The sequence below is a fragment of the Trichosurus vulpecula genome, chromosome 4 (assembly GCF_011100635.1).
Source record: "Trichosurus vulpecula isolate mTriVul1 chromosome 4, mTriVul1.pri, whole genome shotgun sequence".
Taxonomy (NCBI): Eukaryota; Metazoa; Chordata; class Mammalia; order Diprotodontia; family Phalangeridae; genus Trichosurus; species Trichosurus vulpecula.
Window position 1 is genome coordinate 64,864,858 of NC_050576.1, and position 72,089 is coordinate 64,936,946.

At 38.4% G+C, this 72,089-nt stretch overlaps 1 protein-coding gene and 1 pseudogene across 1 annotated transcript; both read left to right on the plus strand.

The window, feature by feature from the left end:
• The first annotated feature begins 13,082 nt into the window (after nt 1-13,082).
• Nucleotides 13,083-19,038, plus strand: LOC118846752 (annotated as a pseudogene).
• LOC118847463 (dimethylaniline monooxygenase [N-oxide-forming] 1-like) lies at nt 18,310-49,965 on the plus strand. The gene is made up of 10 exons (XM_036755946.1): nt 18,310-18,480; nt 36,457-36,564; nt 36,943-37,139; nt 37,901-38,089; nt 38,480-38,642; nt 43,890-44,032; nt 44,455-44,651; nt 46,012-46,367; nt 48,050-48,122; nt 49,139-49,965. Exons 3-10 carry the CDS (start codon nt 37,008-37,010, stop codon nt 49,476-49,478), a joined length of 1,593 nt encoding a protein of 530 aa, XP_036611841.1. The 5' UTR covers nt 18,310-18,480; nt 36,457-36,564; nt 36,943-37,007; the 3' UTR covers nt 49,479-49,965.
• Nucleotides 49,966-72,089: the final 22,124 nt, after the last annotated feature.

Genomic DNA, 72,089 nt, shown 5'->3' on the forward strand with positions numbered 1-72,089 from the left:
TTCTCTTATTGCTACATCTAACGTTTCTAGTACCAAATTGAATAGTATGGGTGATAATGGACATCCTTGCTTCACCCCTGATCTTATTGGGAATTCATCTAGCTTATCCCCATTACAAATAATGCTTGTTGATGGTTTTAGGAAGATGCTATTTATAATTTTAAAGAAGGCTCCAGTTATTCCTATGCTTTTTAGCGTTTTTAATAGGAATGGGTGTTGCATTTTGTCAAAGGCTTTTTCTGCATCTATTAAGATGATCATATGGTGTCTGCTAGTTTTGTTGTTGATATGGTCAATTATGCTAATAGTTTTCCTAATATTGAACCAGCCTTGCATTCCTGGAATAAATCATACCTGGTCATAGTGTATTATTCTGGTGATAAGCTGCTGCAGTCTTTTTGCTAATATGTTATTTAAAATCTTAGCATCAATATTCATTAGAGAAATTGGTCTATAATTTCCTTTCTCTGTTTTGACTCTACCTGGTTTGGGTATTAGTACCATATTTGTGTCATAAAAAGAATTTGGTAGGACTCCTTCTTTACCTATTTTCCCAAATAGTCTACAAAGTATTGGAATTATTTGTTCTTTACATGTTTGATAGAATTCACATGTAATAGCATGTGCCCCTGGAGATTTTTTCCTAGGGAGTTCATTGATGGCTTGCTCAATTTCTTTTCCTGAGATGGGGTTATTTAGAAATTTTGCTTCCTTTTCTGTTAACCTGGGCAGTTTATGTTTTTGTAGATATTCATCGATATCTCTAAGGTTGTCAAATTTATAGGCATACAATTGGGCAAAATAATTCCTAATTATTGTTTTGATTTCCTCTTCATTAGAGGTGAGCTCACCCTTTTCATTTTTGATACTGGTAATTTGATTTGCTTCTTTCTCTTTTTTAATTAAATTGACCAAAGTTTTATCAATTTTATTTGTTTTTTTCATAAAACCAGCTCTTTGTTTTATTTATTAATTCAATAGTTTTCTTGGTTTCAATTTTATTAATCTCTCCTTTGATTCTCAGAATTTCTAATTTGGTATTTAATTGGAGATTTTAAATTTGCTCTTTTTCTAGCTTTTTTCAGTTGTATGCCCAGATCATTGATCTCCTTTTTCCCTATTTTATTCATGTAAGCATTTAGGGATATAAAACTTCCCCTAAGAACTGCTTTTGCTGCATCCCATAAGTTTTGGTATGTTGTCTCATTATTGTCATTCTCTTGAATGAAGTTATTAATTGTTTCTCTGATTTGTTCTTTGGCCCACTCATCTTTTAGAATTAGATTATTTAGTTTCCAATTATCTTTGAGCTTATTTTTCCATAGTTCTTTGTTACAAATAATTCTTATTGCATCATGATCTGAAAAGTATGCTTTGACTACTTCTGCCTTTCTGCACTGGATTGTGAGGTTTTTATGCCCTAGTACATGGTCAGTTTTTGAGTACATGCCATGTACCGCTGAGAAGAAAGTATATTCCTTTTTATCCCCATTTAGTTTTCTCCATAGGTCTATCATATCTGCCTTTTCTAAAATTCTGTTCACTTCCTTAACTTCTTTCTTATTTATTTTGAGGTTAGATTTATCAAGTTCAGAAAGGGGAAGGTTGAGGTCTCCCAATATTATAGTTTTGCTGTCTATTTCTTCCTGTAACTCCCTTAACCTCTCCTCTAAGAATCTGCATGCCATACCACTTGGTGCATAAATGTTAAGCAATGATATTGCTTTATTGTTTATGGTGCCTTTTAGTAGGGTGTAGTGTCCTTCCTTATCTCTTTTAATTAAATCTATCTTTACTTTTGCTTTGTCTGAGATTAGGATTGCTACACCTACTTTTTTCACTTTAGCTGAGGCGCAATATATTTTACTCCAGTCTTTTACCTTTACCCTGTGTGTATCCCCCTGTTTCAAATGTGTTTCTTGTAAACAGCATATTGTAAGATTATGGTTTTTAATCCATTCTGCTATCTGCTTCTGTTTTATGGGAGAGTTCTTCCCATTCAAATTCACAGTTATGATTTCTATCTGTGTTTTTTCTCCATCCTGTATCCCCCTGTTTATGCTTTTATTTCTCCCTTTCCCCTTCCCCTCCTCAACAAAGTTTTGCTTTTGACTGCTGCCTTCTTCAGTTTACCATCCCTCTTTATTCCCCTCCTTTGTCTTACCATTTCCCACTTGTTACTTCTCCCTTCTGACCACCCCCTCCCTTTTTTCCCACCTTTCCCTTCCTACTTCCTGTAGGACAAGTTAGATTTCTATACTCATCAGGGTATGTTATTCCCTTCTGAACCAGATCAGATGACAGTGAAGATGAAATACTGCTCTTCTTCCTCCCTTCTTTCCCTCTACTAAAATGTGTTTTTGTGCCTTTTCATTTAGTGTAATTTACCCTTTTCTACTACCTCCTTACCTCTTCCCTCAAAGCCCTCACTTTACATCTCTTAATTATGTTTTTTATCCTTATATCAGTTATTTTATACAGACATTCACAGTCTATGTGTATCCCTTTCAATTGTCATGATAGCTGTACTATTCTCAAGGTTGACATATATATGTATACATATAAAACATACATAAGATGATGTAATTCTATATACAGAAGCAAATAGTTTGCCCTTATTGATTAATAAGGTTTGTGGGGGATTTTCCCCCTGTTTACCTTTTTATGTCTCTCTTGAGTTTTGTATTTGGAAATCAAATTTTCCATTGACTTGTCACCTTTTCATCAGGAAGGTCTGGAATTCCCTTATTTCGTTGAATGTCCATCTCCTTCCCTGAAAAATTATGCTTAATTTTGCTGGGTAGTTGATCCTTGGTTTTAGTCCCAGCTCCTTTGCCCTTCGAAAAATCATATTCCAGTTTATCCTTTCTTTTACGGTGGAAGCTGATAGCTTCCTGACTGTAGTTCCACAATATTTGAATTGTTTCTTTTTGGCTGCTTGCGGTATTTTCTCCTTGATTTTGTAATTCTGAATTTCTTGGTGTTTTCAGTTTGGGATCTTTTTCAGGGGGTGATCAGTGAATTCTTTCAATGACTATTTTGCCCTGTCTTTCTAGGACCTCTAGGCAGTTGTCTTTGATAATTTCTTCGAAGATACTTTCAAGGCTCTTTTTTTCATCGTGGATTTCCGGTAGACCAATAACTCTTAAATTGTCTCTCCTGCATCTATTTTCCAGGTCAGTTGTTTTCCCAATCAGATATTTCACATTTTTTTCTATTTTTTCATTCTTTACATTTTGTTTTACTACTTCCTGATGCCTCATAGAGTCATTAGTTTCCACTTGCTCAACTCTAATTTTTAATGAGTTATTGTCTTCATTTTGCTTTTGAGTCTCCTTTTCCAATTGGTTGATTTTACCTCTCAGGGTGTCATTTTCTCTATTTAGATTCTGAATCACCATAGCCATTTTGCCAATCTTATTCTTTAGGCACTTGATTTTTCGTCAGTGGATTTTTTTCCATTTTTTCCATTTTTCTTTTACCTCCCTAATTTGGTTTTTAAAATCCTCCTTTGGCTCTTCCAGTAATGCTTTTTGGGCTTGAGACCAGTTCACACTACCTTTTGAGGTATCAGATGTGGGTATAGTGTCATTGTTATCCTCTTCCAAATTGGTATTTTGATCATGCCTGTCTCCATAAAAAGACTCAATGGTCCTCGGTTTTTTTGTGTTCTTCATGTTGGTTAGCCTTTTCCTGGCTTTATAATAAATATCTGCTTTTGGGACTCAGGGCTCTCTGTCCCAGCTTTCTTATTCTGGGGATTGTGAGTCTTGCTGTTGGATTTGTGAATTATAGCCTTCAGTTTCCTGAGGTGTGGGGGAGGGGTCTGGCTGCCTGAAATCTCCTCTTCCCCTGGGGTTGTTCTCCAGCACTGTTACTCTTCAGCAATGGTCTCAGTTCTTTGTTGTTTGAGCTAGGTGTCTGGCACTTCCCCTGGGGGAGCAAGAGTATGTCTGGGCTCCTTGTGTTGACCCCTGCTGGCTCTGCTCCTCTGGGACTCAGGTACTCCCACTACTCGGCCACTGAAGCCCCACTTCTGTCTCCTCTGTTCCAGCATTTTTTTGTTTTTTTGTTTTTTCCCAAGGAATTCTCTGGGTGGGGAAGGGGGGGGATTAGAGCCTTTTACCTGGACATTATGTCTCCTGGAAGTTCAAGAAGCATTTCATACATTTGGGCTGCAAGCCTCAGGAGTTGGTATCTCATGGTCGGTGGCGTTGCACTGCCTCTGGTCGCTTCCACAGACTGCCATCCTGCTTTGGGAGGCCTGGAGATTTCCGCTGGTTTCAGGTGCCCGGCTTTCCCCGTTGATAATTTCTTGAAAGATGGTACCTAGGCTCTTTTTTCTGTTCATGGCCTTCGGGTAGTCCAATAAATTTTCAATTATCTCTCCTGGATCTATTCTACAGGTCAGTGGTTTTTCTAATGAGATATTTCACATCGTCTTCCATTTTTTCATTCCTTTCGTTTTGTTTTATAATATCTTGATTTCTAATAAAGTCACTAGCTTCCACTTGCTCCAATTTAATTTGCAAGGTAGTATTTTCTTTAGTCGTCTTTTGGACCTCCTTTTCCATTTGGCTAACTCTGCCTTTCAGGTCATTCCTCTCACTGGTTTTTGGAACTCTTTTACCATTTGAGTTAGTCTATTTTTTAAAGTGTAATTTTCTTCAGTATTTTTTGGGTCCCCTTTAGCAAGTCGTTGACTTGTGTTTCATTATTTTCTTGCATCACTCTCATTTCTCTTCCCAATTTTTCCTCCACTTCTCTATCTTGCTTTTCCAAACACCTTTTGAGCTCTTCCATAGCTTGTGACCAATTCCTATTTTTCTTGGAGGATTTTGATATAGGCTCTTTGACTTTGTTCACTTCTTCTGGCTGTTTGTTTGTTTGTTTGTTTTTTGCTCTTCGTTGTCACCAAAAAAGATTCCAAAGTTTCAGTCTGAATCTGAGTTTGTTTTCGCTGCTTGTTCATGTTCCCAGCCAACTACTTGACCTTTGAGTTATTTGTCAAGGTATGACTGCTTGTAGAGTAAAGAGTACTTTGTCCCAAGCTTGAGGAGCTGTGCTGATGCTTGCAGAGATACTTCTACACAGCAAGCTCTAGCACACCAGCACTCCTCCTCCCACAGGAACTGCCAGCCTAGACCATGCCTCTGATCCAAGCAGGCTTTGCACTCCCGCTCTGATCCCTACCTTAATTCCTGCCACTGGGTGAGCCTGTGGCCAGAAGCAACTGCAGCTGGAGCTCTGGAAGCAGCCTCAGAGTTGCATCACTTCTGTGCCCCTGGGGCTGGAGCCAACTGCACACTCTTTTCACTCCATCCTAGCAGTTTTTCCCACTAACCTGCTCTGTTGTTTTTGATGTTTGTGGGTTGAGAAGTCTGGTAACTGCCACAACTCAATGATTCAGGGCCCTATCGCCTGTTCCTCCCAGCTCCCTGTCTGGTTGGTCATTGCAAGGCTCACACTGGCCTGTGCTCTGCTCCACTCCCAGCTCTATGCGATAGACCTTTCCCAGTGACCATCCAGGCTTTCCTGGGCTGGAACCCTGCTTCCTTATGTTACTTCGTGACTTCTGCAGCTCTAGAATTTGTTCAGAGCCATTTTTTACAGATGTTTGGAGGGACCTCGGGGAGAGCTTAGGCAAGTCCCTGCTTTCCAGCCACCATCTTGGATCTCCCCTGTGCCTTTTTTCTTTTTTTTAATGAAATTAACCAAAGGTTTATATGTTTTGTTGTTATTTTCCATAAAACCAGCTCCTAGTTTTATTTATTAGTTCAGGGGTTGGTTTTCTTAATTTCACTTTTAATAACCTCTCCTTTGGTTTTCAACATTTCCATTTTGGTATTTGATTGGGAATATTTTTTTTCTTTTTCTAGCTTTTTTAATTGCATGCCCAATTCACTGAACTATCCTTTCTCTATTTTATTCATGTAAGCATTCAGAGATATAAAATTTCCCCTAAGAACAACTTTCATCACATCCCATAAGTTTTGGTATGTTGTCTCATTATTGTCATTCCCTTGGATGAAGGTGTTATATGTTTCTATAATTTGTTGTTCAATCCATTCATTCTTTAGGATTAGATTATTCAGTTTCCAATTAATTTTTTAGTCTATCTTTCCATGGCACTTATTATATGTAATTTTTATTGCAATTTTTATATCTGAAAAAAGGACGCATTTAAAATTTCTGCCTTTCTGCATTGGATTTTGAGGTTTTATGCCCTAATACATGGCCAATTTTTGTGTAGGCATCAGGTACCACTGTGACAAAGGTATATTCTTTCTATGTCCATTCAGTTTTCTCCAAACATTAGCCAAATCTAAGTGTTCTAAAATTCTATTCATCTCCTTAACTTCTTTCTTGTTTATTTGGTGGTTAGATTTATCTAGTTCTGAGAGGAGGAGAATGAGGTTCCCCACTAGCACAATTTTGTTATCTATTTCTTTCCACAAATCCCTTAACTTTTCCTCTAAAAAGTGTATGATATGCCACTTGGTGTATACATGTTAAGTAACGATATTACTTCATTGTCTATGGTACCTTTTGCAGGATATAGTTTCCTTCCTTATCTCTTTTAATTAGATCTATTTTTGCTTTTGCTATGTCTGAGATCAGGATTGCTACCTCTGCTTTTTTTTTTTACTTCAGCTAAAGCATAATATATTCTGCTCTGGTCTTTTACCTTTTACTTGTGTGTATCTGTCTGCTTCAAGTGTGTTTCTTATAAATATCATATTGTAGGATTATGGTTCTTAATTCACTCTGCTATCCACTTCAGTTTTATGGGAGAGTTCATCCCATTCACATTCACAGTTCTGATTACTATGTGTGTCTTTCTCTCTATCCTATTCCCCCCTGCCATTTTCTCCTTTCTCCCTTTCCCTCCTCACTAGATTATTGTTTTTGACTACCACTTCCCTCAATCTGCCCTTCTTTCTATTAGCCCCCTCCCTTTTCTTCCCATTACCCTTACTACTTCTTCCCTCCCTTCTATCCACTCCCTCCCTTTTCTTTCCCCTTTCTCCTCCTACTTCCTATAGGGCAAGTTAGATTTCTATACCTAACTGATTATGTTATTGCCCTGTTGAGCCAAATCTGATGAGTGTAAGGTTCAAACAATGTTCATTTATCTCCTGACTTTCCCTGTACTGTAATAGGATTTCATGTCTTTTCAAGTGATGTAATTTACCCTTCTCCGCCTCTTCCTTTCCTCTTTTCCCAGTACAACTCATTTTAACCACTTAATTAGATATTTTTATCATCACATCAAAGTCATAAAAGGTCTTAAGGACATCTTCCTAGTTTCCAGGTAATCAAGGAAGACAAAGTATTCTTTTTTAAAAAGAATGAATTCAAATTTAAAAATGAAATTAAATTTTAAGAGAATGAATGTCAAAACAAAAAAAGAAGTATCCGAAGAAGCAAAGGGAAAATTTGACTTTTGTTCAGATTTTGGAGGTTGGAAAATGTCATACAAATGGTAAAAGAAAGCAGAAGGATCCCTGAAGCCATTAAGTATATATGGGCCCATCAAGGAGAGGAAAGAGCTGGGCATTTTGAGGAATGATGTCCTCCAAGGCATGATAATCTGAATCCATAGGAGCTATCAGCTTAGAGAGCATCCTCTAAGCATTAATGGAAAAAGAAATGATGGTTTATGACTGATGGGCACTGGATCAACTGTCTGCTGACCTAATGAAAAGAGATGTCTTCTGTCTTCCTAGGGCATGCATCTGAAGTGTGATAAGAGTACTCAAGATTTGTCAGACTGAACTCTAGTATCCACTTCTCAAAATTCCCTTGGGCATAAATGGTATTGGCAGAAAGAAACAAAAGAAGCAGATTATCAAATCTTAGGCAAAACAAAATCTTTGCAGATATGTGTATGGTTTACATCACAGCTACCAACCAAAGGAAAGGGATTTGGAAAAGAGAAGAATACTTGGGAACGGAAGCAGATGGTTAAAAAGATTGCATCTGAGAATGGCATTTGGATTTTTGGATCACAGGTTTTAATCTAGGAATGATTAACTCCTGTCCAGAAACAGAATGCATCTAATAAAAGGCTGCTAGGAGTGCTAGAAATCTTGTAAATCTAATCCACATAAAATTGAAAAGGAAGGGAAGAGAGAAGAAAGCGTGTTTATGCACTAAACTAAATACTAGTGAGAATAGCTTCAATGTAGGATGAAGATTGGCTGTAAAGACACACAGAAATTGGAAGGTCAGAAAACTTAAGACTGGGGTCTGATAAAAAACCCATTGTCTCAGATGTCTATCCCCCAGATATTTTTCCCTAAACCCTCTCCTCTTACAAATTTTTCTATTACTGTAGAGGACACCACCTTTCTCCCAGTCTGCTAAACTGGAAACCTGGTGTCATCCCTGACTCCTCACTCACTCTTGCCACCACTACCACCCCCAATTCCAATCTGTTACCAAGTACTCTTGATCCTACCTATTCTAATAGCTGGCTGGTCATTTTCAGTCCCTCAAGTCTTTCCCTCCCGCAGTCTTTCCTCTACTCAGCTGCCTAAGTGATCTTGCCAAATAAAGCATTCTTCTGACTGTATTATTTCACCACATTCAATAAAATCCAATGGCTCCCCATTGCTTCTAGGATCAAACACAAAAATCCACTGTTTGGCTTTTGGAGCCCTTCATAACTTGGACTTGTCAGGTGAGACCTAGATTTGTATGATTTAATTCTAGTACAAAGACCCACCCATTTGTTCTGGACTTGAATTTCTCCTGTTACTGACTTCTCTTTAGCACCTAGTGCCTGTAGCAGGCATTTTTAGCAATCCTTCTAATACATCTTATTGTGTAATTCTTCAATTGCCTTGTTTCTATAAGTCTTATCTCCTTGACAAAATTATAAACTCCATTCAGGAAAGTACTGAGTAATGAGCATTTTTTTGTCTATCTCACAGGACTTAACACCTGTACTGGGCATTCAGCATAAGGAATGGATTTAAAAATACACAAGAACCAGCAAGTAGATAGAGGGGCAGCCTTGAAGCCAAGAAGAAGTGCCTCTGGACCCATCCCTGCCTCTCAGTGTTACTCCTTATCTTATGACTCTCTAAGGAAATTTCTCTTAAATTTTCAATTGTATTTGCCTATAAGCTTCAGTAAAGGGAAGTTACCCCACTAGGAACTTTCCCACTGAGAGTTCCTTACATTAATGAAAACGCTCAGCTAGAAAAAGAAAGAGGAAGACAGAAAGAAAGGAAGGAAAGAAGGAAGAAAGGAAGGAAAGGAGGGATGTAGGGAAGAAAGAAAATTGCTTATAACATCATATTGAATTGAACTGAGCTGCATAAGTCTTTAATTTTCTTGCAGTTCTGAATATATTGATAATTTAAATTCAGCCTGGTGCAGGTATCCATCACTTTGCATCTGAATACTTGCCATAGCATTCTGATAGTCTCAACAGCTCAAGTCTCTCCCCACTCCAATGCATCTTTGACTCAGCTACCAAAGTGATCTTTCCAAGGCAGATATCCAACTATATCACCTCCCTCCTCCATTCAGTATACTCCGGTGTCTCTATGTTACCTCCATGATCAAATGTAAAATCTGTTTGGCTTTTAAAACCATTCATAACTGTCCTAGCCTCTCCCTTTCTATTTTTTCAGTCTTCTTATGCTTTACCCTATTTCTCTGAATCTATAATCCAGCAGCATCAGCGTTCTTTCTGTTCTTTACACATAACTCTCCATCTCACAATGCTACTACATTTACCATAGTGTCTCCCATACCCAAAATGTTCTCCCTCTTCATCTCCACCTCCTCTTTTCCTTCAAGAATCAGCTAAAATCTCATTTTCTGCAAGAGACCTTTCCCAGTTCCTCTCCACTAATGATTGCCCATGGTCACAGAGGTATTGAATTAGCATAACCTTTATAATAGTGTTTCACGTAGGAGTCCCTTTATCAGTTTTATTCTTTCTGGACATATATTCTTCCTTATGAGATTATTTCCCAATTACATTTAGATAGATAGATAGATAGATAGATAGATAGATAGATGGATAGATAGACAGACAGATAGATATATATCTTATTGCTTATCTGTTGACTCTGCCATTTGAATGTAAGCTACTTGAGGATAGAGATCACGTCTTTGCCTGTCTTTCTATCACCTAGCACTCAGCACAATCCCTGACACTTAGAATACATTTAATAAATGCTCTTTAACTGATTGAAATAAATTGGATTTTTTTTTCCAAGTAGGCAAAGTAACTCAGATAATGGGATATAAACACTAGCTCTGAAGTCAGAGAACCTAATCTCAAACCCTGGCTCTGATGGGTACTACCTGTGTGATCTTGGGTGAAAAGGCTTGTCTACATGGACTAAAGAGTCTTTCCAGCTTTGGATCCATGACCCTATACTCCTTGATGTGAAAAACATGACAACTTACTACAATAATGAAACTTACAAAAGTCAGTAAAAACAACTCTCTCACGAAGCAAGAACAAAAAGGCCATGCCAACTCATTATCCATATGACCATGAGCAATAACAACAGAAACAATAATAGCTTACACTTATATAGGGCTTTCCATTTATTAACCATTTTCTATCTAGTCACTTGTCCTCTCTTGGCTTCAATTTCCTCTCTGTGTTGTCGTTCAATCATTTCAGTCATTTCCAACTCTTCATGGCCCCATTTTGGGGATTTTCTTGGCAAAGATAAAAGAATGGTTTGCCATTTCCTTCTCCAGCTCATTTTATAGATGAAGAACTGAGGCAAAAACATTAACTGACTTGCCCAGGGTCACAGAGATAATAAGTGTCTGAAACCAGATTTGAACTCATGTAGATAATCCTTTCAGATTCCAAGCCCAGTGCTCTATCCACTGTGCCACCTAGCTGCCTTCCTCTCTGTACTCATCTGTTTAAAAAAAAATCACTCTGTTGGAGTAGATGACCTCTAAGATCCTCTTCAGCTTTGGCATTCTAGGATACTTCTAAAACTTTTTTTAGGAATGACAGATCTTAAATTCAGATGGATGACAAGATCATACTCCAGTAAGTGGCATGGCAGAAAGAGCTCTAGATTGGGAATAAGGGGACCTTGGTACAAATCCACGCTCTGCTACCTACTACTTGTGTAGGGATAGGATGAGATTTTTCACTGTTTAAAGCAAAACACCAAAGAAATGAAGATTTACTGACAATAGGTATGCATAATAAAGACAAGTTTTGGGCTAAATGGAGGGAGAACAAAGATTTTGCCTTCTTAGCCTACTGTTTATTCCAATTCAAATTTATTTTCTTGCTTAGCACAGTGCCTGGCACCTTTATAAATTCTACTTGGTAGACTGATAATAAAACACACAAGATCTTGTAGCTAGTTATCTACAACAGAGAGCTTTGATCTTTGTGCAGACACAGGGGTCTAGGAAAGACTTAATGTTAGCCCGCCTGGTTCTTATTAAAGGGGGATGGTGGCTATGATTAAAGTGCTGTTAGTCTGCCTTTATATGGTAGAGGTTCTAGCTTGGAAATTGGAACTGAGATGTTCCACAAGGAATCATAATGAAAATAGTACTGAAGATGGTAGCATAGAATAAAGCCCCTAACTGTGATGCCCAGAAGTCAATAAAATCCAACAAAACAATGCATCCAGCAGAGATGCAACAAGGCCAGTGGAGCAATGCTCAGCTGAGACTATTTGCCCAGAGATAACCACAATAACAGGGATAGCACACTGATTCAGCAGACCAGTTCAGCAAAGGTACCCAATACAGGTGCCATAACTAATAGAGAACAGGCCCAGAATGAACAGTGGGGCATCTCAGGTTCAGGACTATCGGAGATATGTGAATAGACCCTCCACAAGGATTTCCATTGTGTATCAATAAAAGGAGAATTTGAAAAATAAACCAGAATAAAAGTTCTTCCCCCACCCCAAGTAGTTCGAATAATCCTAGATACAACGCTGCAAAAGGAAGCTCATCCTATCAGATCTGTATTCTGTTGGTCTGAGAAGTTGGGGCTTTTGCTTGTTTATCCTCAATTAAGAACTGATTTGAGATACACCACTTTATTAATTTCTTTATTTCTTAATTATATCTGCTGGATGACTCATAGGGTCATGAATTTTGACATGGGAGGGACCTTAGAAAGGATTCAGATGTCAGCCTGACTCAGAACTGAATTTTCTGAACCTGAATGTAGCCTTCTTTTGACTGTACCATTCTGGTCCCTGGTTCACATATGTGGCTTACCATACCGGTACCACCCAACAATGACAGTCCTGGATCCCTAGGGATGTGCTCTTGTGATCAGCTTGTCTATCCATAGTCTCATCAGCCCCCTGAGTCCTCCCGCAAATGAAAACAACACAGATCCCTGAAGCATTAAAGTAAGTGGAGAGGTACTGAGCTCTTGAAGTAGGATTGGTATTTGAAGAGTGGTGCAAGGGCTGCACCAGAGCAGGCAGCAGCTTTGGGTATGGCAGTAGTCAAGTAAGAAGAGAAGCATGAAGGAGGAAGAACAATGTGATTTTTTGAAAGGGCTAGGTAAGGATTCTGGAAGGAACAGGTGCAATCACTCTGGTTCTGCAAACAACCAGTCTTATAACCTTGGACTTGACTCTTTGGGCTTCAGGTCTCACTGAGCAAGTAATATGTTGCACTAAGTGCTCTCCCAGGTCCCTTCCATTCTCTACTGATGAATCCAGGAAGGTGAGTGGGGAGTAGCATGATCCCAAGTTTCAAGATTACACATACTTTCACATCCAGTTTGCACTTTCCCCAAAACTATTATCTTCCAGAATGACCCTAACATTGGCACTCCTCCAGATAAGAAGCATACAAAGGAAAAGCATGGGATTAAGCAAGTGTCCAAGGCATGGTTTTCTCAGACCCATACAAAGAGAGCAGTTGTAGATGATCCAAATAAATCTTTTGGCCTCCATAAGACTTTTTCCTGCTTTTCTGGAAAAGTCAAGGATGGGGTGGAGCATTTCTATTTATGAAAAGGATCAGTTCTAGGATGGGAGGTCCCAGCATAAGGAACAACTGAAGAAACTCTTCTTGATCCTTGCCTGACACAAAAGACCATGGTCAAGCGAGTTGCAATTATTGGAGTTGGTGTGAGTGGCCTCACCTCCATCAAATGTTGCTTGAAAGAGGGGCTGGAACCCACCTATTTCTAAAGGAGTGCTGACATTGAAGGGCTATGGGAATTCACAACAAGTGATATTTCGTTACTTCTTCTATATTGAATATGCTGACCAGCAAATACCGGGCAAGAGGACCTTGTTCACTTTACCTGGTCCTCAGTTTCCCAATCTATAACATTAGAGGGTTCACTCAGATAATCTCCTAGGTCCTTTCCCTGTCTGTCTGGGAAATTGTTCTGTAACATTTGAGAACAAACCAGTGGGAGATTTCTCTTGGTGCTAGGACAGAATAGTCATAGCTAGCATTTATGTAGTGCTCTAAGGTTTAAAAGCACTTTACATGTCTTAATCTCATTTGATCCTCACAACAATCCTGTGGAGGTAGAAGCTATTATTATCCCCATTTTACAGAGTGGAGGTGGAAGGAGATCAAGTGGCTTACACAGGAGTTCTATATCTCATCCTTTCACACACTTGGCCTATGATTTCATTAATTTAGGGAATGCCCAATGGGGAAGCCACTTCTGCCTCAGGTCACTTCTGTGATTTAGAAAGAGTTGCCTAAGGCACTGAGAAGTTAATTTACTTGCCCAAGATCACAAAGACCAGTATATGTCAGATATGGAACTCAAGCCCATACCTTCCTGACTCTGGGAACCTTTCCCATGCTTCCTTTCTCTCTCATAGTTGCAGGTAGGTAAATTCCACCGAAGATGGTAGTTCTCTTTTTGAATATTGACTTATTGAGAGTTTTAATTCCTGAAAAATAATAACAATTTCCTCTTTGTGATGTTTTTTTATAGGAATATGTTGAAGAAGGCAGGGCTAGCATTTATAAATCTGTTGTTACTAACAGCAGCAAAGAGATGTCCTGTTTCTCAGATTTTCCTTTCCCAGAGGATTTTCCAAACTTTGCACCACACTCCCAATTTTTGAAATATCTCAAGATGTATACAAACAAGTTCAACCTTCTGAAATGTATCCAATTCAAGGTATGTCCCTAGGAGTTTGGTTGGCAGAAAGGTACTTTATACATAACTTCTTTTATTGCTTCCTATCTCAGACCCAAATTCTCTGCTTTCAGATTGAGAAACTGGCAAAGATCAGTGCTAATTGGCAGATTCTTTCATCCCCTGGGGGCTTTTCAATCAACCTGTGGAGGGAAATATGTATTCATGCCATATAACCCACATATAGAAATCTGTCTATGTATGGCCCTTATCTGAATGGCCACAGGGTCTAATCCAGATAGAGTTATGATTTCTAACACAGTCCTACACCCACAATTCCTCAGTCACTATTTTTGCTGCCTGGATATCATGAATCCTTGAAGGGGGTGGAAAAGGATGGTATTTGCATACTCTGGATTTATTTTTTTCAGATCATTGTCTATAATGTGAAAGAATGTCCATATTTCTCTACCTCTGGGCAGTGGGAGGTACCCACTGAGCATGAAGGAAAGAGTCAGCCATATTTGATGCTGTCATGGTCTGTACTGGTTATCTCACTGACCCGTTTTTGCCACTAGAGTCTTTACCAGGTATAGTATTGTCTCATAAGTAATTTTATTTGTTTAATAATCTTCTTTTGTTTTCTCTTGGTTTTGGATGTTTTGGAAAAAAATCACTCTGGTATACCATGTGGGTATATCCCAAAAGCACTGTGATGAGCCCTCCTTTCTTCTTTTTCTCTGTCTCTTGGTGACCTCATCAACTGCTCAGGTGCTTAATTAGTATCTCTATTCAGATGACATATATATATATACATATACATACATATATATTCATATATATACATATATATACATATACATACATATATTCATATATATACATATATATATATTAGTAGTAGTATTACATTCTCCTGAGTTCCAATCCCACATCACAAACTGCCTATTGGATATTTCTTTATTCTTCTTCATTTTTTTCATTTTTTTAAGGAGGGCAGAAGGCAGGGCAATTGAGGTTAAGTGACTTGCCCAAGGTCACACAGCTAGCAAGTGTGTCAAGGGTCTGAGGCCAGATTTGAACTCAGATCCTCCTGCCTCCAGGGTCACTGCTCTACTCACTGTGCCACCTAGCTGCCTCACCTATTGGACATTTCAAAATGGACTATTGGAGACATTTCTAATTCAAAATGTCCAAAAGAGAACTCATTGTATCACACACCTTTCTTCCATGCTTTATTCACCCAAGTTCACAATCTATCTCATCCTCAATATCCCACCCTCCATAATTCTACATAACCAATGATCTGCCAAATACTTTCATTCCTCCTCAACATCTCTTTCCTTTATGCCCTTTTCTCCACTCATCCAGCCATCACCCTGTTTCAGATCCTCATTATCTTTCCGCAGCCTACTACAATAGTCTCCTGATGCCTTTCCATCCTCCACATTACTACCATAGTAATATTCCCAAAGCATATGTCTGGCTATGTGACTTCTCTATTCAACAAATTCCACTGACTTCCTGTTCCCTCTCTGATAAAGTCTCTGTCTTTTAAAGTCCTTCACAATATGATTCCAATTGGCTTTTCCAGCCTTATTCTACATCACTCCCTTTCACACACCCTATGCTCCAGCCAAACTGGTTCTCCTACTCTGTCTCACTAAGGCTAATTTCACTACATGTGGCTGAAACCTTCCATATGTATTGTCTCTCTCCCAATTATTAAAAATAAATCCTATTAATGGTCATGCTCAGCATATACTGCAATCAGGCACTGACATTTTGACACAGTATTAATGGGACAAGAAAAGAAAGGAAATGTATATTTCAGAAAGAATGCAATTCACTCAATCTAACTAAACTTTCTCTTCCAGAAATCTTCCAAGAAGTGGGAGAAATCCTTAAAATCTTTCCAAGCATGTGGAATACATGGAGTTTCGTAAAGTACAGAGGCTTTATTTCTGTAGAACAATCCTGTTTTTGTATGATACAAAAATTGATAGCCATAAGGCCCATTTAATAATAACTTAGATGATGCTATATGATATTTGGCTGTATGTAAGTTTACATTTTGCAGCTCCATGCTAACCCTGGGGATGCTAGAGATCTCCCCAGTGGTTGAATGATTTGCCTACAATCACAAACATGCTAAGTGTCATCAGGTCTTCATGACACCAAATCTAACCCTCTATGCCTTACAGCATGCCACCTCTCCTAAGTTTCTATCTCCCTACCTTCTGATAGCACCAATTCCCAAACCATGTCAGGCAGAGGATTTTTTCCTACTGTTAATGAAAGAATGAGTCCACAAATTCTGCAGCTATCTTTTCCAACCTCCAATGCCAAATTCATTTTTATAGTTAACTCCCCTCTCCTACTGTTTGAGGTATTGCTAGTGTCCTATGCGACTGCCTATGTGACCATGGACAAGGAAGTCAGTAAACTTTTAGGTGCCTCAGAAATTTTCCAAGACCATAAATTGCAGAAAAAGTAGAGATCAGCATTGGTAGAGAGGGTGGATCATGACCAAGGAGCTCCTTTTAATTTTTTTTTCTTTTTTTGGAGGGGGGAAGGCAGGATAATTGGGGTTAAGTGACTTACCCAAGGTCATGCAGCTAGTAAGTTTGTCAAGTGTCTGAAGTCAGATTTGAACTCAGGTCCTCCTCTCCAGGCCCGGTGGTCTACTCACTGCACCACCTAGCTGCCCCAGGAGTTCCCTTTATCAATGAAATAACAGATCTGGTTCTAGGTTATTTTGAGAGAAGTGTGGTATAGTAGAAACCCACCTAAGAACTTGGGAAATAGGCTTCTGAAACATTCTGGCCTTGTAACCCTGGGCAAGATATTTAAGGTCCCCACACTTAGCAACATCATAAATCAGGAGAGGAGAAAAGAAAAATAGCTTCTTCTTATCACAAAAGAAAATTTAAAGATTAAATCAATGCCATTTGGCATGGTGGTACACACTGTAATCCCAGCTACTGGGAGGCAGAGGATAGAGGATCTCTTGAACTCAAGAGTTCTAAGCAGTAGTGGATTAAGTTGATCCAGGTGCTTAAACCAAGGTCAGCATTATTATAACGAGCCCCCAGGAGCAGGTGGCTACCATATTGCCTAAAGTGGGGCAAACTGGCCCAAGTAGAAAATGGAGCAGATCTAGGATTTGGGGGTATGAGCCCAATGTGGCATAATGTGATACATGCAGGGAGGAAAAAGTAAGAGGCTGGAACTCTGAAGACACAATCACAGATCCAGCCTTGGGTGGCTACAGAAACTAGCAAGAATTCATAATAGTGGATAACAAGGATATATCTCACAGTTCCAGAATATAGGACCCAAAAAGAAGTAAATCAATTCAAGTCTATTCAGTCAATCAATAAGTGACTACTGTGTGCCAGGCACTGTGCTAAGCATGGGAGATAAAAACAAAGGCAAGACACCCTCTGCCATCAAGAAGCTCACAATCAACCACACTTACTCTGAAACCAGCCTTCCAAACTAGGCAGATTGAATATGGAAAACCAGGAAGGGTGTTGAGTTTAGAGTCAGAAGACTTAGGTACAAATATCAGGCTGCAACTTATCTAAACAACAAATTTCATGTTCTGGGGCCTTAGTTACCTTGTGTATAAAATAAAGGAGTTGGACCAAATTACTGATAGGTCCCTTTCAGTTTTTAACATGTATTTCTATGATCTTGCAAAAGTGTGGACGCTTAGCAAAAGGAAAATAGACATTCAAGAGGAGTGGTGTAATCATACTGTTCTCTGCTGCCAACACTTCTGGGAGCAGTCAACCAGGGCTTAGATGAATCAGGGTCAAAGATTCCTCTGATACCAAATATCTAATACTGGCTGCTAATCAGAATCTATGTGAAAATGGTTATTGAAGGATAAGAACTTTGGTCTTAAGAATTCACCCTGGTGTAGTCACCTGACAGCTTGGACCTGAATTATTGCCATGGCCTTCTGATGGTCTCATTGGCTCAAGTCTCTCCCCACTCCAATTCATCTTCCACTCAGCTATCAAATTGATCTTTCCAAAGTACATGTCCAACTATATCACCTCCCTCCCCCATTCGGTAAACTCCAAGTTCCCTCAGGTTACCTCTAAGATTAATATTTAAGCTAATAACTTTTTGAAGGACAATTTCTCTCCTGTAGTGACATACACTCTTCCTTATTGCCTGAAACAAGGACATTCAAATGATTAGATTTAGGTACCAAGGTCAAACTTAATTGCTTGCAGGCTGATGTTTTGTTCTATGTTGTCTCTATATAAGTAACTTGGATCACAGTATCTGGAAAATCCATTTCCCCCATAGAGCCTATCTACTTGACTAGCGCAGTACCATCTGGAGACGAAGATCAGGAAGAATAAATAGTAAGTATTCCCTTGGAGCTCAGGAGGTTTTGGGTGAACCCATTGGTGGTGGGATGGAAGAGTAATTTACCCTACTTAGTAGCTGAGCTTCAAGCAGCAGAACTATCTTGAAACAACTCTTTCCCTTCTTGATAACCCTGGGGGGGAGATAACACAAAACAACACAAAAAAACCCTTCCATGCTCTTGTCTTAACTTAATATAAGGAATTTTGAAGGGACTATTTTTTAATGATAGTCACTTATCTTCTGGCTACATTGATAAAGAACCTGCTGGAGAAATCCTTAAATTATGAGATTAAAGAGCCACAACTTAGATGTCCTGTGTAGAATAAATAGAGGATATTTTGAAGAGGCTCAGGGCTTGTTTTGTTCTGTTGCTTTTTTCTGTTTTAGTTTTGTTCATTGGTTTGTTTCCCTGGCAGCCTCCAATCATCAAATCTACCTTGGTCTGGGATGTTGGCTTGGGACTTTGTCCTCCACATTTACGATATTTGGTTGAGCTACCAGGACACCCTTTAGCATCTAGCAAAATTTTAGATAGACAGTCCTATAACTAGTGCTTTAGGTACCAGTCTTGTGTCCCACGGTCAAGATTTCTTATTTTCTTGACAGCAGTAGAAGTTATTTCCTCCTCCTATGCCCACTGGGAGTTAAGATCAATCTCAGCCCCCTTTCCTTTTGTTTTATGTCTTATGTTTCCTTTATGTTTTATGTTTCCTTATGTCTTATGTTTCCTTATATCTTATGTTTTCTCTCTAGAATAGAAACTAGGATTTTGCTACAGGCTAGGTCACATTGGAAACTACATGTTATTATTCCTATATGTTGACTAGGACAAAGGTTATCTCATTGGAACACTAACAAACAATACCAGTAATAAATATTAGCTTGAACTGGCTTTGTACTAGTTCATAAAGACCTTGAGTACCCACTGGACTATCTATATCAACTCCCTACCTCATTATATGCATCCTGGACTCTGCATTACATCTATCCTAGTCTTTAGACATATAAATGTTCCCTATATCATATCTATCTTGTCAATCAAGATATTAATGGGTGGCAGACTGCACAATCCTCAATCAGCCCTGACCCCTAGTTAACTTAGTGAAGGAGCATGCCTAAAACCATGCCTCTCTGTGGCCCCACCCTGGGCTTTCCCTGGTGAACTCTGGGTAAAATGCCTGCACAGTAGATACAAAAAGTACATGTTCCTTTAAGAAATGACCACTCCTTCACAACTCCTTAATTATACCCTGTATCACCTAGTTAGCATATTTGGCACATGTTTTACTATAGTTTCTCCTATATAAACTTTATCTGTACCCCTTTAAGGTCTCAGGTTCCTTAAGAACTTTTGCCTGCTGAAAAGCATAGCAATAAGGGTTTGCCAACTTCACTTAAAGATTGCTTGAGTCTGAGAATTCATTCTAGACAACCCCATGCAGTACTCCAGTCCTTGAGGGTACTCCTGAACCTCTCAAACTGCATCAGAGCCACTATAATTTATTGAAAAAAGGAAGTAAGATGGTAAGAACTGTATTTTAGGAAAATCACTTTAACTCCATGTGTAAAATGAATTAGAGTGGGGAGAGATGAAGCAAGTAAAGCAATTAAGAGCCTATTTCTATGGTACAGTTGAAAGGGGAAGAGGGCCTGAAAAGGGTGGTGGTTGTGGGAATATGTAAGAGGAAACATTTGAGAGATGCAGAGGAAGAATTAACAAACCTGACAACTAATTTAAGCTATAAGGTGGGAGTAAGCAATGGAAGACAACATACAGGTTATGAAACTGAAAGGATTGTAACTTCCTTGAAAGAATGAGTGTAGTTTGCAGAGTGATGGATTAAAGGGAAAAGATAATGAGCACTGTTTGGGGAAATTTGAATTTGAGATGGTAATGTGATATCCAGTGAAAAATATCCTCTAAGTGGTTGGAGATGCATGACTGGATCCAAGGGCAAACAAAGTGGGACTTGTTTCCTGTTTTATTTATTCTTTTGGTGTGTTCTCAGCACTACGACAATCAAATGCCTTTGATTGAGTCTTGCCTTTCTTTGTAGGAAGGCCCACATCTTTTTGCTAATCAGGTCAGGAGAGGTGTGAAGCACTTGGGCCCTAAGAAAGGTACATATATCCAGAGGATAGCCAGAAAAGAACTCTCAGAACTGCGGAAGGAGAGGTTTTGCTTTGGGGGAGGCTGGCATTGATTGGAAGAGAATTCCTGTGATTTCACCAGACAAGACTCTGTAAGGAGTCCCCTGGCTCTGAAAACCCATATTTTGGTGCTTCTTTCTCTGGTAACTATGTATGTATTGTTATGGTCAGAAAGATAGAAACCTGTCTGTTGACTTCTGTTATGTTGCTCTTTTTATATAATTTCTGCTTGTAACTTGTTTGTGTTTTCTCTGAAGTTCAGGGTGCTGACATTTTCCCCTGCACTAAATGAATGATATACGTATGTTTAATTAAAGAGAGATTATAAACCCCTTAAAGTTGCTCTCCTTAGAAAAGCAAATCAAAGTACCTGTGCTAGCAGCCCTCCTGTGTGCTGGTATTGTTGGCCTTATTATTGGCCTTACCCGGCCACAGTAGCTGCAAGTAATGTTGTTGTTACACTGGATTTCCCAAAGAGAGATTGGAAGTCTTCTGCATAGAAATGATCATTAAGTCCAGGTAAACTAAGGAGGTGACCAAGTAAAAGTATAGAGAAAAAAAGAGAAGACCCAGGACAAGGTCCTTGGCCTTGCAGAGTTATAGTATGTGATGGGGATAACCATTCAACAATTGATCCATAATCCATCTTATCCTTTAGTAGCATTAGAATAATCTCGTTGCTCTTTAATAACTGTGGAGGGTTAAGGGACAATTCATGACCCGATCCTATAAAGTCATTGTAAATGTCACTGGGTATATAAGTAATATACTTTGGGTGATATTGGAGGATAGTTTGATTAACGAGTGGATGATTTGTGGAGGATGTCTCAGTGTATACTGGGAAGTTCATAGGTGCATCACACTGGAAAAAATGAAGAGAAACTGTTTTAATGGATTAAAGAATGTGTTAGGAAATGACAGGCTTGGACGATAGGAGGCAATGTTATACAGTGGATAAAAATAGACCTGGAGTCAAGAAGACCTGAGTTCAAATAGGGCCTTGGGCATTCACTAGCTGTGTGCCCCTGGGAAAGTCACTTGACCTCTATCAGTCTCAATTTCCCCATCTGTAAAATGTGGAAAATAATAGGTACAGAAGTTAGCCACATGGGTTATTGAACAAAGAAAGAAGAAAGAGGAAGAGAAGGAGTAAAAAAAGAGGATGAGGAGAAAGTTTTATGGGATTGTAAAGGTAAGAGATTATATTTGTAGAGAGGAAATGTATCATGACTTCAGAAGTTGAAGAAAGAAGAAAAGGCCTCATCCTGAAAGAAGAGGAGATGGGATGAAGGAGGAGAAACTAAGAAGGAGCTGGGCAGAAGGATATGGAGGAAACAAGTCAGGGCAGAAGAACTCTAGATGTATGAGGAAAAGGACTAGAAAAAAGAGGACATGTGGAAGCAATAGAAAGAAGGTCTTAAGGATGATATAATAAAAAGTAGGACAAGGTAAATAATTTGTTAAAATAAGAGATTAATGGGAAATTGTATGAAATTGTCAAGGTGCTAGTAAGATAAGGAGAGGAATAATTTTGAAGTTGAAGACCTCCCATGTGTACTTTGACCCAGGTACTCTGTAAGAGTGCTGATAACCAGACACGAAAACCAATGAACTCACTCCAATGAAGTGTAGAGAGTAATGAAAATACGCAGGGATTTATTCCTCAGACCAAATGGCAGCTACCTATGCTCCAAGATCAAACTGGTCTCATTACTGGAAGAGAAGCTAAAAGATTTTGAGAACATCTTCCTAGTCTCCAGTTAATCAAGGAATACAGAATATTCCTATGTACTTACAAATGTATTATATATATTATGTATATATATAAACATATATATATATGTATACATATATATAATTTATTTATTTTGTTTTCAACATTCACTTCTATAAGATTTTGAGTTTTAAGTTTTCTCCCCATCCTTCTCCTCCCCCCACCCCAAGACAGTGTGCACCTGATATAGCCTCTACTTATACATTCCTATTAAACATTTTTTTTCACATTAGTCATGATGTAAAGAAAAATTATATCTAACGGGAGGAACCATGACAGAGAAGAAACAAAACAAAATAACAAAAGAAAAGAAGGCCAATAATAGATTTCCATCTGCATTCAGACTCCAAAGTTCTTTCTCTGGATGTGGATAGCATTTTCCATCATGAGACTTTTGGAGTTGTCTTAGATCCTTGCACTGATAAGAAGAGCTAAGTCTACCAAAGTCAGTCATCATACAATGTGGCTGTTACTATGCACAATGTTCTCCTGGTTCTGCTAATTTCACTCAGCATTAGTTCATATAAGTCTTTCCAGGTTTTTATGAAGTCAGCCTGTTCATCGTTTCTTATAGCACAATATTATTCCATTACATTCATATACTGCAACTTCTTCAGCCATTCCCCAATTGATGGACATCCTCTCAATTTCCAATTCTAGGCCACCATAAAAAGAGCTTTTGTATTTTTGTACGTGTGTATTCTTTTCCCATTTTTATGATGTCTTTGGGATACAAACCTAGAAGTGATATTGCTGGGTCAAAGGGTATGCATATTTTTATAGCCCTTTGGGCATAGTTCCAAATTACTCTCCAGAATGGCTGGATCAGTTTACAACTTCACCAACAATGCATTAGTATTCCAAAATTCCCACATCTCCAACATTTACCATTTTGCTCTTTTGTCATGTTAGACAATCTGATAGATGTGATGTGGTACCTCAGAGTTGTTTTGATTTGCATTTTTCTAATCAATAGTGATTCAGAGCATTTTTTATATGATAGCTTTAATTTCTTACTCTCAAAACTGCTTGTTGATATCCTTTGACCATTTACCAATTCAGCAATGACTTGTATTCTTATAAATTTGACTCAGTTCTCTATTTTGGAAATGAGGCCTTTATCAGAGACCCTGGCTGTAAAAATTGTTTCCCAACTTTCTGCTTCCCTTCTAATCTAGGTTGCATTGGCTTTGTTTGTGCAAAAACTTCGCAATTTAATGTAATCAAAATCATCCATTTTGCATTTCTAAATGCTCTCTGTCTCTTGTTTGATCATAAATACTTTTCTTCTCCATAGACATGTCAGGTAAACTATTCCTAGTCTTCTATTTTGCTTTTAATGTAAGTATGTCATGTACCCATTTTGTAAGATGTTGGCCTATGCCTAATTTCTGCCATGCTATTTTCCAGTTTTTCCAGCAGTTTTTGTTAAATAGTGAGTTCTTAACCCAAAAGCTGGAGTCTTTGGATTTATCAAATACTAGATTACTATAGTCATTGACTATGGTGTCTGGCAGGCTTAACCTATAGCACTAATCCCCCACTCTATTTATTAGCCAGTACCAAATACTTTTGATGATTTGCTGCTTTTTTATACAATTTAAGATCTGGTACAGCTAGGCCATCTTCCCTCACATTTCTTTTCATTAATGCCATTGATATTCTGAACCTTTTGTTCTTCCAGATGAATTTTGTTATTGTTTTTTTCTAGCTCGATGAAATAATTTTTGGTAGTTTGACTGGTATGGCACTGAATAAGTAATGTAATTTAGGTAGAATTTTCATTTTATTGTATTAGCCCAGCCTACCCATGAGCAACTTATGTTTATCCAATTACTTAGATCTGACTTTATTTGTGTGAAGAATTTGTAATTGTCTTCATGTAGCTCCTGGGTTTGTTTTGGCAGGCAGACTCCCAAATATTTTATGATGTTTACAGTAAATTTAAAGGGAATTTATCTTTCTATCTCTTGCTGTTGGGCTTTGTTAGTAATATAGAGAAATGCTAATGATTTGTGTGGGTTTATTTTATATCCTGCAACTTTGCTAAAGTTATTTATTATTTCTAGTAGTTTTTTAATTAATTCTCTAGGATTCTCTAAGTATACAATCATAACATCTTCAAAGAGTAATGGCTTTGTTTCTTCTTTGCCCATTCTAATTCCTTCAGTTTTTTCATTCTGTTATTGCTAAAGCTAAAATTTCTGGTACAATACTGAATAACAGTGGTGATAATGGACATCCCTGTTTCACCCTTAATCTTATTAGAAATGCTTCTAGCTTATCTACATTATATATAATACTTGCTGGTGGTTTTAGATAGATACTACCTATCATTTTAAGGAAGATATCATTTATTCATTTGCTCTTTAATATTTTTAATAGGAATGAGTACTGGATTTTGTCAAATGTTTTATGCTGATAGTTTTCCTAATATTGAACCATCCTTGCATTCCTAGTATAAATTCTACCTGATCATAGTGTATTATCCTCAAGATAAGTTGCTGTAATCTCTTTGCTAATATTTCATTTAAAACTTTTGCATCTATATTCGTTAGGGAAATTGATTTATAATTTTTTTTTCTGTTTGCTCTTCCTAGTTTAGGTATCACCACCACATTTGTATCATAAAAAGAATTTGGTAGGACTCAGTCTTCGCCTAATTTCCCAAATAATTTATACCATTTTGGAATTAGATTTCTTTAAACATTTGACAGAATTCACTTGTAAATCCATCATGATCTGATAAAAGATGCATTTAATATTTCTGCATCAGATTGTGAGGTTTTTATGCATTAATACATGGTCAATTTTTGTGTAGGTGCCAGGTACCACTGAGAGAAAGGCATATGCCTTCTATTCCCATTCAGTTTTCTACAAATATCAACCAAATCTAACTTCTCTAAAATTCTATTCATCTCCTTGACTTCTTTCTTGTTTATTTTGTGGTTACATTTATCTAGTTCTGACAGGGGGAGATTGAGGTTCCCCACTAGTACAGCTTTGTTATCTATTTCTTCCCACAACTCCCTTAACTCTTCCTCTAAAAAGTGGATGGTATGCCACTTGGTATATGTTTTATGGGAGAGTTCATCCCATTCACATTCACAGTTCTGATTACTATCTGTGTCTTTCTCTCTATCCTATTCCCCCCCCCCCATTTTCTCCTTTCTCCCTTTCCCTCCTCACTAGATTATTGTTTTTGACTACCACTTCCCTCAATCTGCCCTTCTTTCTATTAGACCCTCCCTTTTCCTCCTGTTACCCTTACTACTTCTTCCCTCACTTCTATCCACTCCCTCCCTTTTCTTTCTCTTCTCCTCCTACTTCCTATAGGGCAAATTAGATTTCTATACCTAACTGATTATGTTATTGCCCCTTTGAGCCAAATCTGATGAGTGTAAGGTTCAAACAATGTTCATCTATCTCCTGACCTTGCCTGTACTGTAATAGGATTTCATGCCTTTTCAAGTGATATAATTTACCCTTCTCTGCCTCCTCCTTTCCTCTTTTCCCAGTACAATTCCTTTTCACCACTTAATTAGCTATTTTTATCATCACATCAAAGTCATAAAAGGCCTTAAGGACACCTTTCTAGTTTACTGGTAATCAAGGAAGACAGAGTATTCTTTTTTAAAAAGAATGAATTCAAATTTAAAAATGAAATGAAATTTTAAAAGAAAGAATGTCAAAACAAAAAAGAAGTATCTGAAGAGGAAAGGGAAAATTTGACTTATGTTCAGATTTTGGAGTTTGAAAAATGTCATACAAATGATAAAAGAAAGCAGAAGGATCCCTGAAGGCAACAAGTAGGTATTTGGCCCTTCGAGGAGAAGAAAGAGCTGAGCATTTTGAGGAATGTTGTCCTCCAAGTAATGATGATGTGGACTCATATCTGTCAGCTGAGAGAGCATCCTCTAAGCATCAGTTGAAAAAGAAATGATGGTTAATGACTTCTGGGCACTGGATCGACTGTCTGCTGACCTCATGAAAAGAGATGTCTTCTGTCTTCCTAGGACATGCATCTAAAGTGTGATAAGAGAACTTCTGAAGATCTGTCAAACTGAACTCTAGTATCCACTTCTTGAAATTCCCTTGGGCATAAATGGTATTGGCAGAAAGAACAAAAAAAGCAGATTGTCAAATCTTAGGCAAAAAACTTTGCAGACATGGGTATGATTTACATCACAGCAACCCACCAAAGGAAAAAGATTTTGAAAAGAGAAGAATACTTGGGAATGGAAGCAGATAGTTAAAAAGATTGCATCTGAGAATGGCATTTGGATTTTTGGATCACAGCTTTTTACTCTAGAAATTATTAGCTTCTGTCCAGGAATAGAATGCATATAATAAAAGGCTGCTGGGAGTGCTAGAAATCTTGTAGATCTAATCCAAGTAAGACTGAAAAGGAACGAGGGAAAGAGAGGAAACTCTGTTTATGCACTAAACTAAATACTAGAGAGTGTAGTTCTAATGTAGGATGAAGTTTGGCAGTAAAAACACACAGAAATTGGAAGGATAGAAAACTTAAGACTGGCATCTGATAAAAACCCATGGTCTCAGATGTCTATCCCCCAGATATTTTTCCCTAAACCCACTCTTCTTACACATTTTTCTAGTATTGTAGAGGGCACCACCATCCTCCCAGTCTGCTAAACTGGAAACCTGAGTGTATAACTGACTCCTCACTCACTCTTGCCACCACCACCATTCCCATTTCCAATGTGTTGCCAAGTCCTCTTGATCCTACCTATTATAATAGTTTGCTGGTTGTTTTTGCTCCCTCAAGTCTCTCTCTCCTGCAGTCTTTCCTCCACTCAGCTACCTAAGCAATCTTGCAAAATAAAGCATCCTCCTGACTGTATTATTTCACCCCATTCAATAAAATCCAATAGCTCCCCATTATTTCCAGGATCAAATACAAAATCCTATGCTTGGCTTTTGGAGCCCTTCATAACTTGGACCCTTCCTTACCTTTCCAGTCTCCTTCTACTTCACTCCCTGCTGCGTATTCTTCCATCCAGCAACACTGGCTTTCTTTCTTCCTTGCACAAGAGACTCCATCTCCCAAGTCTGTGTAGTCTTACTCTCTGTTCCCTATGCCAATAATGTTCTCCACCATCATCTCTGACTTTTGTCTTCAATGACTTCCATCAAGTCTCAGCTAGAATCTCACCTTCTACAAGAAGCATTTCTCAATTCCCTTAATGCTAATGCCAATAATCCAGTCCCACAAAAGGAAAGAGAACCAGTTGCCAAACACCTATCAATTGCAGGAGAATGGTATTCCTGGTCCTAATGGATTCACAGGAGAATTCTATCAAATTTTTTTAAATTAATTTATTTATTTTTAGTTTACCACACATGGTTCTACATACTTTTGAGTTCCACATTTTCTCCCCTCCCTCCCCAAGACGGCCTGGAATCTCATATAACTACCACGTATAACTTCGCATTGAATTAATTTATACACTAGTCAAGTTGTGGATAAGAATTATGACCAATGGAATGAATCATGAGAAAGAAGAGACATAACCAAAAAACAAAACAAACAAACAAAAAAACCAAAAACAAAAACAAAAGAGAAGCAAAAAAGGCGAGCATGTAGCGCACCTCAATTTGTATTCAAACTTCACAGTACTTTCTCTGGATGAAGATAGCATTCTCCATCGTGAGTCCCCTGGAGTTGTCCTTGCAACGTACGTTGCTGAGAAGAGTGAAGTATGTCAGGTTTGGTCCTCACGGAGTCCATATATCTGTGGTTGTGTACAACGTTCTCCTGGCTCTGCTCCGCTCACTCAGAATTATGTCGTGTAGGTTTTTCCAGGTTGTTACAAAGTCCGTATCATCCCCATTTCTTATGGCACAATAGTATTCCACTACCTTCATATACCACAGCTTGTTCAGCCATTCCCCAATTGATGGGCATCCCTTTGATTTCCAATTCTTGGCTACCACAAAAAGAGCCGCTATAAATATCCTTGTACATAAGGGTCCTTTTCCTGCTTGTGTGATTTCTTTGGGATACAACCCTAGAAGTGGTAATGCTGGGTCAAAGGGTATGAACATTTTTATAGCCCTTTGGGCATAGTTCCAAATTGCTCTCCAAAATGGCTGGATCAGCTCACAACTCCACCAGCAATGTAACAATGTTCCAATCTCCCCACATCCTTTCCAGCATTCATCATTTTCCTGTTTTGTTATTTTAGCCAATCTGACAGGAGAGGGTGGTATCTAAGAATTGTTTTGATTTGCATTTCTCTAATCAGTAGTGATCCAGAACATTTTTTCATATGCCTATAGATAGCTTTAATTTCTTCCTCTGAAAACTGCCTGTTCATATCCTTTCACCATTTCTCAACTGGGGAATGGCTTGTATTCCTATATATTTGGCTCAGTTCCCTGTATATTTTAGAAATGAGGCCTTTATCAGAGATACAAGTTGCAAAGATTTTCTCCCAATTTTCTGCTTCCCTCCTAATTTTTGTTGCATTGGCTTTTTTTGTACAAAAAAATTTCAATTTGACATAATCAAAATTATCCATTTTGCATTTTGTAATGCTCTCTATCTCTTGTTGGGTTATGAATTCTTTTCTTTTCCATAAACCTGATAAATAGACTATTCCTTGCTCTCCCAAATTACTTATAGTATCGGCCTTTACTCCTAAATCATGAACCCATTTTGACTTTATTTTGGTATATGGTGTAAGATATTGGTCTATGCTCAGTTTCTACCCTACCATTTTCCAATTTTCCCAACAGTTTTTGTGAAATAGTGAGTTATTAGCCCAGAAGCTGGCCTCTTTGGGTTTATCAAAGAGTAGATTGCTATAGTTGTTGATTTCACCTACTTGTGTACCTATCCTATTCCACTGATCCACACCCCTGTTTCTTAACCAGTACCAGGCAGTTTTGATGACTGCTGCTGTGTAGTACAGTTTAATATCTGGTGTGGCTAAGCCACCATCTCTAGCATGTCTTTTCATTAATATCCTAGATACTCTGGGCCTCTTGTTTTTCCAAATGAATTTTGTTATTATTTTGTCCAGCTCAGTAAAAAAAAAATTTGGTAGTTCGATTGGTATAGCACTGAATAGATAGATTAATTTAGGTAAAATTGTCATTTTTATTATATTAGCTCGGCCTAACCATGAGCAACTGATATTTCTCCATTTATTTAGATCTGATTTTATTCGTGTGAAAAGTGTTTCATAGTTATGTTCATATAGGCCCTGGGTTTGTCTTGGCAAATAGACTCCCAAATATTTTATAGTGCCTTCAGTAGCTTTGAATGGAATTTCTCTTTCTATCTCTTGCTGTTGGGCTTTGTCAGTAATGTATAGGAATGCTGAGGATTTATGTGGGTTTATTTTATATCCTGCAACTTTGCTAAAGTTGTTTATTATTTCAAGTAGTTTTTTACTTGATTCTCTAGGATTCTCTAGATAAATCATCATATCATCTGCAAAAAGTGATAATTTAGTTTCTTCTTTTCCTATTCTAATTCCTTCAATTTCTTTTTCTTCTCTTATTGCTACAGCTAATGTTTCTAGTACCAAATTGAATAATAGGGGTGATAATGGACATCCTTGCTTCACCCCTGATCTTATTGGGAATGCATCTAGTTTATCCCCATTACAAATAATGCTTGTCGATGGTTTTAGGTAGATGCTATTTATAATTTTGAGGAAGGTTCCACTTATTCCTATGCTTTCTAGTGTTTTTAATAGGAATGGGTGTTGTACTTTATCAAAGGCTTTTTCTGCGTCTATTGAGATGATCATATGGTTTCTGCTAGTTTTGTTGTTGATATGGTCAATTATGCTAATAGTTTTCCTAATATTGAACCAGCCTTGCATTCCTGGAATAAATCCCACCTGGTCATAGTGTATTATTCTTGTAATGAGTTGCTGCAATCTTTTTGCTAATATTTTATTTAAAATTTTTGCATCAATATTCACTAGGGAAATTGGTGTAAAATTTTCTTTCTCTGTTTTGACTCTACCTGGTTTGGGTATTAGTACCATATTTGTGTCATAAAAAGAATTTAGTATGACTCCTTCTTCACCTATTTTCCCAAATAGTCTACAAAGTATTGGAATTAGTTGTTCTTTAAATGTTTGATAGAATTCACATGTAAAACCATCTGGCCCTGGAGATTTTTTCCTAGGGAGTTCGTTGATGGCATGCTCAATTTCTTTTTCTGATATGGGGTCATTAAGAAATTTCACTTCCTTCTCTGTTAGCCTGGGCAGCTTATGTTTTTGTAGATATTCATCCATATCTCTAAGGTTGTCAAATTTATGGGAATACAGTTGGGCAAAATAATTCCTAATTATTGTTTTGATTTCCTCTTCATTAGAGATGACCTCACCCTTTTCATTTTTGATACTGGTAATTTGATTTTCTTCTTTCTTTTTTTTAATCAAATTGGCTAAAGGTTTATCAATTTTATTGGTTTTTTCATAAAACCAGCTCTTTGTTTTATTTATTAATTCAATAGTTTTCTTGGTTTCAATTTTATTAATCTCTCCTTTGATTTTCAGTATTTCTAATTTGGTATTTAATTGGGGGTTTTTAATTTGCTCTTTTTCTAGCTTTTTCAGCTGTATGCCCAGATCATTGATCTCCTCTTTCCCTATTTTATTCATGTAGGCATTTAGAGATATAAAACTTCCCCTAAGAACTGCTTTTGCTGCATCCCATAAGTTTTGGTATGTTGTTTTATTATTGTCATTCTCTTGAATGAAGTAATTAATTGTTTCTCTGATTTGTTCTTTGGCCCACTCATTCTTTAGAATTAAATTATTTAGTTTCCAATTAGTTTTGAGCTTATTTTTCCATGGTTCTTTATTAAAAATGATTCTTATTGCATCATGATCTGAAAAGGATGCTTCTACTACTTTTGCTTTTCTGCACTGGATTGTGAGGTTTTTATGCCCTAGTACATGGTCAGTTTTTGAGTATGTGCCATGTACTTTTGAGAAGAAAGTATATTCCTTTTTATCCCCATTCAGTTTTCTCCAGAGGTCTATCATATGTGCCTTTTCTAAAATTCTGTTCACCTCCTTAACTTTTTTCTTATTTATTTTGAGGTTAGATTTATCAAGTTCAGAAAGGGGGAGGTTGAGGTCTCCCAATATTATAGCTTTGCTGTCTATTTCTTCCTGTAACTCCCTTAACCTCTCCTCTAAGAATTTGTACACCTTACCACTTGGTGCATATATGTTAAGCAATGATATTGCTTCATTGTTTATGGTGCCTTTTAGCAAGATATAATGTCCTTCCTTATCTCTTTTAATTAAATCTATCTTTACTTTTGCTTTGTCTGAGATTAGGATTGCTACACCTGCTTTTTTTACTTTAGCTGAGGCCCAATATATTTTACTCCAGCCTTTTACCTTTACCCTATGTGTATCCCCCTGTTTCAAGTGCGTTTCTTGTAAGCAGCGTATTGTAGGATTATGGTTTTTAATCCATTCTGCTATCTGCTTCTGTTTTATGAGAATGTTCATCCCCTGCACGTTCAGAGTTATGATTTCTATCTGTGTCTTTTTCTCCATCTTAATTCCCCCTGTTTATACTTTTATTTCTCCCTTTCCCCTTCTCCTCCTCCTCGACAAAGTTTTGCTTTTGACCGCCACCTTCCTCAGTTTACCCTCCCTCTTTATTCCCCTCCCTTATCTTACCGTTTCCCACTTGTTACTTCTCCTCTCCCTTCTGACCACCCCCTCCCTTTTTCCCCCCTTCCCCTCCTACTTCCCGTAGGACAAGTTAGATTTCTAAGCTTTTCAGGGTATGTTATTCCCTTCTTGAACTAGATCAGATGAGAGTAAAGCTCAAATACTGCTCTTCTCCCTTCCTTCTTGCCCTCTACTATAATATGTTTTTGTGTCACTTCATTTGGTGTAATTTACCCTTTTCTACTACCTCCTTACCGCTTCTCTCATACTCCTCCCTTTATATCTCTTACTTATATTTTATATCTTTACATCAGTTATTTTATACAGGCATTCACAACCTATGTATAGCCCTTTCAATTGTCATAATAGGTGTACCATTCTCAAGACTGACTTATATATGTATGTATATATATATATATATATATATATATATATATATATAACATACATAAGATGATATAATCCCACATAAAGATGTAAACAACCTGCCCTTATTGGTTAATAAGGTTTGTGGGGTTTTTCCCCCTGGTTACCTTTTTATGTCTCTCTTGAGTTTTGTATTTGGAGATCAAATTTTCCATTGAGTTCTGGCCTTTTCATCAGGAAGGTCTGGAATTCCCTTATTTCATTGAATGTACATCGCCTTGCCTAAAAAAATTATGCTTAGTTTTGCTGGGTAGCTGATCCTTGGTTGTAGTCCCAGCTCCTTTGCCCTTTGGAATATCATATTCCAATTTCTCCTGTCTTTTAATGTGGAAGCTGAGAGATCATGCGTGATCCTAACTGTAGTTCCACAATATTTGAATTGCTTTTTTTTGGCTGCTTGCAGTATTTTCTCCTTGAGTTTATAGTTCTGAAATTTGGCTATAATATTTCTTGGTGTTTTCAGTTTGGGATCTCTCTCAGGGGGTGATCGGTGAATTCTTTCAATGACGATTTTGCCCTATGGTTCTAGGACCTCTGGGCAGTTGTCTTTGATAATTTCTTCGAAGATACTGTCAAGGCTCTTTTTTTCATCATGGATTTCCGGTAGATCAATAACTCTTAAATTGTCTCTCCTGGATCTATTTTCCAGGTCAGTTGTTTTGCCAATCAGATATTTCACATTATTTTCTATTTTTTCATTCTTTACATTTTGTTTTACTACTTCTTGGTGCCTCATAGATTCATTAGCTTCCACTTGCCCAACTCTAATTTTTAATGAGTTAGTGTTTTCATTTTGCTTTTGAGTCTCCTTTTCCAATTGGTTGATTTTGCCTCTCAGGGTGTGATTTTCTTTCTCTAGATTCTGAATCTCCGTATCCATTTCGCCAATCTTATTCTTTAGGGACTTTTCCATTTTTTCCATGTTTTCTTTTACCTCCCTAATTTGGTTTTTAAAATCCTCCTTTAGCTCTTCCAGCAATGCTTTTTGGGCAGGAGATAGAACTTGTTCCAATACCATGTAAATTATCCTCAGAAATTAAAAAAGAAAGCACTTTACCAGATCCCTTTTATGAGATAAACATTGTCCTAATGCTATTGCCTTTTCTTTGAGTTTATCTCCAACTTATCCTGTGTGTACACATACATATAAACAAACATACATATTGTCTGTACACAGTTGTTTGCATGTTGTTCTCCCCTCCCCATCAGACTATCAGCCCCTTGAGGGCAGGACTATTTTAGCCTTTCTTTGTATCCTAGCACTTACCATCATGACTGACCCAGGGTAAGTGCTTAACAAATGGTCTAGACACAAGAGCACAAAAAACAGATGACAAGCAGAATGTACTGAAGCTCCTGACATAAGGAGACAAATTTAGCTTGATAGATGTCACTGTGCCTGCCTGGCTGGTATGAGACCCATGAATGGAATATAGCCCAGAAAGGTTACACTTCACTTGGAAAAACAGGGGAGTTTGGGGGTAGGGGGTGGAAAGGAAGGGAAACAGCCTTACATATATTTTTAAAATATATCATTTTTTTATCTATAAAATGAGGTACTCCCCCTCTTTCCTGACTCTTGAAAGCTATAACTCCTTCAAGGTGATAACCACCTAGAAGAACTTTTCCTGATTCTCTTATCTGTTAATCTCCTCCCTCCAAAAATATTGGTCTATCTATATGTCTTTTATGTATCTGTTTGTTTATTTATTGTGTACATGCCATCTTCATTTCCTCCAATAGAATATAAGCTCCATGAGGATAAGTGTAATTTCATTTTTTGTCTTATATTGCTAGAATCTGTTATGGTACCTAGCACATAGTAGGCATTTCATAATTGCTTATTGAATTAATTTGAATGAATTGTCTCTAAGGGCCCTTCTAAATCTAATCTAAGATCAAGAATATGATCATATAAGGATACATAAGACCTAAAAGGGAGAAATGTGGCAGAGAACATTGGGATAATGACAAGGGTGGCAGAAATAGAAGCAGGCATAATCAACAGTCCATTGGACAAAAAGAAGAAAAAGTGGGAGGCACACATTTTATTGCACATACATACATCACCAGATACAGGAGTGCTGTAGCAAAAACTAGGTTAACAGGCAATATCCCACAGACATTTATTTTTTAAAGCAGGAAGGAAACCTATAATGCCTTCTGCTTTGTGATTCTTCCTTCTCAATTTTCCTCTCTCCCTATGTTGTTCCACTATTCCATTTTCTTTTTACTCTAAGGAGAATTTGAAAAATAAACCAGAACAAATGCTCCTCCCGCCTTCTAAATAGTTTGAATGATCCTGGATATACTGCTGCAAAAAGAAGCTGATCCTGTCAGATCTGTATTCTATAGGTCTGAGAAGTTGGGGCTTTTGTTCGTTCCTCCTTCAATCAAGAACTGATTTGAGATACATTCCTTTATTCATTTCTTTATTTCTTAGTTATATCTGGTGGATGACTCATAGGGCCATGAATTTAGACATGGGAGGGATCTTAGAAACCATCCAGTCTTATTGACCCAAAGTCCCACAACTGAAAACTGGCAGAGCCAAGTTTCAGAACCGAATTTTCTGAACCTGAATCTAGCCTTCTTTTGACTGTTCCATTCTGGTCCCTGGCTCACCTATGTGACTTACCATCCCAGTGCCATCCAACAATGACAGCCCTGGATTCCTAGGGATGTGCCCATGTGATCAGCATGTCAATCCATAAAGTCTCATCAGAGCCCTGTCCCTCCCACCTATAAAAACAACACAGATCCCCAAAGCAAAAAAGTAGATGGAGACAGCACCGAGTTCTTGTGTTAGGATTGACATTTGCACAGGGCTGCAAGGGCTATATCACAGCAGACAGCAGTTTTAGGGGTGGCAGTAGTCAAGTGAGAAGGGAAACATGAAGGAGGAAACAGGATGTGATTTTTTTTATTAATTGATTTATTTATTTTAAAATTTCAACATTCACTTCAAGGAGTTTTAAATTTTCTCACCCTCCCTTCCCCCTACCTCTCCATGATGGCCTGCAAATAAATATAGGCTCTAAATATACATTCCTATTAAACATTTTTTCACATTAGTCATATTGTATAGAAGAATTATAACAAATGAGAAAAACCACGAGAAAGAAAAAGAATCCAAAACATAAAAAATAAAAGAAAATAGTGTGCTCAACTTTGCATTCAGACTCCATAGTTCTTTCTCTGGATGTGGACAGCATTTTCCATCATGAGTCATTTGAATAGTTTTAGGTTCTTGCATTTCTGAGAAGAGCTATGTCTATCAAAGTCAGTCATCACACAATTTGGCTGTTGCTGTGTACAGTGTTCTCCTGGTCCTGCTCATTTCACTCAGCCTCAGTTCGTATAAGTCTTTCTAGGTTTTTCTGATGTTCTGCTGTTAATCATTTCTCGTAGCACAATAATATTCCATTACATTCATATACCACAATTTGTTCAGTCATTCCTTAATTGATGGGCATCCCCTCAGTTTCCAATTCTTGGACACCACAAAGAGAGCTGTTATAAATATTTTTGTACACATGAGTCCTTTTCCCATTTTTAAGATCACTTTATGGATACAGCCCTAGAAGCGGTATTGCTGGGTTAAATGGTACGCACACTCTTATAGCCATTTGGGCATAGTTCCAAATTGCTCTCCAGAATGGTTGGATCATCTCACAGCTCCACCAACAATAAATTAGTGTTCTCACTTTTCCATATTTTCTTCAACATTTATCATTTTCCCATTTTGTCATGTTAGCCAATCTGATAGGTGTGATGTGGTGCCTAAGAGATGTTTTGATTCGAATTTCTCTGATCAATAGTGATTTAGAACATTTTTTCATATGGCTATAGATAGCGTTAATTTCTTCCTCTGAAAACTGCCTGTCCAGATCCTTTGACCATTTATCGATTGGGACAATGTGATTTTTTGAAAGGGCTATGTAATGATTCTGGAAGAAACAAGGGCTATCATTCTGGTTCTGCAAACAAGCAGGCTTGTGACTTTGGACTTGACCATTTCGGCTTCAGTTCTCACCCAACAAGTGAGTTGTTGCACTAGATGCTCTCCCAGTTCCCTTCCATTCTCTACTGATGAATCCCGGAAGGTGAGGGGGGAGTAGCATGATCCCAGGTTTCAAGATTACACATACTTCCAAACCCAGTTTGCACTTTTAGCAAAAACTGTTATCCTCCAGAATTGGCGTAACATTGCCACCGCTCCAGATAAGAAGCATAAAAGGGAAAAGCATAGGATTAAGCCAGTGTCCAAGGCATGGTTTTCTCAGACGCATAAAAAGAGAGAAGTTGTAGATGATGCAAATTGGTTACATCTTTAGATCTCCATAATAATTTTTCTTGTTTTGCTGGAAAAGCTAAGGATAGGGTGGAGCATTTCTATTTATGCAAAGGATTTATTCTAGGAAAAGAGGTTCCAACAGAAGGAACAACTGAAAAACTCTTCTTGATCCTTGCCTGACAAGAGACCATGGTCAAGCAAGTTGCGATTATCGGAGCTGGTGTGAGTGGCCTCACCTCCATCAAATGCTGTTTGGAAGAGGGGCTGGAGCCCACCTGCTTTGAAAGGAGTGGTGACATTGGAGGCCTATGGCAATTCACAGTAAGTGATATTTCCTTAACTCTTCTATTAAGTATGCTGACCAGCAACTACCTGGCAAGATGACCTTGGTCACTTTACCTCTCTGGCCCTCAGTTTCCCAGTCTATAACTTGAGAGGATTCACTCAGATAATCTCCACGTTCTTTCCCCGTCTATCTGAGGAATTGTTACGTAACATATGAGATCAACCCAGTGGGAGAATTCTATTGGTGCTAGGGTAGGATATTCATAGCTGGCATTTATGTAGTGCTCTAAGGTTTACAAAGGACTTTGTATATCTTAATCTCATTTGATCCTCACAACAACCCTGTGGAGGCAGATGCTATTATTATCCCTATTTTCCAGAAAAGAGGTGGAGGGAGATCAAGTGACTTACCCAGGAGTTCTACAGCCCATCCTTTCACATAGAATTCCCTCTTTATTCAACCTTGACCTATGATTTCATCAATAAGGGTAACTCCTAATGAGGAAGCTCCCTCTACAGCAGGTCAGTTCCGTGATTTAGAGAAAGTTGCCTAAGGCACTGAGAAGTTAAATTACTTTACCATGATCACACAGACAAGTCTATGTCAGATATGGGAGTGAAAACCATACCTTCGTGACTCTGGGGACCTTCACCATGCTTTCTTTCTCTCTCACAGTTGCAGGTAGGTAAATTTCACTGAAGGTGGTATTTCTCCCCATATTATGTTAAATATAGACTTGTTGAGAGTTTTAATTACTGAAGGATAATAACAATTTCTTCTTTGTGATGTTCTACAGGAATATGTTGAAGAAGGCAGGGCTAGCCTTTATAATTCTGTTGTTACTAACAGCAGCAAAGAGATGACCTGTTACTCAGATTTTCCTTTCCCAGATGATTTTCCAAACTTTATGCCACACTCAAAATTTTTGGAATATCTCAAGATGTATGCAAACAAGTTCAACCTTCTGAAATGTATCCAATTCAAGGTATGTCACTAGCAGTTGTTGCTTGGTAGAAGTATACTTTACACACATCTTCTTTTGTTGCTTTCTATCTGAGACTCAAGTTGTGTGCTTCAGATTGAATGATTGGCAAAGATCAGTGCTAATTGGAAGGATTCCATCATCCCCTGGGGGCTGTTCAGTTAACCTGTGAAGTGAAATATGTATTCATGCCATATAACCCACATGTAGAAACCTGTCAATGTGTGGCTTTTATCTGAATGGCCACAGGGTATACTCCAGATAGAATAATGGTATCTAACACAGTCCTATACCCACAATTCCTGGGTCTCTATTTTTGTTGCCTGGAAAGCAGGACTCCTTGAAGGGGATGGGGAGGAATAATACTTGCACACTCTGGATTCTTTTTTCCAGACCGTTGTCTGCAATGTGAAAAAATGTCCAGATTTCTCTACCTCTGGCCAGTGGGAGGTAACCACTGAATGTGAAGGGAAGAAAGAGTCAGCCATATTTGATGCTGTCATGGTCTGCACTGGTTATTTCACTGACCCATTTTTGCCACTAGATACTTTACCAGGTATAGTATTGTCTTCAAAGTCCCTGTATTTTATTAAATTATCTTTTTTATTGATGTGTCTGGTTTTGGATTTTTTTTTTGAGAAAAATCACTGTGTTATACTATGCTGATGTACCCCGAAAGGCCTGTCATGGGCCGTCTTTTCTTCTTATTCTCTGTCTCTTGGTGATCTGATCAAGTGTAGGGGGCTTAATTAGCCTCTCTCTTCAGATGACTCAGAGATGTGTATATCTGTTGTTAGTATTTCTTTCTCCTGAGTGCCAGTCCCACATCACAAAATGTCTATCGCACATTTCAAAATAGATTACTCTAGGCCTTTCTAATTCAAAATGTCCAAAATAGAACTCCTTGTATCATCCATCTTTCCTTCCATAGTTCTTTCAGTCACCCAAGTTCACAATCTATCTCATCCTTGATATCTCATTCCCCATCACTCTATATATCCAAGCAGCTGCCAGATCATTTCATTCCTCTTCAACATCTCTTGCATCTGTGCCCTCTTCTACACTCATCCAGCCATCACCCTATTTCAGATCTTTATCACCTTTCCCCAGCCTACTACAATAGCCTCCTGATGCATCTCCATCCTCCACATCACTGCCATAGTGATATTCCCAAAGCGTAGGTCTGGCCATATGGCTTCTCTATGCAATAAATTCCAGTGGCTTCCTGTTCCCACTGTGGTAAAATCTCTTGTCATTTAAAGTCCTTCACCGCATGATTCCAATCAGCTTTTCCAGCCTTATTCTACATCACTCCATTTCGCACATCCTATGGTCCAGCCAAATTGGTTTTCCTACTCTGTCTCACACAAGACTGATTTCACTGACATGTGGATGAAACCTTCCATATCTATTTTCTCTCACCCATCAGAACATAATCTACTTGGGAGGAAGGACCATCTTACTTTCAGATTTGTATCCCCACTGCTTGCTTTTCACATAGGAAGTATTCACAAATGTTTTATGCATCCATTCAAGACACTCCAACTCTCATCTCTGCATCTTTGCACAGACTATATCCTATGCATAAAAAAACTCTACTTTCAGTGCTGCCTCTTAAAATCTCCACTTTCCTACAAAGTTTCACTCAAGTGCAATCTTCTATAGGAGCCTTTTCCTGATTTCTTCCAGATACTAGTGTCATCTCCCCCCAAATTCCTTTGTATTTATTTTTAGAAACCTTATATATCCTTATATATATATATATATATATATATATATATATATATATATATATATATATATACATGTCATCTCCCCTGAATGAATATAAGATCCTTGAAAGGAGGGACTGTGTCATTTTTATCTTTATCCTCAAAACCTTTACTCTGCCTGACATATAATAGGTGATTAATTGATGTACTGATTGATTGATCACTATTACTTCCTGATAAACCCCTCTCCCCACAAATCTTCCTTTGTCAATCATTCAATAAATATTTATTAAGTTCCTACTATGTGGCAGACACTGTATTAAGTGACAGTAACACATTAGAATTATATACCACAGTTTGCTTTGAAAAAAGTCAGTTCCTGCCTTCAGGGAGCTTACATTCTAATGGGGGACAACACACAAAAAGGAGTTGAAAAGGGGAAAGGTGAAGGGTGAAGAAGGTTCCTTATTTGTGGGATGATGGAGATGTCAAAGAAGTCTCAGATTTTCCTAGGGCATGGTAAAAAAAAGTCAGAGAAATGTTAAAAACAGAAAAAGGTACATGAAACAGACCATATCCAGGCAGGAAATACATTTCACCATCAGTCTTCTGGGACCAAGGTTGGTCATTACATTCATCTGAATTCTGATGTCTTTCAATGCTATTTTCCTTTGTATTATTGTGGTCATTCAGTATATTCACCCCTTATGTCTGCTTTCTTTGCTCTGAGTAAGTTCATTCATTCAAAAAGTATTTTCTATGCACCTACTAAGAGCCATGGAGCATGGGAGATATGAAGTCTTCCTTAACATTCCTTTTTAATGTCACAAAACACTGCTATGAATAGTTCCCTAATTCAGGGAAATGTTACAAATATTTCTGTGAATATATATTTTATGGCACAGTGTGTGGAATGTAATATGTCTTTGTTTCATTCTTGATTCTTAGGAAAATTAGTCAGGTCACAAAAGGGACAGGATTGTAGGCATAAGCACCTACTTGGGTGTTTGTGTTTTAATGGTATATTGTGCGTGTTTATGCTTTTCAAAATCACTTTTGTCAAATCACTTTGCAAACCTGAAAATGTTTGATTTTATATCTTTATCAAGCCATTCTTTGTAGACTTCCTCTTATTCATCAATTCGTGTTATCCAAATGCAAGGTATGCAGGGCAGTTATCATCGTCCTGATTATACAGGGAAACGGAGCCCAATGTCATATGTGGTTGCTTTGGTAAACTGGAATTTGGACTTGACTGAAGTATAAACATTGTATGGGAAAGAGCTCTGAATTTGGAGTAAGAAGACTTGGGTTTGAATCTCAGACGTTCTAGTTAATATCTATATGACCCTGGATAAAGTCACTTCATCTATATGGGCCTTGGTTGTCTCATCTGTAAAATGACTTTGGACTAATTATCAATCAAGGAACCACACATTTCTACATTCTAGGATCTAATCCTACATTCTAAAGGCTTGATATATGGGATTTATTTCAAATCCTTTATGACTATGAGTTTGCCAAATTACAATAGGACCTTGATAAAGCCACAAGGCATGTTACACAAACTCTTTCTTTTTAACATTTGGGTTTTTTAAAAATTATGAATTCCCAAATCTATCCCTCTCCTGTTCCTCCCTATGATGGTAAGCAGGCAGATATAAATTATATGTATGCAATCATGCAAAACATTTCCACATTAGTCATTTCATACAAGAAGACTCAAATAAAAGAAAAAGAATGAAAGAAAATGAACACTAGCATGCTCCAATTTATATTCAAACAATATCACTTCCTTGTCTAGAGGCAGATAGTGTGCTTCATCATTGCTGTTTTGGGATTTTCTTAAATCATTGTATTGCTGAGAATAGCTATACCATTCACAGTTTTTCATTAAACAATATTGCTGATACTGTGTACAGTATTCTGGTTCTGTTCGCTTCACTTGGCATCAGTTCATGTAAGTCTTTCCAGGTTTTTCTGAAACCATGCTGCTTGTCATTTCATATACCACAATAATATTCCATTACAATCCTATACCCCAGCTTGTTTAGCCATTCCCCAATTGATGGGCATCCCTTTGATTTCCAATTCCTAGCCACCACAGAAACAGCTGACAAGCTCTTTCCAGATCTTCTCTCAACATATGGCTGGCTGATGAAGTGTTCATTTCCTACATAGCAGAAATATATCTGATTGTGTAACAACAGCTCCAAAAATTATTTTCCAGCAACTATACCTTTTTGGTTTGGTGCTTTATGGTCCATTGACTTTGGTATTAAATAACCAAGCTAAGGTATTTATATTACCAGCTGATTTCAGCCCGAAGGGAAGATAACCATCCCATATCACTGAGCCAATTGAAACTAAATAATAATCTATTATCCTAAAGGTAATACAGGATGAAGGGCCTGATACAGAAAGCCAGTAGTTTTGGATGGAGTTTCAGGCAGTCTACAAATCAAGCCTGACTTGAATCAATGTCTCCATGAGTAAATATCATACCAATAAATTTAATGCTTATGATCCATTTCCTTGCCAGCTATGAATAGTAACAGCTGACATCTATTCATGTTTAAAATTATTGTCACACTCTGGGTCCAGCAGGCTAGGCATTTCACAGAGGATTTGTGTGTGGGAATGGAGTAATGAGTTTCCATGAGTCCCCCGTCCCCTAAAAGCTCCTGGTTGCCCTGAAAATAAACCCAGGTTCAAGAACAAAAGTAGGACTAAGCCTTCTATCTTAGTTCCTTTATTACAAATGCCTGCCTTTATTGTACCTTCCTACTAACAGGAAAATCTCTGGTCTTTGTTTAATGCTGCCAACAACAGACCTCATCAATGTCCTTGCATGAGTCTATAATACAGTTAAGTTTAAAGACAGACACGCAGCATTCTTGCAAATAGGATAGAATTCCATTATCTCTCTTTGGCTCAGTTGCCTTACCTTGACATTAAGTCAAATGCAATCCCCATATGCAATCTCCTTAAGAAAGGAGAGAATAAGAAAGAATGTGAAAGAGGGGGACTGAAGGAGCAGCTAGGTAGCTCAGTGGTTGCGGTGCAGGGAATGGCATCAGGAAGATCTGCGTTCAAATCTACCCCTGGACATTTGTTAGCTGTATGACTCTGAGCAAGTCCTTTTTTGCCTTCCTTTCCTCACCTGTAAAATTAGCTGAAGAAGGAAGTGGCTAACCACTCCAAGATGTTTGCCAAGAAAACCCAAATGAGATCACAAAAAGTTGGACATGACTGAAACTACTGAACCACAACAAACAATGCTTTAATAATCACGAATGAGAAAGAACAATGGATTTGGGGAGAAAAGATCTGGTTTTCATTGCTCCACTACTACTTTATTACCTTTATGACCTTGGACAAGACTTTTGGGATATGGTTTCCTCATCTGAAAAATGGACGAGATGATGGATATGGACAAGGTGGACTAAGGCCCCTTCTAGCTCTTAATCCTACAAAGTTCTTTAAGACCAGAAAAGACTTCTTTATGTTAAAACTCTGTGATGGAGACAGTGGTGCAAATTTTATTATCACCACTTCACAGATGAGGAGACTGAGACACAACAATATTAAAGTGACTTGACCAGGGTCATACAAATAGTATCTGAGCCATGATTCAAACCTAAGTCTGACTGCAAACACCATATTTTATCACCACACCACAAGGCCTTAATGAACTAGTGAGCTCATGTTGCTGATTATTTCACAGCATCATAGAATTTCAGAATTAGGAGAGATTCCAATGGCCATCTAGTCTAATGCATTCCCGAACAAATATCTCTACCTTCTCCAGAGGTAGCTGATTCTCCTTTGGGATAGCTCTAATTGTTGGGAAGTTTTACAAGATAGTTTCTTCTTTACAACTTCTAGTTGTCACTAGTCAGTAGTCCTCATCCTCACCCAGACCAAACAGAACAAAACTAATCCCTCTTCTGCATGGTGGCCCTTCAAATACCAATATCTTTCAAGTGAGGCAAAATGTCACTCCAAACTGATGTTATTGCCTGAATGATCGGTTTTAATCAAAGAGCTCATCAAATCCCTCCTTTCCTCTCTTTTGTTTTCCTTTGTAGGTATCAACACCTTTAAAGGTCAGTACTTTCACAGCCGGGAGTACAAGCATCCAGATCTGTTCAAGGATAAGAGAGTCCTTGTGATTGGCATGGGGAACTCTGGTGCAGATATTGCTGTGGAGGCCAGTCGTGTGGCTAAAAATGTATGGACCTGAGACTTACGAACTGTAATTAAAATGTTGTATAAAATGTGCTGATATGCTGAATGTCCTTTTCAAAATGTAGCTCCCCTTCATTATTGATCAATTTCAGAGTTAATTCTGAATGTATTATTTCTCTAGAAAGGAAAGAAGGAGGGAGTGAAGCAGGCAAGGAGGGAGGGAGGGAAGGAAGGAACAAAGGAAGGAAGGAACGAAGGAATGAAGAAACAAAGAAACAAAGAAAGAATAAAGAAAAGGTAATTATCATGACAAGGTTACATAGTGCTTTGAATAATAATAATAATAATAACTGGAATTTAAATAGTGCTTTAAGTTTTGCAAAGAACTTTACAAATATTAACTCTTGTGATCTTCATAGCAACCCTTTGAAGTAAAGGCTAAACAGTTTGTCTATTTGCTTCTAGGTCTGGCTCAGCACCACTGGTGGCACATGGGTATTCAACCGATTTATTAACAATGGGTATCCTTCGGACATGGTCTTTTCTCGATTTCTAAATGTATTAAAAGATTACCTCCCAACGACGGTTGTAAACTGGTTAATTGCCAAAATGGCGAATAGCTGGTTTGATCACACAAACTATGGTTTAGTTCCAGAAAACAGGTAATTCATAGGCTTCTATTTTGTGCTCTCAGAGAGGAGAGACTCCAAATTTCTCAGTAACTTTTGCAAAGGTAGACTGTTGCTTCTGCTGCAAGATATGTGTTTTTTTTTAAACATTTGGAAAGACAGAGTATAGAAACACATCCAAGATTCAATTTGAGCAAGGGACAGATGTGTGGCTTTTGTTCCATTAGTATGGAGAAATTGCATCCTATAGTTTCCATTTGCAGTCTCCTTAATGACCACAAGATACACCCTCAACAAACAATCTCAACTCAATTCAGTAAATAAGAAGGACCTGATTTGTAATAGGTACTTTGGAAAGAAAGAGAGCTGTGACATTAGCCTCTCATGATACTTAGTTTTCTAGAGGGCACATATACAACTACCTATAAAGGCCAGAATAAGATAAATAGGTAGGAGAGGCTACAAAAATTTCATGAGTAATTCGAGGAAAGAAAACTTTCATTTACTGGGGTTCATCTGCTGGAGTGGCAAGATGGAGGAGAATGGGGTGGGTATATTTGGCAAAAGAATTGAGGGAGAGACAAAAATTAACTTGCATTTCTTAAATACCCACAACATGCCAGGCATTGGTGATACAAATTTCTGAGGATATGAAGACAAAAATGAAACAGTCCCAAGACTCAAGGGACTTACATTATATCAGTGGAAAAAACATGCACATAAATAAACACAGAAAGATATATGTATGTGTATATATGTAGGGGTGTATATATAAGAAATTATATGTATATACACACCTATATCATATACAAATGTAATTATATATATATACAAATGTGCATATATGTGTACATATGTATATATACTTAGATGAGAGATTTATTATATATATACACAGACACAGATACAGACACAGACACAGACACAGACACACACACACACACACACACATATATATATATATATATATATATATTTACACATATATACATATCAGAGATCCATGAGCAACCTCAGAAGAAGAGTGCTATGGGAATTATCTCCAGTTATTCTCAGAAGATATGGTGTCAAGAAGATGGATAGAACTAACCAGGAGTCACTGAAATTTGGAAAAAAAACAAAGGACTGCTGAAGGGCAGGCAGAAACCTGAAGGTCCATCTCCTAGGTGTCCTCACTTTCTCTGAATGTTGGTCACACAGTAGCTTATAAGGAGAAGTCATTATCAGAAATTTCTAAATCCTTCCCTACACAATTTCCTTCTCTAAAGCTTGACACCTCATATTCATTGAAAGGGGAGTGTTCCAGAATCAAAGGCATGATCAGAGGGAGGTCAGAGGATAAATGAGGGATATTATTCATTGGTGAACCTCTTCCTTCTCTGTTTTTATTTAGGACTTTCCTAAGAGAACCAGTACTGAATGGTGAGCTCCCAGGGCGCATACTCACTGGGAAGGTGTTGATCAAACCTAGGGTGGAGAAAGTGAAGGAAAATTCTGTGGTGTTTAAGAATACTCCTGAAGAAGAGCCTATTGATATAATTGTCTTGGCCACAGGATATACTTTTTCTTTTCCTTTCCTTGATGAATCTATAGTGAAAGTTGAAAACAATCAGGCTTCTTTGTATAAGTACATATTCCCTGCACATCTGGAAAAACCAACACTGGCTGTCATTGGCCTCATCAAGCCTACAGGATCCTTGAGTTCTACATCAGAAGTACAAGCCCGATGGGTCACACGAGTCCTAAAGGGTATGTAGGTGAAAAACATGAGTGGACAAAGGAGCAAGAGGGCAAAAAGTGAATATGGTTGGAGGGCAGGGTGGTTCTCAAACTTTGTCAAAGTTGAAATGATGGCTGATTAATTTTAGAGACTAGAAATCTTAATAACTCACCAGTTCCTGCTTAAGACAGACTGAAACTCTAAAAGCTGGATTTATATTAGTACTAAGTGAGTCACAAGGTAGTGATGACTTGCATTGTTTCTCTGAATGCCAAGAAAGTAGAGACTACAAAATACAGGCTGTGACTATCTGCACTTATAACCCAGCCCATCAGCTATTTTTGTAAAATTAATGGGTCTAATTACGACACTAAAATGGTGATCTTAGTGAAAATATTTCAGTCAAACTGGTTGCTTGGTACGGCAATATGAGATTTAGGTATGTTTCTAACCATTGATTAAGATGTTGATGTCAGAGTGGAAAAGCTTGCTAAGGGAGTACCCTCAGAGAACTCTCTCTCTCCTTGATACTTGTTATAATGTTTCTCAATGACTTCGATGAAGGCATGGATGGTATACTCAAATATGCCCATGAGACAAAAGTGAGAAGTCACTGTCAGCACACTTGATTGTGAACCAAAACAAAAACATCTTGACAGGCTAGAATGTTGGGACACATCTAACAAGTAAACATTTAATTAAGTGACATTTAAAGTCCTCCAATTGCATTGAAAAATCAATTTCACAAGTGCAAGATGGAGAACATGTGCCTTGAAGCAATTTAGGTAGAAAGACAAGGATTTGGCAGCTTTCATACTACAAACTTAATATGAGTCAACAGTGTGATAGGGCAGCCAAAGAAAAAGTCCCTATGATTCTGGCTTGCATTAAGGAAGCATGACTTCCAGAACAAGAATAGTGATTGTCTAACTGTACTTTGCCATAGTCAAACCATACCTAAAGTGTTGTCCTTACTTCTGGATATCATATTTTACTAAGAACATTGATAGACAGGAGACCATCACAAGGAGGATGATGAGAATGGAGTAGGAGCTTGAGATCCTGCCATATAAGAGTATCTTAAAGGTACTGGGGAGGAGTAGCCTAGCAAAAAGTGGTGTGGAATACACATGGTAATAGTATTTACACTTACAAAAATATATGTATCTGACTTGGCCTCAGAAGACTTTACTAAAAACAATGGGTAAAAGTTGCAAGGAGACATATTTATGCTTGATTTCAGGAAAAATTCTAACAATTAGGACTATCTGCAAATGGAATGACCTGCCTTGAACAGTAATGAGTTCCCACTCATTAGAGGATAACCATTATTCCAGCATACAGCAGATATTTTTGTTGGTATAGTTTGGATTGACTGGCTTATGAAGTGTTTCCTAACTCTGAGATCTGGTGATACAGGACAAACAAATGGTCAATTGACTTAAATTTTACTTTTCCACTGGTTACTTTGACATCATACAAACAAAGACATGGTAAACCTAAGTCAGAAGGATTGCCCTGTGACCTATTAACGACAATTTGCCTTTGTGGAAGGTTCCAATGGCCAGGAACCTAAACCATTGGTTTTGTCACTCTGTCAAGTGCAAGAAAAACAGTGTCCAACCTCACCAATTATAAGTCTTGGTACTTCAAATGGTTTGCCCAGATTTTTAAGAGATCCCTAAAGGAAATCTTTAATTTTATCTTGTAGGCTTAAATAAACTACCACCACCAGAGGCCATGAGAGAAGACATTGACAGAGTGAAAGCAAATAAACCCACTGGGTAGGCTATGTCCTTTGATTACTTTCATATGCAATTTTAATTTGCAATCAGAGTTTTTAAAACTTTTCAGGATTCAGAGTAAAACATTTCCCTAAAGGACCAATGATTGGCATCCTAACCAGAGATGGCAAACAGCAGTGAATTTCAAGCAGGAGGAAAAGGAAGCATCAAGAACTCTGGGAGAGTTTCAGTGCAATCTTTATTAGGAATTGCAGGTGAAAGAGGAAATGGGGGGATCCAGGATGTCATGTCAGTGAGGACCCTAGATAACTACTATCTACCATGTCAAAGAATAGGGATAGAGACTTCACCTGTCACTTAATTGATATAAACAACTCCAAGGTTAGGAAATTCCTTCAACCAATGCAGGTCAGCACCTTCTCTGAAACTTATGGTTTAGAGAGTTATGTAGAGAAGTGAAGAGTTAGGTGATTGCCCCCGGATCATATAGACGGTCAGAGGCAGAAGTTTTAACCAACACCATCGTGGATTTAATGACAGTTCTTTATCCATTATACCATACTGATTCCTATGGACCTAGAATTTCAGAATACTTGACAGTAGAAGGGATGTCAAGAAAATTAACATCATGGTTTGGACTGGGTCCAGCTAGATATAGTGCATTTTCACCAATCTGGACAGCATGGTCCCAGGGTGGCTGTTCCATAGCTGACTGGCCTGTGTCCTCCATTGCATGATTTCTGGAGTTTCTGTTAAGAGATTACAGCAGGAGCAGGAAGGATATTTAAAAGAAAACTAGGATGAAACATTGGGCAGGCTAGAGAGAATTTGACTCTTACCAATTAGAATAGCCCAGCCATAGGGTGGTAGTGTTTTTAAAAGGAGTTGACTTTATAGTTAGGAACAGCAGAAGTATTTTGAGACTAGAAGACATATTAGTTACATGTTAGAATAAAAGAGAAATCATGGATATGATTCTGAATTTTAGGAGGAGAATTTCAGTTTTACCCATAATAAGATGACCTTTCTTTCTTCTTCACTTCTCCTTCACAAAGGTTTGGTATACACTTCAATCAGGTTTTGGAAACAGATTACATCACATACATAGATGAGCTCTTGTCCTTCATCAATGCAAAACCCAACTTGTTATCAATGTTCCTGGTGGACCCACTACTGGCTTTTAAGGTTTTCTTCGGGCCACTTACCCCATACCAGCACCGTCTGACTGGCCCAGGGAAGTGGGATGGAGCCAGGAATGCCATTCTGACCCAGTGGGACCGGACAATCAAGCCAACCAAAACTCGAGTTGTACAAGAGCCTCCAGATACTTTTTCCTACCTCCTCAAAGTCTTCAGCTTTTTGGCTCTACTTGTGGCTATATTCCTTATTTTCTAACAGCTGAAGCCTGTGGTTCCTTAGACCAAATGCACAGGGTAGCAGAGTAATCTCCTAGATCCTCCATCAGAGCAGAGCTTTCCCTCATGTGCCTCATTCTCAGGATAACTAACTTGAGACCTTACTCTTTTCACCTGGAATCCACATTCCCTCTAGAAACTCTGTGAAAGCCCTATATGCCAATAGTCTTCAGGGGGTACTTTTCCCATCCTTGTCCCTCTCCAGCTATGTACTGACCTCTATATTCTACCTACCTATGGGGAGGAAACAATCTGTAATTGGGATCTATGATTATGGTCATTGTTTTCATCTTTATTATCTACATTTAATGCCAGTGGAATAAAATAGTTTTTCCGGATTTTGGTAGCTTCAGAGGACTTGTCAATCTGAGTGTCTACACTTCCTTCTCCTTTGTGAAAACTTGTTAATTCAATTTGTGTACCATAGACAGCCAAAGCTTTATAAATCCTAGGTCTCTATAGAAGTTACATGTTATGCTTTTTACTGAAAAACAATAAAAGAAGCAGTGAACATTTTCACATTTTTAATCTCTTTATTGTTGGGAAGAGGAAGAGAGGATATTAAGAAAGAGGGGAATTGGGGGTGAGGTAGGGAGAGAAGAAAAGGGAGGTAATGTCTAATCAGGACCAACATGAAGAGTAGGCGGATTAAGTGAATATCTAAATGGCACATACATACACACATACACACACAAACACACAGACTGAAGTTTCTCAACCTATATTAAGCTTCTGTGAGCCCCAGCTCAACCAATATGAAATCATTAGTCCTCATAATTTCAGAGTAATTCAGTCCTTCCAATTGGTTTCAAATGAATTCAATGCCCCAGGAAGCCAACAGCCCTACCTCACTGTCATAAGCCCATGTATGTTATGTCACTGGCTATCAAATGAACACTCTCTCTAAGAGCTTCATCTATTGACAATATTCTGAGGTATTAGGGGGAATTTCTGTTCAGATTCCTAACCCCACACAACATTTAGGCTTAGGACTTAAAGAAGAATAATACAATTCTCCATATCTTTTACATAATGGATTTCTAGAACTACTTTTCACCACAAAGTTCAAGCTATCCTTCCCATAACAGACATTATAGACATCATTTATTACTGTGCTAGAGAGTAAGTGGCAAAGAGATACTCAAAGAGGCAAAGCAGGGAGAGAGAAAAAGAAGACAGATTAGGGAAGCAAAAGTAACTGTGCTGTCATAGAACAGAAATTATCTAAATTGGACCTCATATCAATTAGGTCTGCACAAAGTGCACCTTGGTCATTGTACTAGGAAGATCATAGTTTTAGCCCTGGAAGAGAACTGAGAAGTTTTTTAGTCCAATCCTCCTCACTTTACAGATGAAGAAACTGAGGCAAAGTGAGACATTCAAGGTAGTAAATGGCAGAGATAGGATTTGAACCTAGGTTCTCTAAATCCCAAGCTACTGATCTTCCCATTGTGTCATGTTGCATTGGCATTGGTTTAATTGTGCATCTAAAATCAACAAGAAAGATCTTTTTCACGGGACACTCGGTCATTTCATTTTGAAGGGTTTGTGATTAGCACTTGCTAAATGACCATTATGGAGATACTTAGAGGTTATACAAAAGTATTTGTTGCAGGGATTTAGGAAATCAAGAAATACTATCCAAAACTCATTAAGATCCTCTAAATCAAGTGAACGTATTCCTTTGAGGAAGACACAGATCTTATTTCCATTCCTAACCACCTTCCATAGATGTTATGATGGAAACTTGAGTCAGAAATAGCATAGAGCAAAAGACAACCCATAGGACCAGAGAAGGGCAAATGTTACATTTTTCAGATAAGAGAAGTGGGTGAAGTCTGCAAACTTTAGGCCAGTGAGGTTGACTTGATTCCTGAAAAAATTTCAGACCTATTAGTAGAGGAGTGCTGAATAAATATTTAGAAAGGGAAACAAAAATTACTAAGAACCCACATGTCTTCACCAAAAATAGATGTTCCTAGACTAACTTCATTTCCTATTTTTATATTAAACTGGTAGGACAAGGAAATGTTCTAGACATAGTAAACCTATCTTTTAGCAAAAGTGACTAGGCTTCAAAAAGAAAAACACCAGTTCTACCAGCCTGTGAGACACACTAATATGTCAATTAGATAGTTTTTTTTAAAAGGAATCATTTTATGTTATACATTGAGTCAGTTATTTTAAAAGAATGATTTAATATTATACTTTTAGATAGTTCTTTTAAATGAATGGTTTAATATGATACATTTACGTGTAAATAATTATTTAAAAGGAATGATTTAACATTATACATTTAAATTACTGATATAATTTGTTCAGTCCTCTTTCTACTACACCAGAGATGTCAAGCACTCCACTACACAGGCAGCATTATTCCCTAACACCCCCAAGTGGGGCTGAACCAGATTAAAATGTACTTAGTAAATAGTTAACAAAATAAATCAAAGTAAATAAATAAAATCCAAATAAATCAAAACACAAATAATGTTAATGCTATTTGGGTTTCTGGGTCAATATGCCACCAGAAGGTATCCTTACTCATGATTAGTGGTCCCATTTCTATTTCAGTTTGACAGCACTCCACTCCACCTGCCTACTGTATTCTGGAATAAAACAGGGGGCCATCAAACCAATCAAAAGAAGGTATCACAACTCCAAAAAGTTTGTGAATCACTTGTATAAATGGTGTTCTAAATTCCACATTTCTTTACAGAAGCAGAATAGAAGAGGAAAGGAGACTGAAACCGTTTGTCACTATAGGAAGTTTGAGATTTTGAAAGAAATCAGAAATTCAGCTCTCCCTAGTGGTCTTCTTTAGAAATGACCTGCTGACCATGTTTTACCCTAGACCAAATGTTCTTAAAATGTGGGGCACAACCCCATATGGCGTCACACAACTGAATATGGGGCCACGAAAAATTTGGCCACAGTAAAAGGTTTCTGAATGTGCAACAACCAAAAATTAAGTCAAAATCAAATGCCGAATAAATCTGAGATGTTTCTGGCATCGTTTGTCCATGCTGCATCATGAGACTTCACTGTAGCCTTGGTTCTGAACACACAACCTGTGCACTTTGCCCTGTGCGTGCCTTTGTACCTTGCTGCCAACAAACACTCCCAGAAACACCTTGGCTCAGATTTGACACTATTGTGTATTATGAATTGCAGTTTTTTACCTGTACACACAAACTTTTCTGCTGTTATGGAAACGTAATATTTTAATTATGGAAAATAAAGACTATTAACATTTTCATACCATCATTCCTCAGTATGTAAGTATCAAATTATTATATCTTTGGATTGTATTGGGTTAGAATGCTTGATTTTCAAAATTGCTGCTATCTACTTCTTTTTTTGCCAAGAAAAAAGACAAAGTTTAAGGATTCACCTTAATGGGTTGTCTTTTTTTTAATTTTTTATTTAATATATTTAGTTTTCAGCATTCATTTACACAAGAGTTTGAATTACAAATTTTCTCCCCTTTTCTACCCTCCCCCCACTCAAAGATGGCATATATTCTGGTTGCCCTGTTCCCCAGTCAGCCCTCCCTTCTGTCACCCCACTCCCCTCCCATCCCCTTTTCCCTTCTTTTCTTGTAGGGCAAGATAAATTTCTATGCCCCATTGCCTGTGTATCTTATTTTCTAGTTGCATGCAAAAACTTTTTTTTTTGTTTTTGAACATCTGTTTTTAAAACTTTGAGTTCCAAATTCTCTCCCCTCTTCCCTTCTCACCCACCCTCCCTAAGAATTCAAGCAATTCAACATAGTCCTCATTCATATCATTATGTATAACCCTTCCACAATACTCATATTGTGAAAGACTAACTATATTTTGCTCCTTCCTAACCTATCCCCCTTCATTGAATTTTCTCCCTTGACCCTGTCCCTTTTCAAAAGTGTTTGTTTTTGATTATCTCCTGCCCCATCTGCCCTCCCTTCTATCATCCCCCCCCTTTTTATCTTCTTCCTCCTTCTTTCCTGTAGGGTAAGATACCCGGTTGAGTATGTATGATATTCCCTCCTCAGGTCAAACCTGATGAGAGCAAGGTTCACTCATTCTCCCTCACCTAAACCATCTTCCCTTCCAACAGAACCGCTTGCCACTTCTATGGGAGATAATTTACCCCAATCTCTCCCTATCTCCATTTCTCAATATATTTCTCTCTCATCCCTTAATTTGATTTTATTTCTTTTAGATATTTTCCCTTCATCTTCAACTCACCCTGTGCCCGCTCTCTCTCTCTCTCTCTCTCTCTCTCTCTCTCTCTCTCTCTCTCTCCATATATATATATATATATATACATATATATATGTATATATATACACACATACATATGTACATACACATTCACATATACATATGTACATAAAGATACATGTGTATATATATATATGTACATATATATATGCATATTCCCTTCAGCTACCCTAATACTGAGGTCTCATGAATCATACACATCATCTTTCCATGTAGGAATGTAAACAAAACAGTTCAACTTTAGTAAGTTCCTTGCAATTTCTTTTTCTTGTTCTTTTTCTTGATCACCTTTTCATACTTATCTTGATTCTTGTGTTTGAAAGTCAAATTTTCTATTCAGTTCTGATACTTTCACTGAGAAAGCTTGAAAATCCTTCTATTTCATTGAAAGTCCATATTTTGCCTTGGAGCATGATACTCAGTTTTGCTGGGTAGGTGATTCTTGGTTTTATTCCTAGTTCCATTGACCTCCGGAATATCGTATTCTAAGCCCTTCGATCTCTTAATGTAGAAGCTTCTAGAACTTGGGTTATTCTGATTGTGTTTCCACAATACTCAAATTGTTTCTTTCTGGCTGCTTGCAGTATTTTCTCCTTGATCTGGGAGCTCTGGAATTTGGCAACACTATTCCTAGGAGATTTCTTTTTGGGATCTATTTGAGGAGGTGATCGGTGGATTCTTTCAATTTCTATTTTGCCCTGTGACTCTAGAATATCAGGGAAGTTCTCCTTGATAATTTCTTGAAAGATGATATCTAAGATATTTTTTTGATCATGGCTTTCAGGTAGTCCAATAATTTTAAATTATCTCTCCTGGATCTATTTTCCAGGTCAGTGGTTTTTCCAATGAGATATTTCACATTGTCTTCCACTTTTCATTCCTTTGGTTCTGTTTTATAATATTTTGATTTCTCATTAAGTCACTAGAATACACTTGCTCCATTCTAATTTTTAAGGTAGTATTTTCTTCAGTGGTCTTTTGGACCTCCTTTTCCATTTGGCTAATTCTGCCTTTCAGGGCATTCTTCTCCTCATTGGCTTTTTGAAGTTCTTTTGCCATTTGAGTTAGTCTATTTTTTAAGGTGTTGTTTTCTTCAGTATATATTTCAGTATTTTTTTGGGGTCTCCTTTAGCAAGTCATTGACTTGTTTTTCATGATTTTATCACATCCTTCTCATTTCTCTTCCCAATTTTTCCTCTACTTCTCTAACTTGCTTTTCCAAATCCTTTTTGAGCTGTTCCATGGCCTGAGACCAGTTCATGTTTTTCTGGGAGGCTTTTGTTTTAGGCTGTTTGACTTTGTTGACTTCTTCTGGCTGTATGTTTTGATCTTCTTTGTCACCAAAGAAAGATTCCAAAGTCTGAGACTGAATCTGGGTGTGTTTTCATTGCCTGGCCATGTTCCCAGCAAACTTACTTGACCCTTGAGGTTTTCAGTGGGGTATGACTGCTTGCAGAGTAAAGAGTACTATGTTCAAGCTTGGGGGGATGCGCCAGCTCTGCCACACCAACACTCCTCCTTCCACAAGAACCCCCAACCCAGACTGGACTTAGATCTTCAGCAGGCTCTGCACTCCTGCTCTGATCCGCCACTTAATTCCTCCCACCAGGTGGGCCTGGGGCTGGAAGCAACTGCAGCTGTAGATCTGTAGCTGCCCCACCTCCACTACCCCCAGGGTGGTGGCCGAACCACAAACTCCTTCTTTCACTCTGTCCCCAGCAGCTTTTACCACTAACCTTCTCTCTTGTCTTTGGTGTTTGTGGGTTGAGAAGTCTGGTAACTGCTGCAGCTCACTGATTCAGTGCACTAGGGAACGCTCCAACAGGCTCTTGGTCTGGTTGGTATGCCCAGCATATGCTGGGGTCTGCTCTGCTCCACTCCCAGCCCTGCACAGGATAGACCTTACCCAGAGACCATCCAGGCTGTCCTGTGCTAGAACCCTGCTTCCCTCTGCTATTTTGTGGTTTCTGCAGTTCTTTTCTGTTGTCTTTGGTGTTTCTGCGTTGAGAAGTCTGGCAACTGCCACAGCCCACTGATTCAGGGCATTAGGGCCCACTCCGCCTGGCTCCTGGTCTGGTTGGACCTGCCACCGCCCACTCTGGGCTCACTTCCACCCCCCACTCCCAGCTTCGTGCATGATAGACCTCACCCAGTGACCATCTAGGTTGTCCTGGCTGGATCCTTGCTTCCCTCTGCTATTCGGTGGGTTCTGTAGTTCTACATACACATGGCCCATGCAGGGCTCTGCTCTGCTCTGCTCCACTCCCATCTCCATGCGCAAAAGACCTCACCCAGCAACCATCCAGGCTGTCCTGGGCTGGAGCCCTGCTTTCCTCTGCTATTCGGTGGGTTCTGCAGTTCTAGCATTGGTTCAGAGCCATTTTTATAGGTTTTTTGAGGGACTTGGCAGGGAGCTCACACTAGTCCATGCTTTCCAGCTGCCATCTTGGCTCCCTATCTACTTCTTTTACAGAAACATGCTTAATTACAGCAAATAAAGACAAAAGGTCTTTAATAATATTTCTCCACCATCACCACAGTATGTGTATATAAATGGGAGCATCAATTTTTAAATTAAGAACAAACAAATGTAATTTCATAAACTCAAGGTTGTATTTATTTGAGAAATTATTAGCGATATTTATTTGTATTTTAGGACAAAATATTTTTGATTATGGAAAAGTGGCTAAATTTAGACAGAAGAGGTAAAAATACTGATAACAGTGTGGCAGAGTCTTTGCTATCAGATTGTAGTACACCTAAATTGAGAAGAAAAAGAAAATATTTCTCATTATTTTTTGCAATATGGATTTAATTCCAATAATGATGGTGGTATGGGAAAACCTCTTGCTTAATTTGTAATGAAGTTTTGGCTGAGGAGAGCATGGAACCAGCCAAACCATAATGACATCTTAATACCAAGCATGCAGCATACCACAATAAACCAAAGGAATATTTTTAATGACTTTTAAAAACTTCAAATGAATAAAAATAATGTTTTGAGAAATTTGTTACTGTCAAAGAAAATTATTTGCTTGCATCTTATGAAACGTCTTATTTAATTGCAAAAGGCGCTACACAGAAGAAGATCTCATGTTACCTGCTGCTAATAAAACATCAGCAATAGTTCACTGGGAAAAGTATGGGGATGAAATTCCTAAAATTTCTTTATCAAATGATGCTGTTTTTTGAAAGATTTCTGAAATTAGTAATGACCAATTCCAGAAGCCTATTACCAGACTTAAGGGCAGCCCAAATTTGTTGTTCAGTTAAATGAAAGAACCGACATTTCTGACACAGGACCATTGTTAGTTTATGTAAGATATGTTTGTGAAGGAAACACGCGTGAGGACTTATTGTGTTGTCATCCCTTGGAAAGGCAGAGAATAGGAAAAGATATATATGTGTGCATGCATGTGTGCATACATACATATATACATATATATCTTAAAGTCAATGAATTTTTCACAAACTAAATTTTACAGTGGAAAAATTGCATTGGAGTCTGTACAGACAGTGCTGGAGCAATGATGGTTGAGCATGTTGGATTTGACGCAAAAGTTAAAGCTGGTGGCAATGAACATATCACTTTTAGTCAATGCAAGATGCATCGGATGGCACTCATATCCAAAAAAACTTTCGCCAGAGTTAGATGCTGTGCTTTACAATACAATCAAAATCATTCACTTCATTAAAAGATGCTCCCTTGAGGGAGAAGCCAAGATGGCGACTGGAAAGGAGGGACTTGCTTAAGCTCTCTCCCAAATCCCTCCAAACACCTGTAAAAAATGGCTCTGAACAAATTCTATACCTGTGGAACCCATGAATTAGCAGAGGGAAACAGGTCTCCAGCCCAGGAGAGCCTGGATGGTCACTGGGAAGTGTCTATCTCAAGGTGCTGGGAGCCAAGCACAGCCCAGCTGTAGGCCACATCAAGACAGACCAGACAGGAGTCAGCCAGCCAGAACAGGCCTTAGGGCCATGAATCATTGAGCTGTGGCAGGTACCAGACTTCTCAACCCACAACCACCAAAGAACAGGTTAGTGGAAAACTGAGGGATCTATGGGAGAGCAGTCTGGCCCCATCCCTGTGGGTAGGAAAGGAAGAAGGGAGAAAATTTGGAACTGAAAGTTTTAAAAGCAGATGCTCAAAAAAAGTTGGTTTTGCATGCAGCTAGGAAACAAGATACATAGAGAATGGGGCATAGAAATCTATCCTTCCCTACAAGAAAGTAAGGGTAAAAGGGATGGGGGGAGTGGAGTGACAGAAGAGACAGCAGACTGGGGAACAAGGCAATCAGAATACATGCCATCTTGGAATGGGGGGGAGGGTAGATATGGGGAGAAAATTTGTGACTCAAAATATTGTGGAAATCAGTGTTGAAAACTAAAATATTAAATAAAAATGATAAATTCTTTTTTAAAAAAAGCTGTGCCCTTAAGAGTTATTTGTTTTCAAATCTTTGGAAAGACATGGACTCCAATTACAAAAGCTTATTATTACATGCAGAGGTAAGGCAGCTCTCAAGAGGGTGAAGTTTAAACAGATTATTGAAATTGAAAGATCAAGTTGTTCTATCTTTGACTGAGGAGAAATCTGATTTTGTTATTTTTTCATAATGACTTACGGCTTTCAAAACTGTGTTATTTGTTGAAAATTATCAAAAAAATCAATGAAAACTCAAGATGCCGCTTCAAGGAAAATATTGTAATATATTTATGTTAAAAGACAAAATGGAAAGTTTTCCTTAAAAAGTTAACGTATGGAAGAAGAGGGTGGAGATGGTTCTTTAGAAATGTTTAAAACTACAGATGATTTTACAACTGAAAATAACATTCCCAAAGATTTAATTGTAAGAGTTAAAATAGATTTATCTGAAGTGCCTAGAGACATGGTTTCTGAAATACTTCCTTTCAAATTTTGATTCTAAAATACTAAGCTTCATAAACCATACTCAACTGAAATAAAAAATGTCAGTCATCTGCAATTAAACGTCAAGAACCGTTTGCCAAGTTATAAAGCAACACAGGATTAAAACTTGAGTTTCCTTTAAAAAATCATTAAATAAATATTGACTTGGGAACAGGACAGAATTTCCAATAATTTCTGAAATGGCCTGAAACATACTTCTGCCGTTTTGTACTATGTATTTTGGGCAAAACAGTATTCTTAACATTGGTGATTATGAAATAAAAAACACTGAAGATGTTCTATGTCCTACAGTATCAAATATTCTACCAAGATTAAATTTGTTATATAAAAATAAACAAGCACATCCATCTCATTAGTATGCAAACTTGCTTTTGTCTTTAATATACAATAAAATTATATGTATACCAAAGAATTGTTTTAAAATAAATTTCTTTTCGATTTATTATCAGTAAATGTTTGATTTGTATACCTATTTTATATACCTACATGCCCAGGGTCACATAAAAATTTCTCAGGCAAAAAGGGGTCACGAGTCGAAAAAGCTTAAGAACCCCTGCCGTAGACCATTTTCTGGGACTTAAACATCATTATGTAAGCTGAGAATAGAGATGGGTGAGGGCTGGCCTATCTTCACTTTCTTTCACAAGACTCTAAACTAGATTTAAAAATTCTGGAAGGAGATTGTCCTTTACACAACTAAATAAATACAATAGAAAGACAGTGTGGACAGCCTGTAAATATTTTAACTGAAAAAGAATATTTCATTGTTTTTCTTCTCTGACATAGCTAAAAAGTGACAAGCTTTAGTGTATAATTTTAACTAAGAACAGCTTATTTTTCCTTTCAATTCTTTTAAATAAAAGATAAAAGGATAACTCAGAGACTGCAGCCAATTATCTCCCTTTGGCCAATATAATAAGCCTACTGGACCAGTTTCTTTCGGATGAGAGTTTGATTGTGCAATGACTTGCTTTCCTGCTCTCTGTTCTCCTGAGGAGGCAATTGTGATAATCATGAAAGTTTGTGCCTCTTCTGCAGTTAAGGTTATGGTTAGAGCAGAGGAGAGGGAGAACAGGGTGTAAATACGATGAAAGCTGAGAAAATGGTCCTCTGAAGGGAGTATCTGGAGAACATCACAACATCCATTAAATGACTTCAATTCCAGAGTTCCTGAGGTTCAGTGGATGGCTTGGCAGCAGCAGAGATGGGGAGGAGAAGAAGAGCACAGTTCAAGTAGAGGGTGCCAGAAAAGAAGGGCAATGCCAGACTTCAGTGATCAGTCTGTACTGGTATTGAATTGGAGCAAACACAATACCACCACAACCACAGGCACCAAGTAACAAACTCCATCATGGCTAATGCTAGGAAAAGCTGTGTGAAGATTAGGCAGTGAATGCTGGACAGATTCCAAAGGATGAATAAGAAATCATTGTCATTTAAACAGCTCATTTAGCCAACCAAGTGGATTCTACTCAAGGTCACATGTTTTGCAGGAAGGATGGAGTGAGAAACATCTTTAGAGAAGTCAAGTTCAATGATTAAAGCTCACATCTGGAGGAGGCAGTGCGGTACACTGGAAATGGTACAATGGGTTTGGAATCAAAGGACCTGGGGCCCAATCCCAGTTCTGCCACTTAATCTCTGTGCTTAAATGGGCAAACACACTTAACCACGGCAGACTTCAGTTTCTTAACTTGTCAAATGTGGGGTGAACTAAAGGCTCTCAGGTCCCTTTCAGCTCTAACTCTGAGATCCTATGATCTAGCTATTGAAAGGGAATAAGCATATTAAGTTCCTACTATGTGAAAGGCATTGAGCTAAGTACCTCATAAATATCTAGGTGCTATCATCATCCTCCTCTTGCAGCTGAGGAAACTGACAGTTAAGATGTGTCTGAGGTGGGATTTGAACTCAGCTCTTACTGATTCCAGGCCCATTGTTCTATACACTACAGCTATCCCTATAGTATTTGAGAATTGGCATGAACCTTTAATGAAACCTAGTCCAAACTCTACAACTCTGGAAACTGTGGCCCAGAGAAATGAAGTCACTTTCCCAAGATAACCATGTCTCCATTGGTCCCCTTCTCCTCTGACCCACTTTCACACATGACTATGACTCTCTTCCTCCTTCTTGGAGTCAGCAAGAGGACAATGAGCCACACTGGGGGAACGTGAACCAAACTCTCTGGACAACAAGTTGCTCCCTCTCCCAATATGGATAATTACACCCAACAAAGATATTAAAGAAATTAGAAGTCATCAGTCACATGCTATAAGGGTGTAGTCTATACTCCATAGGAGTGTCCCATTTCCCAGCACAAGTGCATCCATGGTGCACTGTCTACTGTGTTACCCATGGCTGATGTCTATGAAATTAACCCAGGCAAAAGAACTCCTAGTAATAGCTCTGCATATACTAGTCACTGCTCAAGAAAATACATACTTTTAAAGGGCAACTCCTGTTCAAAACATCATAGCCTGTGTCTTGGATATGATAACTTCCTCATTCATACTACTTGTCTATTGGTGTTTGTCCCTCATTGTCAAAGAGGACCATGACATGAGGAAGGGGATTCCATGACTTGCAAGTGAACTGGATTTCAGAGAGACAGGGCTATGCAAATTCACTAGGCTCACTTTCTCCTCCAGAGCCAACTGGGTCTAGGGGCAAGATATAAATCAGGTTGACTAGAGATGGCCCCAGATGCAGACTACTTGTGTAGTGGAAAACAGAAAGGCCAAATTTTATTTGCATAATAGAAGCATATGACGTCCACATAGGAAAAGCACTCAAACACTTTTTAGTCCAATCTAGACTCAGAAAATGAACCCTCTACAATACCCCAGTAGTTGGTAGTTGATGTGGCTCTGTTTGTTTTAGGTATGAGTTCCCATTTGAGGATGAAAGAAGAGAAATTGTACAGGGGAAGTCAACATGTCTGAAGTGCTTTTACAGTTAATGTTTAATTAGTCAACAAACATTCATTAAGCACTTGCCATGTCACACACACTGTGCCAAATGCTAGGAATATAAGTACAAACAAAAAAGACCATCCCTGCCTTAAAGGAGTTTACGGGCTTTTTAAAAAATATATATATTTATTTTTGGTTTTCAACATTCGCTTCTATAAGATTTTGAGTTCTAAATTTTCTCCCCCTCCCCAAAATGGTGTCCAATTGGATATAGGCTATGCATGTACAATCATATGAAACACATTTCCACATTAGTCATGTTGTAAAGAAGAATTAGAACCAAAGGGAAAACACACAAGAAAGAAGAAAGAAAAATAAAAGAAAAAGTAGTATGTTTCATTCTCCCTTCAGATCTCATACTTCTTTCTTTGGGTATGAATAGCATTTTCCATCATGAGCCTTTTGGAATTGTCTTAGATCCTTGCATTCATTACTGAGAATAGCTCAGTCTATCAAACTTGGTCACTGAACAATGTTACTATTGGTGTGAACAATAGTGCCCAGGCTCTGCTCACTTCACTCAGCATCAGTTTGTGCAAGTCTTACCAGGTTTTTCTGAAGTCATCCTGCTCATCATTTCTTATGGAACATTAGCATTCCATTACATTCATTTACCACAACTTGTTCAGCCATTCTCCAATTGAATGGTATCCTCTCAATTTCCAACTCTCAGCCACCACAAAAAGAGCTGTTATCAATATTTTTGCACAATAATTCCTCCCCATTTCTTTTTGATCTCTTTGGGATACAGACCTAGTAGTGGTAGTGCTGGGTTATAGGGGGATGCAAAGTTTTATAACCCTTTGGGCATAGTTCCAAATTGCTTTCCAGAATGGCTGGATCAGTCCACAAGGAGTCTACATTCTAACAGAAGGAAATGATACATAGAAGGAAGCTGAAACGTGAAGGGTTAGAAGGGAAGGTACCTGTGTGGAGACATGGTGGTGGAGGTATCTCCCAGGATGAGAAGGCTGCTACAGCATGATGGAAAAAGAAATCTAGGGAGTCGAGTAAATTTTTAAGGAATCAGTTTAAGTAGCCAGGCAATTGATAATAAGCTGAGTTTCAGCTTCAGAGCAAGGGTTTGATATTGCCTCTGATTGAGAATGTTTGTTTATTCCTAGTAAAAAATGTCAACCTCAGTCCTTGAGTTCTGACCCTGTGTTTCCCAGACCAGATGTTAAAGTCCTGGGAAGGGCAAAAATACCTCAGGCACTCCAATATTGGTTCTGGGGTTAATTAACTCTTTGCTTTTTCCAGGTGGCATTTTTGAAGGTTCACCTCAAAGAACAGAAAGGAGGGAAGAATGGTTACTGAATCCAGAAGGCATAAACAGAAATGGAAATTAGTTTATAAGAAAATGATGGCATCACATTGACATAATGGACCTACCAAGAAATTCATATCCTTTCTGTTCCTTCCCTTACAGGTACTGAGAGGTGTAAAGGTCATTATTCCCATAGCTGCCAATACAAGAATCCAGAAGGGTTCAAGGGAAAGTGAGTTCTGGTGATTGGGTCTGGAAATTCAGGCTCAAATATTGTAGTTGAGCTGCGTGAAAAGGCTGATCAGGAATGATGTTTTATATAACCCTATTTTTCTCAGTAAAAAATCTGAAGGCATGTAATGGTAATTAAGGTGGGACTTTTTGCTGTTGACCTTTAATGATTCTGGCCTCTGCTTGAATGGGGCAGATAAAGGGGAATGTTTTTGTATTTCTCAGCACCAAGACATTGATTTGTATCTAACGTGATACTGGGGGTGGGGAACTTCTCCATGCCCAGCCTGGGTGAGGTCAGGGCCCTCTGGGCCCTGAACAGGATATATAAGCACAGAGGTTAGCATTCTCGCTCAGAGCACTGAACCACAGCAGGAATGGAGTGTGACTCTGGGCCAGCTGTTCTAATGAGCTCCCCAGCTGTACACCCAGATGTTTATAACTACAAACGGTATTTGGTCTGTAATTCAGGGTGCTGGCTTTTTCCCCTGAACTAGGAGGATGTTATTTGTATGATGGATTAAAGTAAGATTGTAAACCCCTTGACGTTGCTTTCCTTAATAAAGCAGATGAAAAGGACCTGGGCCTGCAGTGTTCTGGTTGTTGTTGGCTTTATACCCTCACAGCAGCCGCTAGCTGGATCGTTGAAACAAGGCAGAACCTAATGTGGGATTTGTCACCTGAATGGTACAGACCAAACTAGCCTATGTTCAGCCCCATTTCATATTGCTTTTCAAGTATTTCTGAGCACAAGGCATGGTGCGTGAGTCAGGAGCCAAAATTCTGCCCATGACTGTCCTTGGGACACGGTGTTCCACCACAGATTCAGCACCATGCTCAAAAATACCTACCCAACAAGATTGTGAAAAGGATGAAGCAGACACACATGAATCAGTGATTTGACCATGAAAACTATGGCTAGCAGTAGTAACTGTGAAAAAAATTTGAAGCAAGTTTTTCTGATAAAGGCCTCATTTCTCAAACATGTAGAGAACTAGGTCAAATGTATAAAAATAAGAGCCATTCCCCAACTGATAAATGATCAAAAGATATGACCAGTTTCCAGATAAAGTAATCAATGCTATCTATAACCATATTAAAAAATGCTCTACCTCACTGTTGAGTGGAGAAATGCAAATTAAAACAATTCTGAGGTACTACCTTATACCTATTAGGTTAGCTAATAGCATAGAAAAGGTAAATGACAAATGCTGGACGGGATGTGGGAAAAATGAGACATTTATGCATTGTTAGTGGATATTTTTTCTTATTTTTGTTTGATTTAAATTTAAATGTATTTGTTTAACATATTTAGTTTTCAGCATTGGTTTTCACAAGAGTATGAATTACAAATTTTCTCCCCATTTCTACCCTCCCCCCCCACTCCAAGATGGCGTATATTCTGGTTGTCCTGTTCCCCAGTCAGCCCTCCCTTCTGTCACCCCACTCCCCTCCCCTCCCCCTTTCCCTTCTTTTCTTGTAGGGCAAGATAAATTTCTGCACCCCATTGCCTGTGTATCTTATTTTCTAGTTGCATGCAAAAACTTTTTTTTTGTTTTTGAACATCTGTTTTTAAAACTTTGAGTTCCAAATTCTCTCCCCTCTTCCCTTCCCACCCACCCTCCCTAAGAAGTCAAGCAATTCAACATAGGCCACATGTGTATGATTATGTATAACACTTCCACAATACTCATGTTGTGAAATACTAACTATATTTTGCTCCTTCCCGACCCATCCCCCTTTATTGAATTTTCTCCCTTGACCCTGTCCGCTTTTGATAGTGTTTGTTTTTGATTACCTCCACCCCCATCTGCCCTCCCCTCCATCATCCCCCCCTTTTTTATCTTCTTCATTCTTCTTTCCTCTGGGGTAAGATACCCAATGGGGTATGTATGGTTTTCCCTCCTCAGGCCAAATCTGATGAGAGCAAGGTTCACTCATTCCCCCATCACCTGCCCTCTCCCCTCCTCCCACAGAACTGCTTCCTCTTGCCACCTTTATGCGAGATAATCCACCCCATTCTGTCTCTCCCTATCTCCCTCTCTCAGCATGTTCTCTCTCATCCCTTAATTTGATTTTATTTCTTTTAGATATCTTCCCTTCATCTTCAACTCACCCTGTGTCCCCTCTCTCTCTCTCTCTCTCTCTCTCTATATATATATATATATATATATATATATATATATATATATAGATAGATATAGATATATATACACATAGATATATACATACATACACATTCACTTATATATATATACATAAACATATATATATATATATGCATATTCCCTTCAGCTACCCTAATACTGAGGTCTCATGAATCATACACATCATCTTTCCATGTGGAAATGTGAACAAAACAGTTCAACTTTAGTAAGTCCCTTGCAATTTCTTTTTCTTGTTCTTTTTCTTGATTACCTTTTCATGCTTCTCTTCATTCTTGTGTTTGAAAGTCAAATTTTCTATTCAGTTCTGGTCTTTTCACTGAGAAAGCTTGAAAGTCCTCTATTTTATTGAAAATCCATATTTTACCTTGGAGCATGATACTCAGTTTTGCTGGGTAGGTGATTCTAGGTTTTAATCCTAGCTCCATTGACCTCCAGAACATTGCATTCCAAGCCCTTTGATCTCTTAATGTAGAAGCTGCCAGATCTTGGGTTATTCTGATTGGGTTTCCACAATACTCATATTGTTTCTTTCTGGCTGCTTGCAGTATTTTCATTCCTTTGGTTCTGTTTTATAATATCTTGATTTCTCATAAAGTCACGAGCTTCCACTTGCTCCAATCTAATTTTTAAAGTAGCATTTTTTTCAGTGGTCTTTTGGACCTCCTTTTCCATTTGGCTAATTCTGCCTTTCAAGGCATTCTTCTCCTCATTGGCTTTTTGGAGCTCTATTGCCATTTGAGTTAGTCTATTTTTTAAGGTGTTGTTTTCTTCAGGGTACTTTTCAGTATTTTTTTGGGTCTCCTTTAGCAAGTCATTGACTTGTTTTTCATGGTTTTCTCGCATCCTTCTTATTTCTCTTCCCAATTTTTCCTCTACTTCTCTATCTTGCTTTTCCAAATCCTTTCTGAGCTCTTCCATGGCCTGGGAACAGTTCATGTTTTTCTAGGAGGTTTCTGTTGTAGGCCCTTTGATTTTGTTAACTTCTTCTGTCTGTATGTTTTGGTCTTCTTTGTCACCAAAGAAAGAATGCAAAGTCTGAGACTGAATCTGGGTGCGTTTTCACTGCCTGGGCATATTCTCAACCAACTAACTTGACCCTTGAGGTTTTCAGTGGGGTATGACTGCTTGTAGACTAGAGAGTTCTACGTTCCACGTTTGGGGGAGAGGTGCCAGCTCTGCCACACCAGCACTGCTCCTTCCCCAAGAACCCCCAACCCGGACTGGGCTTAGATCTTTAGCAGGCTGTGCACTCCTGCTCTGATCCGCCACTTAATTCCTCCCACCAGGTGGGCCTGGGGCCGGAAGCAAGAGCAGCTGTAGTTGCCCTACCTCCGCTGTCCCCGGGGCTGGTAGCCGAACTGCGAACTCCTTCCACTCCCACAGCTTTTCCCACTAACCTTCTCCGCGGTCTTTGGTGTTTGTGGGTTGAGAAGTCTGGTAACTTGCCACAGCTCACTGATTCAGGGCGCTAGGGCCCGCTCTGCCAGGCTCCTGGTCTGTTTGGTCCACGCCACTCAGGCTGGGCTCTGCTCCGCTCTGCTCCCAGCTCCCAGCTCCCAGCTCCATGTGGGATAGACCTCACCCAGAGACCATCCAGGCTGTCCTGGGCTGGAGCCCTGCTGCCCTCTGCTGTTTTGTGGGTTCTGCCATTCTAGAATTGGTTAAGAGCCATTTTTTATAGGTTTTTGGAGGGACTCGGCAGGGAGCTCACGGTAGTCCCTGCTTTCCAGCCGCCATCTTGGCTCTGCCCATTGTTAGTGGATATTAATGAGACACTATGAGACATTAATGCATTGATTCAACCATTCTGTGGAGAAATTTGGAACTATGCCCAAAGGGCTATAAAACCATGCATACTCCTTGACCTAGCAATACCACTACTAGGTCGTTACACTAAAAGAAATAAAAAACAAAAATATGTACAAAAATATTTATAGCAGCTCTTTTCTGGGAAGCAAAGAATTAGAAATTGAGGAGATATTCATCAATTGGGGAATGGCTGAACAAATTGTAGTATGTGATTATGATGGAGTACTATTGTGCTATAAGAAATGATGAGCAGGATGCTCTAAGAAAAACCTGGAAAGACTTGCATGGACTGATGCAAAGTGAAATGTACCATATACAATGTAACAGCAATATTTTAAGGTGATCAGTTGTATATGACTTGGTTATTTCCAGCAATATAATGATCCAATACAACTCAGAAAGACTTATGATGAAAAATGCTATCCATCCCCAGAGAAATAATGGACAGTGTCTGAATACAGATTGAAGCATACTTTTTCTACTTTTTTATCTTTCTTGAGAGTTTTTTTGTCTATGTTTTCTTTTGCAACATGACTATTATGGATATGTTTTGCATGACTACATATGTATAACCTATATCGAATTGCTTGCCTTCTCAATAAGGGGGTGGGGTGGACAGGGAGGAAGGGAGAGAAGTTGAAATTCAATTTTAAAAAAGAATGTTAAAATTGTTTTTACATGTAACTGGGGAAAATGAAATGCTAAATAAATAAAATTTTAAAAATAAAACAATGAAGAAGTCTGACAAGAAACCAGTGAATTTAGAATAAAAGAAAGGGAAATGTTCCATAACAACATGTTCTCCTTTAAAATGACAGATTTGGAATGAACTAATCAAATGGGCCCTTTAATAAGCCCTCTCTATGTGCCAGGTACTACGCTAAGCATTGGGAATACAAAGAAAGGTAAAAGACCACCTTCGAGGAGTTTACCTACTAATGCGATAAATAACATTAATACATAGGCATATTCAGAAGCAAGGAATTTTAGGAGGGAAGGCTTAAATGGCTGAGAGAGCTGGGATGTCTCCCTACCAAAGGTAAGGTCTGGAAAGAAGCCAGGGACGTCCAGAGGCAAAGGTGAAGATGGCGAGAGAGCATTCCAGACTCAGCAGAGAGTCAGTATAAAAAAGAATCAGATTATGGGGGAAGGGAAGGAGAAATAGGGCACCTCATAAAAGAATGAGACCCCGTTACCATCACCATAAGTCATTGAACAAAGGCTGAATGGCTGCCTCAACAGGGATGTTATCTATAGGATTCTAGGTTAGCTATGAGTTGGATTAAATTACGTTTCGAGTCTCAGCTACCTCTAAGATTATACAAGGATATGGTTCATTGATGCTATAATTCTTTGTCCCTGTGCCTGTTTGCTGTCTCTCTAAGTATCTAAATCTGGTTTCCCCAAGACCATTTCAGCTTTGCTTTTCCCTTTCATTCATTCCAAGTCACCTGCCTCTGCATTCTTCAAGTCAAAAAGCCAACTCAACAAGCATTTATTAAATACCTGCATGTGCCAGGCACTGCAAAATGCACTGGGGATACCCAAAAAAAGTCCCAAACAGTCCCTGATGTCAAGGAGCTCACAGTCTAATGGCAAGGAGACAAGAGTATCTCTGGATAGTTCTTCTGTCTTTATCCCAGTTTTACAGTTGGAGAAACTGAGGCAAGCAGAGAGTAAGTGATTTTCTCACTAACAGCTATTAAGTATCTGAAGTTGAATTTAAAATTCAGTCTTCCTGGCTTGAGGTACAGCACTCTATCCACTACTATTTTCTGGACATGATCCACCTTGTCGATATCCTAAACGATGGGGCTCAAAATTGGACATGTTACTGTAGATCTGGACAGAGTTGAAAGGGGCCATTGTGTCTTCTTCTATACATTATGCTTCTCTTCATTCATCTGAAGTCCATATTAGTTTTTTTAGTTGTATTATCACATTTTTGACTCATATTGCCCTTGCTGTTTACTGAAAAAGTATGAAACATTTTCCATGCACCAATTTCTTTTTAATTTTTAAATTATATTTTTTATTAGCAAGCATTTCTTTTCTCTTCCATCGAGAAAGAAAAACAAAGTCTTTGAAACAAATCTGCGTCATCAAGCAAAACAAATTCCAACATGGGCGATATCCCCAAAAACATAGGTTTCATTCTGCATCTTAAGTTCATGGCCTCTCTGACAGGAGGTAAGTAGCATGATTCATTGTTGGGGGTCCTTGACAAGCAAGGACCACAATCTCGGGATGCGATGAATGAGGCAGGAGTCAAGATGGAAGGGACTCCCATTTATTGGGAGAAATCATCCATTTTTATAGGTTTGCACTACATGGGCATAAGCAAGTGGCCAATGGGTATGAGGATGATGGCATGGGAAGGAACAGAAATGTTGCAGAGGGACAGGATAGAAATGTTGCTATATGTGTATATTGTTGCACTCTGTTCTGATACAGGTATTGGTATTGGTATGGGAAGGATCTGGATTGTTGCAATGTATGGTGTGCTATGGTATCTCCAAAAGAATGGGAAAGATCAGGACTGTTGCAAGGTCGTATCTGTAGGGGTACGGGAACGAGGGGGGATGTTGCACTCCAGTCTCTACGAGGGCATGGGAATGCTCAGGCATGTTGCAAGATGGTATCAGAGCTGTATGATCTACGTGAGACACGAGGCAGGATGTCCCCATAAAGTATCAAAGATGTTCCAGTAAGTAAAGCAACAAGGCACTGCATTAGGCAAGGGTTCAAGAGCATTAGGTAATAGCCAGCGGGGTCCCTCCTTCTGGGCTTGTGAGTCCCTCGTGGACAGGCTCTGCCTGCATGTGTAGGTAGACTACAGGAGCTTCCCAAAGGCGGAGGCTCTCCCTCCACATGCCTGCTGCTCCAATCCTACTAAGCCTATCTGGTTTACCCAGGAAAACAGGCCAAGTGCTAGGGTCCCAACAGCCCCAGGGTCGGCACCAACCCTTTATAATTCATCATTGGAGCTCTAGAATCATGACTGGCTGTTGCTTAATCACATAACTTAAGTCTTTCAAAATTATGAGCAGAAACACGAGAATAAGCAGTATAATGACAATATTTTAGACATGATCACCTTTGAAAGACCTACATCTTTTCCCAAATAAATCACTTTCTAGCCATATCTCTCTTATCCATTAGTTATGTCTAATATTTGGGTCTGGGCCATTGCCTGCTGAAAGCGGCCTGAGACATCAGGGATTCTAGCAGCTACACTAACTAATCCAACTGAAATACACAGTTGGTTTTTGAAAGCAGAGCCAAGCAGATAGGCACCATGGAAGCTTCCTTTTTTGGCTAGGAGGCATTTAATCACTTGAAAACTGTACCTTCCCCTTCTTCACTGCCCAACACCATCAAATCAAACAACTTTGTCAGTGACATTCTCTGTTCTGCTCAGCATTTAGTAGACTTTTCTCCCTTGACCCTGTCCCCTTTCCAAAGTGTTTGTTTTGATTACCTCCACCCACATCTGCCCTCCCCTCCATCATCCCCCCCTTTTATTTTATTTTTTTATCTTCCTCCCTCTTCTTTCCTGTGGGGTAAGATACCCAACAGAGTATGTATGGTATTCCCTCCTCAGGCAAAATCTGATGAGAGCAAGGTTCACTCATTCCCCCCTCACCTGCCTTCTCCCCTCCTCCCACAGAACTGCTTCCTCTTGCCACCTTTAGGTGAGATAATCCATCCCATTCTATCTCTCCCTATCTCCCCCTGTCAATATGTTGCTCTCTCATCCCTTAATTTCATTTTATTTCTTTTAGATATCTTCCCTTCATCTTCAACTCACCCTGTGTCTGCTCTCTCTCTTTTACATATATATATACATATATATATACACATATATATATATACATACATACATATACACATAGATATATACATACATACACATTCATTTATATATATACATAAACATATATATATATATATATATATGCATATTCCCTTCAGCTACCCTAATACTGAGGTCTCATGAATCATACACATCATCTTTCCATGTAGGAATGTAAACAAAACAGTTCAACTTTAGTAAGTCCCTTGCAATTTCTGTTTCTCGATTACCTTTTCATGCTTCTCTTCGATTCTTGTGTTTGAAAGTCAAATTTTCTATTCAGTTCTGGTCTTTTCACTGAGAAAGCTTGAAAGTCCTCTATTTTATTGAAAATCCATATTTTACCTTGGAGCATGATACTCGGTTTTGCTGGGTAGGTGATTCTAGGTTTTAATCCTAGCTCCATTGACCTCCAGAATATCGCATTCCAAGCCCTTTGATCTCTTAATGTAGAAGCTGCCAGATCTTGGGTTATTCTGATTGGGTTTCCACAATACTCAAATTGTTTCTTTCTGGCTGCTTGCAGTATTTTCTCCTTGATCTGGGAGCTCTGGAATTTGGCAACAATATTCCTAGCAGATTTCTTTTTGGGATCTATTTGAGGAGGCGATCGATGGATTCTTTCAATTTCTATTTTGCCCTGTGGCTCTAGAATATCAGGGCAGTTCTCCTTAATAATTTCTTGAAAGATGGTATCTAGGCTCTTTTTTTGATCATGGCTTTCAGGTAGTCCAATAATTTTTAAGTTATCTCTTCTGGATCTATTTTCCAGATCAGTGGTTTTTCCCATGAGATGTTTCACATTATCTTCCATTTTTCATTCCTTTGGTTCTGTTTTATAATATCCTGGTTTCTCATAAAGTCACTAGCTTCCACTTGCTCCAATCTAATTTTTAAAGTAGTATTTTCTTCAGTGGTCTTTTGGACCTCCTTTTCCATTTGGCTAATTCTGCCTTTCAAGGCAGAATTGGCTTTTTGGAGCTCTTTTGCCATTTGAGTTAGTCTGTTTTTTAAGGTGTTGCTTTCTTCAGTGTATTTTTCAGTATTTTTTGGGTCTCCTTTAGCAAGTCATTGACTTGTTTTTCATGGT

What these genes read in the sequence shown, in the direction of transcription:
- LOC118847463 (XM_036755946.1), top strand. Translation starts at nt 37,008, where the DNA reads ATGGTCAAGCAAGTTGCGATTATCGGAGCTGGTGTGAGTGGCCTCACC. An exon ending in GCCACTAGATACTTTACCAG is followed by an intron (nt 38,643 to 43,889) that starts GTATAGTATTGT and finishes TTTCCTTTGTAG; the next exon opens with GTATCAACACCTTTAAAGGT. An exon ending in GGTCACACGAGTCCTAAAGG is followed by an intron (nt 46,368 to 48,049) that starts GTATGTAGGTGA and finishes TTTATCTTGTAG; the next exon opens with GCTTAAATAAACTACCACCA.